The sequence below is a fragment of the Nymphaea colorata genome, chromosome 7, assembly GCF_008831285.2.
Source record: "Nymphaea colorata isolate Beijing-Zhang1983 chromosome 7, ASM883128v2, whole genome shotgun sequence".
NCBI classification, from domain to species: domain Eukaryota; kingdom Viridiplantae; phylum Streptophyta; class Magnoliopsida; order Nymphaeales; family Nymphaeaceae; genus Nymphaea; species Nymphaea colorata.
The window spans coordinates 2,762,306-2,833,384 of record NC_045144.1 but is presented as its reverse complement, the minus strand read 5'-3'; the positions used below and the strand labels follow the sequence as shown (position 1 = coordinate 2,833,384).

At 37.8% G+C, this 71,079-nt stretch overlaps 6 protein-coding genes across 11 annotated transcripts in view; 4 read left to right on the top strand and 2 right to left on the bottom strand.

Moving 5' to 3' along the window:
* LOC116257653 (probable CCR4-associated factor 1 homolog 11) overlaps nucleotides 1–885 on the bottom strand; it is a 918-nt gene extending 33 nt beyond the window's left edge. Inside the window, exon 1 of the mRNA XM_050078829.1 lies at nucleotides 1–885. This exon is cut by the window's left edge and continues 33 nt beyond it. Within this exon, the coding sequence (XP_049934786.1) occupies nucleotides 1–885 (885 nt within the window).
* A 1,373-nt stretch (nucleotides 886–2,258) lies between these two features.
* LOC116257009 (uncharacterized) lies at nucleotides 2,259–7,181 on the top strand. Of its 5 annotated transcripts, XM_031633593.2 has the most exons (8): nucleotides 2,264–2,309; nucleotides 2,377–2,480; nucleotides 2,588–2,906; nucleotides 5,304–5,442; nucleotides 6,136–6,218; nucleotides 6,333–6,467; nucleotides 6,559–6,663; nucleotides 6,839–7,181. In XM_031633593.2, exons 3-8 carry the CDS (start codon nucleotides 2,784–2,786, stop codon nucleotides 6,914–6,916), a joined length of 663 nt encoding a protein of 220 aa, XP_031489453.1. In that variant the 5' UTR covers nucleotides 2,264–2,309; nucleotides 2,377–2,480; nucleotides 2,588–2,783; the 3' UTR covers nucleotides 6,917–7,181. The 5 variants fall into 5 exon arrangements, with proteins under 5 accessions (XP_049934523.1, XP_049934524.1, XP_031489453.1 ...); XM_050078566.1 differs by having other exon boundaries at nucleotides 2,259–2,480; nucleotides 2,782–2,906; XM_031633595.2 differs by lacking the exon at nucleotides 2,588–2,906.
* Nucleotides 7,182–13,614: 6,433 nt separating this feature from the next.
* On the top strand, nucleotides 13,615–14,618 carry LOC116257651 (uncharacterized). The gene has a single exon (XM_031634598.2). The coding sequence runs from the start codon at nucleotides 13,615–13,617 to the stop codon at nucleotides 14,473–14,475; it is 861 nt and encodes a 286-aa protein (XP_031490458.1). The 3' UTR covers nucleotides 14,476–14,618.
* Nucleotides 14,619–29,452: 14,834 nt separating this feature from the next.
* LOC116257091 (uncharacterized protein At1g26090, chloroplastic) lies at nucleotides 29,453–34,087 on the top strand. Its single transcript, XM_031633706.2, has 7 exons — nucleotides 29,453–29,849; nucleotides 31,006–31,149; nucleotides 31,249–31,323; nucleotides 31,494–31,687; nucleotides 31,759–31,924; nucleotides 32,006–32,410; nucleotides 33,728–34,087. The coding sequence occupies exons 1-7, from the start codon at nucleotides 29,604–29,606 to the stop codon at nucleotides 33,857–33,859; spliced, it is 1,362 nt and encodes a 453-aa protein (XP_031489566.1). The 5' UTR covers nucleotides 29,453–29,603; the 3' UTR covers nucleotides 33,860–34,087.
* Nucleotides 34,088–35,030: 943 nt separating this feature from the next.
* On the bottom strand, nucleotides 35,031–50,415 carry LOC116257502 (protein CHUP1, chloroplastic). Of its 2 annotated transcripts, XM_031634327.2 has the most exons (11): nucleotides 50,302–50,415; nucleotides 50,012–50,174; nucleotides 41,366–41,612; nucleotides 41,099–41,187; nucleotides 40,220–40,999; nucleotides 37,468–38,874; nucleotides 37,148–37,279; nucleotides 36,223–36,404; nucleotides 35,969–36,080; nucleotides 35,578–35,721; nucleotides 35,031–35,223 (listed from the first exon to the last, which is right to left on the bottom strand). In XM_031634327.2, the coding sequence occupies exons 3-11, from the start codon at nucleotides 41,457–41,459 to the stop codon at nucleotides 35,122–35,124; spliced, it is 3,042 nt and encodes a 1,013-aa protein (XP_031490187.1). In that variant the 5' UTR covers nucleotides 41,460–41,612; nucleotides 50,012–50,174; nucleotides 50,302–50,415; the 3' UTR covers nucleotides 35,031–35,121. The 2 variants fall into 2 exon arrangements, with proteins under 2 accessions (XP_031490187.1, XP_031490184.1); XM_031634324.2 differs by lacking the exons at nucleotides 50,012–50,174; nucleotides 50,302–50,415 and adding an exon at nucleotides 41,717–42,045.
* Nucleotides 50,416–51,866: 1,451 nt separating this feature from the next.
* LOC116257014 (uncharacterized) lies at nucleotides 51,867–61,934 on the top strand. The gene is made up of 2 exons (XM_031633600.2): nucleotides 51,867–52,503; nucleotides 61,611–61,934. Exons 1-2 carry the CDS (start codon nucleotides 52,112–52,114, stop codon nucleotides 61,663–61,665), a joined length of 447 nt encoding a protein of 148 aa, XP_031489460.1. The 5' UTR covers nucleotides 51,867–52,111; the 3' UTR covers nucleotides 61,666–61,934.
* Nucleotides 61,935–71,079: the final 9,145 nt, after the last annotated feature.

The window sequence follows — 71,079 nt, the reverse complement described above, 5'->3', positions numbered from 1 at the left end:
CTCTATGTCAAAAATCGCTCCATAAGAATCCCTCATCACCGCGTTGAAACCTGAGTAATCAATTGCTCGCAGCTCACATGAGCTATGCTTCAGAGCTTGAACCACGGGAATCGTTCGCAGCCGAAAAAAGGACATGCCAGTAACTAGGCTGTCCCATCCAGCTTGGTGGTACCTGTGATTCCCCACTTTTTGTTTGTTATCCACCTCCTGAGAGCGCTCCAAGTAATCCTTAACTCGAAGAATTTCAGCCATCTTGCAAAGCCCCAGTCTACCTCTCTTAAGTTCATCGTAAGACTTAGCGATGTACTTCAGATCGTATATATTGCAAAAGCAGGCCTTCACCTTCTTCATGAATTCGTGTCGAGTAAGGGGCAACGGCTTCCCACCTTCAATCAGCTTTAACATATACCCAAAATCATAGCTCCCATGGAAGCAAAGCCAAACAAGACGACGGTTGGCCAGCAATCCTGCGGCCCAAAACTCTCGGCAGAGCCTGATGGATTTGATCCCCTGACGTCGAGTCGCTTCAAGATCGATGCCGTTCTCTTTCAGAAACTCGACTGCGGAAGGCGAGTGGCGATCACAAGATGGGTCGAAATCGGAGAGGTTGAACTGCCACACCACCGCACGATTTGGCCTCGAGAACGGAAGCCTACCCCAGGCGTCGAATAAGGCGAGGCCAACTTGAATCACTTTCAAGCCATCTACATTCGATTTCATGTCGGCGTATAACTCATCCGGAGATGCCTTCCAAGACGAAGACACAAGGAAGCCAGGGAACTCCGTGTCAAAAGCCACAAAGGGAAAATAATCTTTCAAGCATGCAATCGTAGCCATCTCTTTTCTAAGGTTCCAATACCACACTTCCCTCACTTCAATCTCCATTCTTCTCCTTCTTCTTCTTCCTCTTCTTCTTCTTCTTCTTCTTCTTCTTCTTCTTCTTCTTCTTCTTCTTCTTCTTCTTCTTCTTCTGTTGTGGGTACCGAAGCAAAGAGAACCTGAAACTTAATGAAGCAAAGCTCAGTGATCCCAAACTCGGAAGGAGCCTCCAATTTATAAAAATTAAAGACTTGGGCATCGCCACTTTCCCAGTCCCCACGTAACAAAGGTTTCCTTATCAAGAATGGCAAGCCAGACGTGAGCGTGATCGTCAAATTGATCATCGTGAGCAACGATCTTTTCATCTCTCTCTCTCTCTCTCTCTCTCTCTCCCTCTCTTAGAACGGTTAGAAGGTCTCTTAATTTGAACCTTCCGATTTTCCCGCTCTCTCACAGTCGCTCACTCTCTCCCTGTTTTTCCGCGTATTCTAACCGCCTTTTCTTTTACAGTCAAATGAAGTCGTGTTCCATTATTTCCTCACCGTTTCCTTCAGGTGATTTGAACTCAACTGCCACAATTAGAAGGTTAACCTCGCATGACTGAGCATGGTCTCCACTAACAGCAGGTTGGCTTTGAAGGCTAATCATTTCCATTTTATGGTAGGCTTAATGGTTAGAAGATAAATTCGATGTGTTTGACGCGGTCTTCTACTTGGGCATCACAGATTTTTTTAGTTAAATTTCTTAATGCTCAAGACTCTAGGGGCCTCCGCTTTTACATAATTTATCTTGAAAGAAAAATCTATCTCTACATTAATTAAAAAAAGAGTAAACCATTACCTAATATCTTCCTTATTCTTTTTTACTAGAGATTTAAAAGAGAAGGAAATGTTCCGTTAAAGCCTGGTTTATATCAAGTAAATCCAAGCACATATCTCACTATCAGAACTTTTTTGGTAGGGCGACCGATTGCCCGACATTGAGCCAACCTGGCCTGTGAAAGCAGATGGGTTGCTCATATTTAATGTATGTTCAATATGTAACATTAATCAGTATGATCATCATTATTTATACTTTTTTTTTCTTTTTTAGTGAATGGAGAGACACACCGCTTGGTTGAAGCTGAAGCTTTCATTCATTTAACATCTTGTTTATATGTTGTTTATATAAGTAGAAGATCCCTTTTTGATGTTTCAATCTTTTAGCTTACGAATTGGTTAGTGAGTTTATACCAGCACCCCTACGTATTATACTTTTGCTTTCAGAGTTTAACAAGTTAAACGTAATCGAGTTTATTAGCGAAACATGTTTACCTTAATCGATTTTGTTCGGGAGATTTGGATCAGGAGATCAGGTTCGAACCGTTAGTCCAAAAACATTTTAGACGGGAAGCGCAATAGCTATTTAGTTTAGACCCAAATTCCGCCGCGCATAAATGGCGCGAGTTTCCTGAGCTCTGCTGTGTCTGCCTCGTCGGATGCGAGAGATAGGTTTGTTTTCCTTTCGTCTAGATTTGGGTAGCCTCTGTTCTGGTTCCTGAGTCGGCTTTGGAAGCAGTAATCCATGGAGGAGGTTCTCAAATCGAGGAAGGAAGACGAGAGGAAGAAGAATGGTCTTTCTTTGCTTTTGAGCGTCAAGGCTTACCTCGACCCTAATTATTGGTGAGGGATCTGCGTGTCATTTTCATGAAATTCAAGGAGTATCCCTGTGCTCTCTGATTGGTTTAAAAATTCGTCTTTCTGATTTCCTTCTCTTTTCCCTGTCTCAGCGAATTCAAGAACGATACTTTTCGCTTGTCCTTTCATCCTCTAAATCGTAGTTTTATTGTTGGTTCATCGCGATACGTAAGGTTTTTCCTGGGAAAATTGCATTGACTAATGGCAATATGGCTGCTTTTATTTTGGTGGCTTTCGTGGCGATGGAAACTCTGGGGGTCTTTTGATGTGTAATTATGAGGAACAGGAATGCTTTCCAGCAGTCTGGAGTTGTGTTTGAGCGTGGGTTTCTTGGGTCGTGCTGTTATGCAGCTTCTGACACTTAATTATGCATTTGATGAGGAAGGAAGCAGAAGCTCCTTCGATATATTAGTAAGTGTAGTGAATGTAAACCGAAGCAATGCTTAATTGGTAGATTGTCACCAATGTGTACTTTCTGTTTAACTGCAATCGTAGAGTCTCTATTTCTCTCCTACGGGATCTTATAGCTCTTGTAGATTTCATTTTGGTTCTACACACAGAATGCCGTGGTACTGCTTACTCTAGATATATCCGCTACCAATTCATTTGTAATGGTCTGAAGCTTCATTCTAGTGGTTCAGTTCTTTTGGCTCTTCTTACTAAATCTGCTTATTCGTGTACATATTTGTTTAGTAACTTTTGCTTTTTTTTTTTTATTGAATTTGTTTGTTGCTGCTCATTTTGTTGGACTCCTCAAGTTCTTTTCTTCACGATTTCTGAGTGGTTCATCAATGGTGTGTCATAACTCATAACGTGATTTTTTCCTTTTCTTCGGAGAATTCCCTGGAATAAGCGATTTACCGCAGAAGATCACTATGAATGGTTGAAAGATTACTCTCATTTCCAACATATCATGAGCCGACATGTTAAAGCCACCGACTCTATACATATAGAGCTTTTCAATTTTGCTTTATTCTTCTTGTCTTTTTGTGCATTGAGTCATTTGGAGCAAGACGGCATTCATGAACTTAGTTGACATTGACTTGGAATGGTTCTTAATTTAAAACAACATAAATCTGAAGTGAGATATGACCATGTTTTACTATTAAGTATTCCTATCCTCCTGGGAAAATGTTTGCTGACTTTGTTCCTCTTCCTTTTAACTAAAAGTGGACAGTGATCTCTCTTTTTGCCAACTTGTGCTTCCTCCATCAAAAGAGATAATTCTAATCAATTTCCTGTACAACAAAGTAGATGTGGCTTTTTCCCTCATTATGTGCAGTTAAAATTTGTAAAACTGTGTACTTTGTTCTGACATGTTGCATTTCACATGACTTAGACTTAAGTCATGTGCGACTGTTGAAGGTTTATGTCGTGGTAGAAAATATTGGTGATGTTCTTGAAATATGATGATGAAATGAAAATAAAAGTTTATCAATACTAAGAAACACCAAATGTTGAGTATCTGCAATTCGATTATGATTCTATGGCAAATTTTTAATGTCTTTGAGGGGGAAAGGTCTACATTTCTTTTAAGGTAAAGGTTGTAGCTTTATGGGGCTTTAAAATATCATTGAGAGGCCCTCTGAGTACCTAGGGGAGTGCTTCTAAGAGCCGAAGTCATCCTTCCCTGCAATTAATGATATAGAATCGGAAGTGGGTTGGGAACTGGGACTTTTTCAAGCTTACCTGTCAGGCTTTTAAGTATGATACAACCTGGAAACAGTCTGGCCATGTATACAGAAACTAAATTTCATCTTGCATCCTAGTAGGCCTGGGTAGAAACTAGAAACTTGAAAGATAATTCACAGGTGGTCTACTGTCCCAGTGAGCTAACATGACATAGTTGGTTTTTGGCTTCTAATCTACAAGATGTTGGTGTTTATCGGTTCAGCTATTTTAACTTTTAAGGTTGAAAACAATGAATAAAAGGAAAAGTTTTAGTGTCCACGGTTCTGTCCACATTATGCAAACTTCAAATTTCAAAACACCCAAATCAAACTTCATAACCAGATTTTGGTAATAATCATGGCCACTAAATCATCAGTTTATTAGAATGAGTTAAATCTATTGTTGAAGACGACTTAAATGTCATCTAGAATGCCAGTCATCCCGCCACACCAACAGACACTCTTTGATGCTTGCATATAATTTTTCGTCTATTACATCACATATGAGATTGTATAAGATCACATATGGCAGCACTTGAACAATAAGAGAGTTGCACAACCTTATATGAGTGAGCCAGTGTACCTGCCCCAAGCCGTGTCTCACGCCATGTAACTCAGGTACAGGCCCTTGGTCTGGTCCATCTTATATAGCACATCGGACATAACAAAATTTGTTTAATTGGAACTATTGTTCTATAAGACAGTATTAAGACTACTACTATTTAATTTTTTTTTTATAAAGTGCTCACTTAGGCTCGTGCAGAAGTTGTGTTATGGCTTATTTGATGGTGCTGAGTCATATAATGAAGAGTGTTGCATCTTGGATTGTGGAGTTGTTAAGGTTATGTAGAGGAAGTACTTAAAGGCTGGTCCTGCAGTAAATGCTAATACCTGAAAGCCACCTGCTACATTATACAAGTGCACCATTTCGACACTCATTCCATATTCTATTGTTTAGGAATCATATTGTAAACATGTAATGAATCTAGTGACTTCAAGTAACATTGAATGTCTCGGATGACTTTGTGAAAACGAATGATAAGATATTGTATTTTATTTGGTAAGTTGTTAACTTAACATGCACTTGTCATAACGTAAGCTAACCTGTCGGAGGCTGTTTTAAATGATGAAAATACAGGTTCTTGAGTTAGGCTGTGGGAGTTCTCAATTGTGTGAAAATTTGTACAAGGATGGGATCACAAACATTACTTGCATAGACCTCTCTTCTGTGGCTGTAGAAAAGATGCAGAAGCGGTTAAGGGAAATGAGATATAATGGTATATGTTGCTCAGTCCTGGCTTCTTTTCCAAGAATCTTTTTTGTGTTGAAAGCACGGTTGTTTGACAAATAGTTTTGTACACTTCCATTACACTTTGCACTCATTTTCAATCTTTGATACATCAAGCCCTTTCACTGATTGTCCTACTGGTTAGTGACAAATCTATGTATAGCAGCAGCACATTGTCCTCCTGCTCCATGGAGATTTCACATACTGCCTGAAATTTTCAGGTTTTATATGTGACAAAAGCAAGTTTTTAAGACCCAGTCACCCAGTGACTCGGAATGGAAATTGGCTCACGACTCGCCAGGTCAACTGCCTGGTTTTAAGTTTTAACAGCTTCATTTTTCATGTAAAATATCTCATGTACGTACTGACTCACCTGAAATTGGATGGCTTGACTTTGTCATTCCCTTACTCGGCTGGCTATTGTCAATTCATGGTCTTTCCATTTCTTTGATCAGGTTGAAGACTGGATCACTGAGTAGTTGAGTCGAGCCGGTTGAGTCGGCCAGGAAGTTTTAGTTTAGGATCTATCGGTTTTGTTTAATAGTGCTCACTGCCAGTCAAGTTTTAGGGCTGTTTTATACTGTGTTGTCATTACGTCTTTCACTGACAAAGTGCAAATGGGCGAGATGCACTTAAAGTCACCACCTTCCTTCTTGTCAACTGATTTGAGCTTTTATCTTAGGCATCCAGGTTCTTGAAGCTGACATGCTACATTTGCCATTTAGTACGGAGTCTTTTGATGTTGTTATTGACAAAGGTACCATGGTAAGTTTATCTAGGCATTGATCACAGCTCCCAGTCCTTAATCCAGTATCAGTGTTTTTAGATGCTATTTTGACCTTCACTGAGTGTACCTTGAGTTATATTTGCAATTTGAAGGATGTACTTTTCGTGGACAGTGGTGGTCCATGGAATCCATCTCCTTCAACTGTTGACAAGGTGATAGCCATGCTTAAATGTGTTCACAGACTTTTGAGACAGGATGACACCTACATTTCAATTTCTTTTGGTCAGGTAACACACCTCACTGCTATTTGGTGTTCTGGAGTATGGTTTCAGTTCTTTCCTTTCTTGCTGATTAAATTTTTGATTTTATATTTCACAGCCTCATTTCAGACGGCCTTTATTTGAGATGGAAGAGTTCACTTGGTCTATTGAATGGGAAGCATTTGGTGATGGCTTCCACTATTTCTTCTACACATTGAAAAAGGTATAGGTTAATTTACCCATTCTGCTGAAGCTTCTACTATTTACCAGTTTTCCAGGAAGTCTCTTGGGACGTCCAGCTGCATCTTATCTTGTGCCACTTTGATCCTTCTTTGCACATTATTTTTTATCTCAAAACAGGAATGTGTTACAATCTGCAATTGATTGTGTATGCACAGCTGGTGCCAGTGAATGAAGAAACCGGTAAAGCATTTTCGAGTGGAGAGAGATATATGCATCTGAACCCTCTCGGGTAGAGAGAGAGGAAGGGAGAGAGGGATCGAAAACACTAATGTACAGGGTTTCGAATGGTTGAAACCCTCTACTATCGAGGGTTTCGGTCAGTCGACTGAAACCCTCCATGGCATAGGGTTTCCGCCGAGGGTTAGAGGAGGAGAAGGAACTGAGAGAGAGTGTGTATGTCAAAAAACATCGGTCGACATTGGCCGACGAACGCTGACGTTCGACGAATGTCGACGACCACGGCAGCAGACGACAGACTTTTTTTTTTTTTTTTTTTTTCTGGTGTAAAAAAAAAAACAGAAACACAAAAAAATTTCAGAAACCCACCTTCTCCGATGGTTTTTCTTCTCCGAGCGTTCAGCGATGCTGCTGACCGACCTGTCATTGGCTTTGAGGCATCGCCAGCCGCTCGTCGCCAATTCGAATTGGCTGACGGGGAGGAGATGAGGCATTGAGAGAAGAGACAGGAGAAACAAACGATGAAAATGAAGAAGTCGTCGAACGCTACTTAACAAGGTCTACAAGAAATTTCATGTCCAAACCGCGACTTTTATCAAATTTTCAAAGATGGGCATATGACTTTCTTTTTAGAAAATTATTTGAACATGCCTATACTTCTTCTGTTTTTTAAAAGCATTGTTAATTCTTAATAAAATTTTATACAAATAGTTTACGATTTTTGATAAAATTTTGAAACAGTGTATTCATTCAAGTTCTAATCTATCCATGCCCATCAACCGTTGGAACTTGATTTCAGGAAAGCTTGTCCACCTAAAACAAACAAAAAGCTATTTTGGAAAATGGCATCTTCATCCCGATTCCATCAATTCTATGGAATTGGCATTCCAAAATCTTGATACCTAACGGTTCTGTATTCGTTCATTTACAAGCCTTCGAGAAAGTAGGCATGATTTTTTCTTTTCGCCTTAAGAGTTTTGGAGTCTTTTTTGACATTTAGGAAGGAACTCATCTTCCATTCATTTCTTTTCTGGAATTATTTATAATTTGTATTTGATTAGGTTTCCCTGTTCATGGAATGCATTTCCAACTCTTCAAACTGTATGTACTCTCTTTACTGTTGTCAAATTGGGAGTATAAGTCCAACGGGTGTAGTAGCTAAGGCGGTCTACTTCAATGTGATCTATGTTATGAAACCCATAATCACTGTCAAGCCCAGTATACTACTCATTTGAATCGTAAAAGATTCCAAAGCGTGTTTTGTGAACCCCAGGGGGAAGAGGCTAATGCGTCTCTTTGGGTTCTAGAAAAAAGGTGTGCACATAACTAGTTTTGCTTCTGAAGCAATTGACATAAGAAAGATGGTGAGGTATCATACTAACAAGAACATGTTGGTGCCATTGTGAACAGTTATTGAATCTTGTAGACCCTTCAATTCCCAACTCACATCACCAAACTATTTTAGATCAACGGCAATCCACCGATTTCCATCATCATTTTGGTCATCCATATACCTTTTTTTTCTTCTAAGTGTTCAAGCAAGTTGTGCTTCTTATTGACCACGGTTAAATATTGCATTTGAGGGGAAGATGGAAATTTTTGTTATCTATCTTTTTCTTCATTTAATTCAAAGCGACTGTGTTAAATTTTTTACTTTCTAGACATCTTTATATGAACAGGATTAAAGGAGTCACGTTGGTATACAATGTCAGGATCGAAGTGGCCTAACCAATTGCACAAACGAAAAGCTTGGAACCAGAGATTCCCTCAGATTTTAAAAACTTTAAAAATTTATATGTTTGGGTGAGCGAGAGGTGAACCCCCACCGCCCAAGCAAGGTCCGAAGGCCCCCCATTCCCCCTGCCTCCGGGGTCCTGGGCTGCTAAAAATTTATATGTGGATCTAAAAAATTAGTTTAATATATATAAAAAATCTAAACTTTTTTATTTTGGCCCCTGTTAAAATACAAAAAATTCTTGTATCTACCCTTGAATATTGAATATGAATGCAAATTATTATACATATAACATCAAAGCGGACTAAGGCACAACTACTGGTTCTTGATTCTTTTCATAACCATGCATGACATGAAGGATGTCAAATTGCATGAAAATGAAACGCTAGATGTATCAGCAATCATGAATGACTCGCCTTCAAAAAATCAGGGAGTATGTTCAATTATGTGCTCGAAGCCTTGACAATATTCTATCATAGTCATATAATTTATGCTTCAAAAATAGGTCAGCCGTGTAAAATCTTTAATGGACTTTGTCTTTTTGAAAAAATGACAGAACGAAAAAAAAAACCTCCAAAAAACACGAAAAAGATGTTCTGTAGCACTTTTTGATATCTTTTTCACACTCTCTATTGATGAATTTTTATTTTCACATTATTTACATTCAAAATTTATGATTTTTCTTTATAATTTTTAAAAATTTGTCCAGATTTTCTCAAAAAAAAAAAAGTCATATTATGATTGAGAAAAATTCTTACTGCTTAAAACCTGTAAACTATATTTGTGACCATGGAATGTAGTACCACCCACATGTGCACCACATAAAAAGTAGGCTTTTCAATTTGGGGCCTTGACTCTCACGAATTGCTTATCGCTTTTGTTTTCGCCTAGTAGTGCTATAATTAAGTTGCTGGCGTTGATACGAAAAATGAAACAAAATTTAGTAAACCAATTTCCAGAAACTTTTTCCATCTATTTTTAAAAGGTTGAGGGATGGAAGATGTGTACAGATTGCCATTGTGAATCTCCATATGATGGGTAAAAATACCTGATTATCTATCCAATTTCGTAATTATTTAGCTGGATTTAGTAAATGTGGGAAAATCAGACCCAATGATTAATAATCAGATTCAGTTCTGTACGGCTTCATTATAGAATTTGGATTAAGATCCAAATTCCTATTATCAACAGGAGATCCAACCAAGTCACATGTAAAGGTCGATTCTTTTGCTAGTTAAATTTAAAGCTGCACTGCACACCAGAAAGAGTCAAGCTCAAGTTGGGCCAACTCTACCTTGACTCAACTCAAGAAACTCGATCTCCAACTCAACTCAAGCTTGGTAGAACAAGCTCGAACTCAACTTAACAATACAATTTAAAACTCGAACTCGACTTGCTCAACTCGTTTAACTCATTTATGTCAAGCATGTCTCGTTTTTTTTTTAACTCATTAACTTGTTTAACTCATTTAGTTGTTAACCATTTAACTATTTTCTCATTATAATTCAACACTTATTATGTAATCGAGCATGCATTTGAACTCTAGCTGGCTCAACTCATTGTATTAGTTCTCTACTTCATTTGAAAAAAAAATAGGTTTTTAAAATCTGAGCCTGAATAAAAGTCTAATTACATAAGAATTGCTCAAGTGAAATTCTGTGAAGTTAGGTTGGACGCGACTTGAAGTGGAGCCGTTATATCTCTAATGTCATATTGGGATAGTTGCACGTTCTGGTGGCATTTGCCACTAATTTTGGTCCCCAAAAACTAGATGCAGTACGGTGATGCGCGAGACGGTCTTCGTTCCACTATTCATACTATAAGAAATATTAATGATGTGTTTGATAACACAGAAGTTAAAATATTTTGGAATTGATGAATTAAAAGCTTCATTAGATTAGATATGCTTTAAAGAGAAATAAAAAATTCTAAAATTCTGGAATCATAATTCTACTCTTACGATATAATCGTAATTATAGAATTTTGATTCAAGAATGAATCTATAATTTTGGAGTCAAGATTTTGTGTTTGATAATGCACTTTCAGTTTCATCAAAAATGAGAATTTTAATTCTATAATACCACAATTTTGGTTTCATCTCAAACACCCCTTGAGAGATCCTCCAGGGGGTTCCAAAAACATGTTTGGTATCTTGGGGGAATAGGGGAAGATTGGAGGCATCTGGGCCGGCCCGGTAAGCTAAAAATATATATATATATATATTTTTTAATTTTTTTGTTTTAATAATATTTTTATTCTTAATAAATATATTTTATATTAAAAAATATTATTTTATAATTTAAAATATTTTTTAAATTTAAATGGGCCGGATCGGGCTGGGCCTGGAATGAGACCCGGGTCAGGCCGGGCCCGGAACGAGACCCGGGTCGGGTCGGGCCAAGGCCGGAACGAGACCCGGGTCGGGTCCGGCCGGGCCGGGCCCAGAACGAGACCCAGGCCGGCCCGATACCCACCCTTACTCACTGGTAAACAAGATAAAGAAGAGAGGGGAGGGAGGAATAGGGATGTCAACCATTAGCATCCAATTGGATATGCACTTTATTATATCGGGTTTTTTGGATGTTCATATATTCAAATTCGAATTCGGAATGGAATTGGCAAAAAGAAAAATTCATACATATCCCAAAACAAGTTCAATGTTTTGATTAACATTCAGATCTAAATCCAACGTTCAAACCAAATATGAACCACATTATGGACATTAGATATTTATCTATTCAAAATTATATATGAAATGAATTCAATTGGATATTTTCTTAAATCAGAATTCAAATTTGATCAGATGTCGTTTCTAAAATGTATATCTGATTTGATTTTTTAGTCAGATATTAATTTTTTTTGCATATGATTTTTTTGAATAATTGAATCGGATATTGGATCTAAGTTAGATTTATTTACATCCCTAGAAAGAGATTAGGAGAGAGATGGGGAACAGTACAGCCATTACCACTTGCAGTCCAGAAGAGTAGACTAATGACTACACTTTCACCAGCCTGCCAATCTGACCAGGTACATTACACCCTTCAAGGAATGTTGTGAATTAGAGCATATTATTTTCCTAGTGATGATTACTCAGTAAATAAGCACAAGCTTATATCAAATTTCTAAATTACGAGAAAAGAATGAATGAGATGCCAATTTTAGCTACCTCTTCTAAATGTACAAAATACATGTCAAGTTATTTCAACATGTAAGGAGATTGATGCCAAGCTATCATAATACATGCAATTTTATCACAACATTCTCCATCAAATATTTGTCTTATTTTCCAAATTTAAAGTTCCAGTTCTTATAAATGAAGGTAAGAAAAGAAAAACATGTGCGCGGGGTTAGTTGCTGCTGTATGAAACCTTTATTCTGGAAATAACTTGTGCGAAGTTCGTATAAATTAATACTGGCCAATGACCCAAATCTTGTTTGAATCTTCTTAGAAACGTGAACCTACTTTTACGTGCATGAGAAGTCGGAACTTGTTCGAATTGAATGACACAAACAGACTTTACGATCCTGGACCCAAATTCAGATCCAAAGAACGGCCAAAACGACTGCAGGACCCGAGGGGAGGACTGACCTGCAGGTCCACCAAAGCAACAACTGAACGCCAAGCTGACCAACATTAATATGATGTTGCAACTTCCAACTAAGGTGGTGGTCCAAGTCGATTTACGTGAGTGAGTGTGTGTGTGTGTGTGAAAGAGAGAGAGAGAGGGGTCGTGATCAAGTTGTTCTAGGATGTTCCATGTTCATGCCGTTCCCATTAGAGGCGGAGCTAAGGGGGGCCCCCAGGGGCCATGGCCCCCTTCAAAAAAAAGAATTTTAAAAATTCACATGTAAATTTTTTAAAATTTCACTTGTTTTATATAAAAATTTTGAAAAATGATTTTTCGGTGCCCTATCAAAATTTAGAAACTTTAATTCGATATATTTTATAAAAAAATTTTAGCTCCGCCCCAATCCCCACAAACGACCCAAGTCTTCAAAGTTCATGATCTAAGAAGCCAAAAATGTTTAGCATCATGCGGTTGTCTACCTTTTTTTTTTTTTTTTCTTTAACACGAATGATAACCAAATCTTAGACATGAGGCCGAGATTGCACATTCAAAAGTTTCCAAGTATTTCAATCTTAGGTTAGGGATGTCAATGAGATGAACTTGTTACCATATCTGTATAATGGTAAGGATGTCAATGGATTAAACTGAAATCAGATGAATTATTAGTGATGTCTTTTTTATCGGATATCCATATATTCAAATGTGAACAACTGAAAAAGGTCTTTATTACATATGAATCAGAAGTCACAGTATGATATGGTTGTATACGATTTTAAAATTCACAACCAAATCTGAATCCGACTTTTAAATTAATCAAACTGTATGCATTTAAAAACTGATTGCAAATCACAGTATGATATGGTTGTATACGATTTTAAAATTCACAACCAAATCTGAATCCGACTGCATTTAAAAACTGATTGCAAATCGATGGGTATAAAAGATATATATATATATATATATATTTTAAGATAAGTGACTATACCCACTACTTCAGGGTTTACATAGCCTACTTGGAAACTTATTACGGTTCAAAAATGCCTATTAAAAACTGAGTTCACCTTAAGATTTGAGTCCAAGTCCCTAAAAAACGTCGACAGTCTTGCCGCAGCCCAGTGTGCTAGGTATTCATTTAAAACTAAACGAGCTCAATTAATCTCATTCTCGGATGTTAAAGTTTTTTTCATGAAACTATTTGATGAGATGTCCAACCCAAATCCGAGATTTGACGTCGTAAACTTTTTACCTGCCTACACGCACAAGCACTGTCGCGCACTGTTGCCCTTTCCCGTCCGATTAGGTGCAACGCACTATACGCACGAGCACGGTTTCTGCACTGTCAACCTTTTTCCGGTGTCCAATCGGGTCGGCGCACTATACGCACAAAGCACGGGCGAGAAAGAGAAGTCGCCAACTATATTATCTATCTGCTGACTCGTGTTCACCCATGTCTCAGCGGAAGCAGATTGATAGCCGGTCACACTTCCTCTCCTTCCCCCGCTTATTGTCGGATCGCCTCCCCGCCGAGGCTCGAGAAGTTGGCAGCCCTGAAAAGATGGTGAGATCAGTGCGGGAGCCGCCGGTCACGCCACTGGCCATCGGCCTGTTCACCTCTATCAAAGCCGTCGTCGCTCTCTGCGCCAAACACTGCCCAACCAAGGAGCTCGGTTTCGGTTGCTTCAGGGCGGGGAAGAATATCGAAACATCCGCGCCATCAAAGTCGCCGAAGGACGCCGGTGGGCTACTGCCGGTCGACGAACTCTGTGTGAATCTCTCGCCGGGATCCGTACTCGTTTCACCGAGAGTGCTCCTCCTGGCGCTGACTCACAAGGCCATGGCTGTCTTCCACATGAAAAGTACGGCTGAAGAGGCTGAAACTGCTGAAGACGAAGAAGAGGAGGGCGTGTGGAAGAGGCAAATCCTCATGGGAGAGCGGTGCCAGCCGCTGGACTTCTCCGGCGTCATCTACTATGACCACACGGGCAGGCAGCTGCAGGATTACTTTTCGCCAAGCGACGGCCATAATTCAGCCGCTTCCTACGTCGACACCCGTGACGGTCAGCCCAGCTTAAAGGCGCCGCTGAGACGGCCGTTCGGTTCGCCGAGGGCGTTGTTAGCGGTTCTGAGCCGCAAAGCCGGCAGCATCTTCAAACGGGAAAAGGCCAGGAAAGAGGCAGAGGGTGTTGACGAAGCCGACGGGCTGTGGAAGAGAAAAATCCTTATGGGAGAGCGCTGCGAGCTGCCGGACTTCTCCGGTGCCATTTACTACGACCACACCGGCAAGCAGCTGCCGGAGTTGCCTCCGTAATCACTGGCCAGCTTATCCTTTCCGGTGGTCGACTCGACACCCAAAATGCTGACTTAAGCTTCAGTTCCTCTCTTCCTGAGACCGCGGTAAACACGCAATATTTGTGATGTACTAACTAATCTTTAATGATTTTGTTTCCACCATCAGAATCTTGGGAGCTTATAAATGTCCATGTCAATCCCTTCACAAGAGCTTTTATATATATATATATATATATATTAACAAGAATTTAAATGGTCTAATTTTTTATTTCCTAGGTAAGTGGTCTGTTATACGCTTGACCATTTTTCAACAGGGTTTTTGAAGTCCAACGATATGAATAGGTGTATATTTGAAATATATTTGCTTAGAAGAATTTGTCGTCAACCGATTGTATGAAGCGGGTTGTAACTGGTGAATGAAAGCCGATTACTTTGCACTCCTAAAAAACAAGCGAAATCTCACAACCACTTCCACAAGATAAAATTCGGAAAAGAGACTAGGCTTTTCTTCATTTTTTTAAAAAATCCTCTCACAATCTTTCGTTTCGTGATTCTTCGGAATGCCATGACACACATGGAGACGGTAACTGCTGGCATGTCAGAATGCGTACGTGGAAGTGGTGACAGGTCAAGTAGTTGCTTTACTGCAAGTCCAACCCTTTAAAATGCACGAGAATTTCCTCCACTCGAAAGTTACGACCGCGACAAATTTCTTCCATCCCCCGTAATGCAACAAAAGTTACATTCAGTTAAGAAATCATATTGGATTCATTCAGTTCTGATTTAGAAAATGATGTTCAATTGGACCTAGATTCAACCTTACATAAATATCAATTTTGATTTGGATTTAAATTTAGATTCAAGATTGGTTTTTGATATCTATGCAATTTTGAAAGTTAGTCTTTAATATGTAATGTTGCGGTTAGGAATCAATTGCATATTTCAAAGTCAGACACGGATTCAGATATAAATATACTTTTCTTCGTCCAAGTTTAGTATATATTTTTAAACTTAATCAAGCCGGGCCCGAGCTCAGGTTTTCCAAATAAGGCTAGACCAAGACCGGTTTTTGGATGTCAGGCTGGCCTGGCTCGATGCTCGGCGCAACCATAAAATTTCTGGTTAAGGAGCATTAATATTATAGATCTCGTATATAGAGTAGAAAAACAACATGCATCGATATGCAAATAAAACAATTTTTTATGGGCTCATCAGCGTATACATGCCTCCAGCCTCCCTGCCTCGTAAATAACACGTGTCCTTCCGTTCAATTGTGAAAAATTTGCAATATACAAAGTACATAACCAAAGCATGTTCTAGTATTAAAGTTTTTCAATTAACCATCTAATGTTTCATCCCAATTTTCTCACAAATGTCAGTAACCATGGTTTTGTATTTGAGTTACTGATAAAAAATGACCTAAAGTGAAGGAATTCCATATCCTAGGAGCTGTTCAAAAGCGTCCCGGCCTTCCCCCTTACTCCGCCAATAAACTGACCTACTGTTGTCCTCATGAACTGAGGAATTTTAACTAGTAACTGTGGGATACGTTGGAATAGTGCATCCCCCCTCCAACGGACAACAGGCAAAATGGGACTGTTTTTTCGAAAACAAACAGTCTCCGCACAGATTTGGAGTCACTAGTTATGTTCGTTCTTCTGTTGTTTGTCAGTATCTTTTTGGCTTTCGCACTAATTATTCCTCTTTCAAAACCAAAACAAACAGTCTCCGCACAGATTTGGAGTCACTAGTTATGTTCGTTCTTTTGTTGTTTCTCAGTATCTTTTTGGCTTTCCCACTAATTATTCCTCTTTCAAACAGAGGAGGTTATACATATGAATTGAAATCAGCCAGCTGCTTTTATAATCGGATGGTTGTTTTTTATTTTATGTTGCTAAAAACAGTTATAAAAGCTAGGCCTGGGCATCGGGCCGGACCCAGCCAGCCCGACTCGATTTGAAAGTGCCATTAAGAAAATGGGCCGAATCTGACCGGCCCGATACCCGGCCCATTTATTAACGGGTCGGGCCGGGTATCGGGCCTCGTCTTCCCATTCCGAGGCCCGGCCCGGCCCAGCCTTTGAATTGGTAGTCGGGCGGGCCCGGCCGTCTGGTCCGGATCCAGCACGACAACCATGGAGAGCCCAACAGGAGGGCTTCCTTCCTCTCAAGTGTTTTGAGTTTGATGAAAGGGAGAACAAACAGAGAAGGGAGGAGACGGAAACAAAGAGGAAGAAGAAGTTGAAGAAGAAGAGGAACCGCGGAAGGAAGGAGGCAGAAACGAAGAGTAACCGAGGGAAAGGAAGGAGGAGGAAACGAAAAGGAATAAGAGGAACCGAGAGGAAGGAAGGAGGCAGTGCGGCACAGGTTTCCCTGTTTCCATTTTTCTTTCTCTCTAAGTCTCTCCTGCCCTCCCTGATTGGGTTTCCTTGAAGGTCGACGACAGCGGACTGAAGGTTGATGGTGGCTGTGATGGACGGCCAGGCGTGCAGCGATGGTGGCGGTGGCTCAATATCTTTTCAAAGTCCAAACGAAAACCCTAGAAATCAAAATGTAACGGACCGAACAGGCCCCAACGGGCCGATTTGTTAACCCAGACCCAGCCCGTTATGATGTCGGGTCGGGCCGGGCACAACGTGTTAAAACCCAACGCAAAAAAATTAAGGCCCAGACCCCGGCCCGAACCGGGCCGGGTACTCAGTGCCAGCCTGGCCCGACACCCAGCCCTAATAAAAGCACTAAAAAAAGGAATGATTCACTAACATATGAAAAAATGGACATCAGTGAAAGTAAACTTTTAACGACATCAAGGACAGTATGTTGTTGAAAGCCTACTTTTAACGATGTCAGACCCCAAACATCATTGAGAGTGAGCATTCACTAACGCACACTATTATAATGTCGTTAAAATTTACCTTTTACCAATGGCCGGTGTGCAAATGCTGGTGAAGATTTAAATTTTACCAACACATGCTCATGTTCGAATCCATGAAAGTGTTTTCAGAAGAATTACCGACATCTATAAGCTTCATCATTATAACTCTACCTTCATTGATGCGTTTACGGTAGACATTGCTAATAAATCTTTTACCGACTTTCTCTACGCGTCAGTAAAAATTGTCGAAAAAAGTTTCACCAGCGTTTTCAAGCATAGCCTTTACCGACGTTTCTCATGCATGGTAAAGACTTCCTTGACTTATTAACTGTGCTGGAGTTCTTCTTCTCTTTTCTTGTTCTTCCATCTTTTTTTTTATCCTCTCTTTTCTTCCTTCTAGTGGTGAACGAAGTTTTCTGGCTCCAAGCATTGTTCATCATCTTTTAATGTCTAAACGACGACAAGGTAGGTTCCTCCATCTTAATGTCAAGTTTTTTCCTATTTGTGAATGATTTTAAGCTATAACATGAATTTTGGGTATATATTTGAATTTTTCCAGTAAGATTTAGTGAGTTTTTGGTATTGTTTGGCCATGAAACTTTATAGTAATGTTTGTTGAGCTTAGTACTTTCAGTGTGATATATTAATTGCATGAAATATTTGCACAAACAAAAAACCCTCAATTTTCTCCTAATTTTTGTCCTCTAGATTTCGATGCTTGCGGGTTGGATTTCAACGTGATATCTTGAACATGTATAATTCTACTGCACATGAACTTAGTTTACAAAATATTACATTTGGTTGTTATTTGAATGCATTTTATGATGTTTGAATACTTTTGCTCCGTAGCCTCTTACCTACTCACAAAAAGGTCGACAAATTGTTTGAACGACTCAAAGACTTATAATATTCTTGAACGGCTTGTAGTGTAGCTTAATTTAGTAATTGTGTAACATGTTTTATCATTAAATGGTACAATTGATCATTTGTTATTGATCTTTTAGTTAAGGATAAGATGATATAGATGTTGTATATATGTTCAAACTGATGTGATGTTTGTGTTATAAATGAAGAGTACATATAGGAGAAGAAATGTAATTCCTTCGACGTATGAGACTGAATCACAAACGATGGAAGAAAAGAAATCATGAAGAGCAAAGATATAAGTAGTGAACAGAAACCAAGTGATCCACGTCCTTCTGGTAATGAATATGCATGTATTTATAGTTGATTAGTCTATGAATAATAGTTGTTAATGTATACTTATGAACAATTATTTCATTTACTTGTAGGCCTTACAAGTATGAATACAAACAAGATTAATCAAGCTTTAGCTACAACAAATTTAACAAATAGCTCCAAACACAAAATAACAATGATTTTGTTGGGCCAATCTATTGGAAGAGAGACACAACATTCAATGACTTACATCGGTACACATGCAAACAATCTTGTTACCACACCACTGCTATATCATAATTTTTTCAAGCTACCGTTATTATTCAAGATAGATCTATAGTTACGTCTATAGGTATGTATATTTTCATATAAATTATGAATTTTGAAATATTACACTAACATGTACTTTATTGTGTTGAAACATGAGAAGTATAAATTTTCATTAAAGGAAATGACAACTCTACAGAAGTGGGTTATGCCTGAATATTCATGATTCATGTATTGGAGGCATGAGTATAGGAAATTATTAAAAATACATATAAGTCTTCACACTTATGCTAAAGTCTACGTGTTTTCTTAATGTTTGTTGTAGGCATGCTGACAACGCCAAGATATACATGATTTTCACCTCAACAATGACATTACTGTTGGCGTAGTTTTTGTTTGTATTTTTATAAGTTTGAACTTTTGTTATTAAGTTGTAATGTACCATGTACAACTTCGAACAATTGTTGTATGGACATATAATTGTTTGCTTTGATACATTCAACATGCAAGCAGGTTAATATGTATATATAGTTCCGATTTTTGGATCTAATTATGTCATTTGTGCATTAGGTTAAAAAAATTTAACAAACCTTCATCGATGCTTGAAATTGCATTGATAATGATATTAACGATGTTTACTTGAACGTAGGTTAAGATTTACTGACATCCACTTCTAATGTTGATAATAGTTTTACCAATGCCCAGAAGGTGTCACTAAAACTTGCTATTACCAATATCCGTAGATGCTGCTAATAATTCATTTTATCTACTGCCCTAACGCGTCAGTGTAGGTCATCTATACTGACAAGTGAGATGGATTGTCAGTGAAAGTTTTCACTAATGCCAACTTGAATGACAACCTTGTTCACCATCATCAAAAGTTTTACCAACATAATTTGGGCTTCGGCAAACCCTTATTTTTTTTGTAGTGAAGATACATTTTCATTGGCTAATTGCTCAACCACAGTATTTAATAGTAGCACAATGTATGACATGACTTGGAATTATAATAATAATAGGTACTTTAAGATGGGTTGTCTTGCATTTTTTTTTTGTTTTTTTTTCAACAAAACTAGGAGACATAAAACCAAAGTCAAAACTTTGAAGAATGAGAATATATAATTGAATATTATACTACATGTGACTTATCATATAAAGTGATGATGAAAATGATGGCTACATCATGGATGCATTTTGTAGTTTAGAATATCTTTTCACTCTTAGTAAAAATTAATTATATATTTATGGGCGCTAGGCTATTTTCTAAGTGACTTTTTAAATGAGAAAAGAGTATCGTTTTCTTCCAATGGAAAGTTTCCGTGAGGTAGGCTCTTATCCTTTATTAAGAAAGAAAATGTATATATGCAACAAAAAGTAAGAACAAGGGTGGATGCATAGCATCAAACGTGGTATAAACCAGGCCTTTAGAAAACATAAAAGCAAACGACTGAAACACAGAGGTAAAAGCAACTCGAAGACCACAACAAGCAAAGATACTAACACCAAGATCTTGGTTCTCTTCTATGGCATCCTATCAATGTGAGGGGGTTCAAACTTAGCTATTGCCTATGTCGAATAGTATCATGAACCCCATATATGCACATCAATCGACCTCCAAAAAGAGACGGGGGCATTTCTACCACACACAGAAGATGATTATAATCTTTGATATTGTTCCATTCTTGTGAAGTATCTCTTTAGCTTGTTAGCATCCAATTAAGCCGCTTGTCCATGTTTTGTTGTTGGATATAACTCCCTTTCTCTTATTGTTTTCGCTGGTGGATCTCAGCCATTGCATTAGGAGTTGCATTTCAGTTCTATGGATCTCAGCCATTGCATTAGGAGTTGCATTTCATTTCTGTCATAAACTCCTTCTGTTTTTAGTACTTCATGTTTCAAGTTTCCATCTTCCTTGCATTTCCAAAATGCATGAACTGTCCCATTGCTTTTGTTGTCAAGGGTAAGAATTTGCACTATGTTCTGATTTACCTCTAGCTGTGCATTTTTTGTATATATGACCCCGACATAGCCCAAATCAACCACAATTTCTTGTTCTCTTCATTACACTTGCATTTTCTTAAATGTGTTTACACACCACAGCCATTTGCACAAGAAAGACCTTGTTTCACTAATGGGATACCTCATTTCTTGACCCTATCTAGGGTGCTTCCTTTAAAAGCTATCTAGATGGTCCACGCTACTCTAGAGGGGGTGTTTGGATCCCAAATGTATTTCCTCTATTTGTTGTTAGGCCCCCACCTTCTCATTACCTCCCAAATGTCATTCCGTTTCATCCCATTAGCTCCTCTATTAAGCCATTCTATCTCATTTAGCAAAGCAAAGATCTGGACCTTGTTTAAACTTCTATGCACAATGTCCAAGTCTAGGGAGTCCCTTGCACATACTATCTTCGCTTCAGCTAAGGTCATGTACTTGTCTTTCTCTCATTTAGCATAGTGGTTCCCATTTAAGTAATGGAGATAGAACCTTCTTGCTCACTTGTCTATTCAGAATTTAATCTTTTCTCTATTTCTTACTATTCATTGAAATTTGACCTCAATCCACCCCCATTCACATTTCCAGCCTAGGTTATGCCACAGCCACGATCCTTTCCATGACTTTTTAATCATCCGTAGACTTTGAATTTCCCTATGAAGTCAACAGGAAGCCAAAAGTAGAGGAGATCCTACATATTTGAGTTGCTATCAGCCCTCTATTAGTCTTTCTGAGCAGTTTTAGACTTGTCTTGCCCTCAGTATGTGGTTTGTATATGCTACTTCATGATATCAAATGAGTGTCATTTGTGCCTTGGATCTTTTCTCAAAAAAAGTAGGCCAATGTTTTTTCCACATTTCTTCTACCTACAGTGCAGTATCTAATTCAAAGGATGTTCTACTTTCTCCTGCATAGATACAAAACATTCATGTTTTGCATAATTTTGAGCCTTTGCTAGCTACTTGTACAAGGTAGCTACTTTGGCATCAATTCTACCAAATTTGTTTATACTGCTCAGGTCTTTTCTTTACACCCGTAATCATTTGAAGAACCCTTACTCTTTGACACTCACTTTCACTTTTCCTTCACTCTTCAATCATTATATTATGCATCTCAGGATCAACCAGCCAAGGTTTGATGATCTTGAATTTATTCATCTTGTGACTATTGTCACTAAGCTTATTCCAACTAAACAATAGGATTTTATGATCCCCTGATGAAAAACTCAAGAATGTTTGTTTGTATTGCTTTGCAATGGAATTGATCCATTGGTGGGTGACAAAAACCTAGTCAAGCTTACATAATCTGTGTTAGTTCCCATATTGTTTGTTGTTCTATGTATACATACTCTGATTAACTCTGGCTTCCACTAGAACGCAGGACACTATAAAGTTGTTAAAATCCTTACCACACAACGTATTAGGTTTTTGTTTTGTTTTATTTGTTTCTAGATTGCTATGTTGAAATCCCCTAATACTAGAATGAGGATGTTAGATCTATTAATCTCTTCAATCAACTCATGCAATGAGGTCCGATGTAGAATTGGATGGCTCAGGAGATACATGCCAATAGCTTTGCATTGGAGGTTGTTCATTGTGTTCATGAAGCAAGTAGTCAGCCACCACCCACTACTATTCTAATTCCAAGCTATAAGCTTACGTTAGTTCCATAGGTAGACGACTATTGCAGGATTTTCCTCCGCCTCTTCATTAGAAGCAACTTCTTGGTCTCTGCATCTTCTAGCAATGCTATCAATAATGAGCTTCCTGGTTTGAGTATCAAAAAGAAATTGTAATTGAGTCTCTCCTTGTTGTAGAGGTTGATGAGGTCTTTCTAAGTTGTTGCCCTCACATCCCCTCTCATATTTGAGGCCATAATGATAATTCACAACTAGTGGCCCACCGATCTCTATCTTCGTTGTTTGATTCCATAACTGCCTCACATGTTGTAACATTCTCTTTATCTAGGCTCAATTCGTGGTTGGTGCCTTTAGGAAGTTTTTGATTTTTCAAGCATTTTTTTCTACCTTTTTCCATCCATCTTCCTTTTCCTTATCTTCATTTTTATCCATCAATGAGATTTTATGTTCTTTTCTCCCTTTACTACCTCTCCCATGTCCACCACCTTTTGGTTGCACCTGGGGCCAAGGTGCTTGTTTAATCCTTTATCTTTTGCCATTACTCAGCTTCATCCTGCTTCCATGGTGCCGACCATGAGTTCAAATCCTAATGAAGGACAGAGAATCCAAGTCCGTACCATCGAGAATAAGGGAAAAAGGGTAGGTATTACCATAATGTGTGGGTGTACCTTGCACAACGGAGAGGATATCCTTCGCAAACCCTCGAGGGCCTTATTAGAGAAGTTATCGAAGATAGAGAGAATGTATCCTATCAAAATGAAGAGGAGAATGAATCCAAGCAAAAAATAAAGAGCCCATTTCAGCAAGAAGTTTAGAAGATCTATCTAAGATCTAGACATCTCGATAAAATTGTAAAGAGCAATCATGTATATCCTTTAGATCGAGGGATTGATCTTGAAAACATCTTATATATATATAGCACTATCCTCAAACACATTGAAAGAGGGAGTGTCTTGTGTCTATGTTCTTTTCATGAACCGAACCACGTTAATTCACATGTTTGTCTTTCTCTTATTCTTTGATATGGTATTAAAGCTTCAGTGATAGTCAACTATGGTTTTCGAAGCATCCTTTGGCAAAAGACATAGTCAGTTCACTATCTCGAGAGGCAACAAATTTGCATTTACTCAAGTTCCTTCCAATCTTCATAACTATTTATCTATCAAACTTCCTACCAACAATTACTTTTATTGAAAGTGATAGTTTAAACTGATTCTTATTACTTATGATAGGTCTAGTTATGTTGATGTATCAAATATCCTCCCAAGCATGTTGGAAATTCTTCTAAAATTAATTTTGAATACATTAGCTGGACTAAGCATAACAAATTGTTATTGTCTTTGTTGATATCTTTCTTGAGTGAGTATGTTCATAGTCAAATTATTGGTTTGCAAACTTCTCAAGAAGCCTGTAATGTTTTCAAAACTTCATATGCAACTCATTTGAGATCCAAAATTATGCAACTTAAGAGCCAGCTCCAAGATCTTGAAAAAGACAACACAAGCATCGATGAATATATTCAGCAAGCAAGAAACATTGCTCCTCAGTTGCATGGGTAGTATTTGATGAAGATCTAATTATGCAAATTTTGAAATGTTTGCACAATGAGTATCATCCTTTTATTGTCTCTATGGAGACTCGGGAGAAGTCTATACATTTTTCTTATTCAAGAAAAGAACTTTAATGGTATGACTAAGAATTTTATCAGTGACCAATTAAATGTGCCAGCTAGCAGCCAAAAATACATTTAGTAGCACTCATAGTGATTTTCTTATTATGGTCATGGCAACAGTGGGCATGACTAAGGATGCATCAGATTCAATCAAGATAATCAGCATATAGTATGTCAGATTTGTGATAGACTAGCTCATTCTGCTCAGATATGTTATCAACTTGCCTTGTTTGTGTAGAATAACGCTCCACCAATGCCTAAAGTCTATCATGCTACTCCACATGAGAACTTTGGTGACAAAAATTGGCATTCAAATTCAGGTCCATCTCATCATGTCACAAATGACTTAAACAATCTTTCAAATCATGTTAAATATCAAGGTGCTAATAGTGTTCAAATTGGAGACAGATCAGATTTGAACATCAAATATATTGGCTCTACCTTTTTCTGATAACTTTGTGATGGATAACATACTGCATGTTCCTCAAATTTCAAAAAATCTTCTTTCAGTGCATTTACTACATGAAGGATGCCACTACAAGGAAAACTCTACTCCAAGGGGAAAGTGAAGAAGTTTTTTACACTACTCTTTTGTTAGAAATAAACATATTTTTGCAATCAAGAAAAAGTTAGTTTACGTACGACACAAAAGGATGGAACACCTGACATCTAATGTTGTGATTAAGGTGTTAGAATAGTTTAGTTAGCCTTGCCCTAGTGAATTTAGCAATAAATCTGTGAGGCGTGTCAACTCGAGAAGAGTTATAACCTTTGCCATTTTTAATTTCTTCATTCCAATTAAGCATGCTCTTGAAATTGTTTATTTGGAAGTTTGGGGGCTATCTCTAGTAGACATTATTGATGGTTTTCAATAATATGTTCTATTCGTTGATGCTTATTGAAAGTACTCTTGGATTTGCTTTATGTATTTCAAAAATTCACAACACATGTTGAATTGATATTTGGGTATAAAATCAAATATTTTTACGTGGAACTATCAAAAAACGCATAGGCAAATTGTAGAAAGTGGCCTCACATTGATGGCCAAAGTTAACATTCCCTCTCGCTTTTGGTCTTATGCTTTCAATACTGCTGTGTTCTTTATGAATAGAATTCCTTTCAAAATGTTGAATGAAAAGAGTTTCATAAAAATGTTTCTTCAAAACTCAACCAGACCTTCACTTTCTTATAGTTTTTGGATGCCCATGTTACCTATGCTTAAGACCTTATAGAAAGTACAAGCTTGATCCAAAATTTGTGTTTTCATTGGCTACATTCCTAAACATCATGGTTACTTTTTTGCTTGAGCATAAAAACTAGTAGAATTTTATTCTCTCACCATGTCATCTTTAATGAGAATGAGTTTCCTTTTAAGTTGGGCCTCATTGACCAATGTATAACTTTGACTCCACCCATCCACTGATCCAAGCAAATTTCTTCATTGTGATTGGACCACCATCAAGTAAACCTATAATAAATGAAATATAGATCCCAATGATGTTTCATTACCTGATGAAAACTACAAGTCGACTCACCAAAATGAAATAACCTTACCAGCAAGCCTGAAAGTTCTCCAAGTTTGTCTCCTTCTCTCACAAAATGTGGCACTAGTCCTAGTCAACCCAATGATGGGTGCACTCACCATATGGTCACATGGCCCAAGACAGCTCTCATGTTCTCAAGGTCTACTCAACCCAATCCAAGCATCTCATGCCTAAGCACATCCTCTTTATTTTGGCCCAAGACAAAGAAAATGTAACTATAAAAGAGGCTTTACAAAATTCTCAGTGAAAAATTTGATATGGAAAATAAAATGGATCCTTTAAAAAAAACAAATGTGGATTCTAGTTCTTAGACCTGAAAATCAGAATATTGTTGGGAGTAAATGGATTTTCAAAATCAAGAAACACGTAGATGGAACCATTGAAAGATACGAGGCAAGGTTAGTTGCCAAAGGGTACAATCATCGAGAGATTCCTTAGAATCATTCAATCTTATAGTCAAGTAGACAACAACCATAAATCTTTTATCTCTTGCAATATCCAAATATTGGTGTACAAAACAGCTTGATGTTCAAAACATTTTCTTACATGGTTTTATTAGTGAAGAAGTTTACATGTAGCAACTAAAAGAATTTGATGATTCTAAATATCCTGACTATGTGTACATGTAAACTGCTAAAAACATTGTATGATCTCAAACAAGCACCACATGCTTGGTTAGGTTGAGTATGCTTCTACAAAGAATTGTATTTAAGGGAGAACATATTGATAATTCTCTTTTTATTATGAGATAAACGATTATTTTGTGTTTATGCTCATATATTTGTAACTCTCAAAGATTTGTAAAAGCTCTTATATGTAGGCTTGCAAAGAAATTCACTCTTAAGGGCTTGAAAAATATACATTACTCCTTTGGCATTGAAATTAAAAGTGGGCAAAATGGAATTTTTTTGTACTAACACTATATTGGAGACATTATGAAGAAAATGACTATGTTTGACTCTAAAGCAGCTCGATCACCTATGGCAACTTGGTCAAATCTTGATCAGCCTTATCAAATCCACTTCTTTACAGAAGCGTTGGAGCTCTTTAATATGCCACTCTCACCAGGCCAGATATACCATTTGCAATTAACTGAGTTTTGCCACTATAGACGCAATCCAACTGATAAACATTGGGAGGTAGTAAATTGAATACTCAAGTATCTCAAAGGCACTGGCAAGTGGTCTTTAGATTTTTCTATCAATGCACATACTGATGTCGACAGGTGTGGAAACCCAAACGATAGAAAATCAACTAGTGGGCATGCCATATACATTGGTCCAAATCTGATTACATGGAGATCCAGAAAACATATCTAGATCTAGCACGGAATCAGAATATTGTGCTCTGGCCAACACGGTTGCAGAAATTATATGGTTGAAATTTTTGTTACAAGAATTAAAAATTCCAACCAATAATCTAGCAATTGTGTGATGTGATAATGTTGGTGACTGATGTATTGCGTCCCATCTAGTTTTACACAACAAGAGCAAGCATATTGAAGTAGATCTCCATCTTATTAGAGATAAAGTTGCCAAACAAAATATAAGTATAAAAAATATCTCAATGCAGGATCAAATTGCATATATCATGACAAACCCAGTGAAAATAAATGGACACAACTTGAGTGGGAGTATTGAAAAAGCTGTCGAAGATAGAAAGAACGTGCCCTACCAAAATGGTGAAGATAACAACTCCAAGCAAAAAGGAAGGAGCTCATTTCAGCAAGAAGCCAAGAAGGTCTATCCAAAATGTAGAGTTCTCGATAAAATTGTAAAGAGCAACCATGGTGCATCCCTTAAATCAAGGGGTTGATCTTGAAAGCAACTTATATATATATATATATATATATATATATATATATATATATATATATATATATAGATCTCGATAAAATTGTAAAGAGCAACCATGGTGCATACACACACACACATATATATATATAATGGAACCTCATTCTCAGAAACACATTGAGAGAGTAAGAGTTTTATGGATGTAGGTTCATTTAATGAACCGAACCAAGTTAATTCTTGTGTTTGTCTTTCTCTTATCTTTGATAGGTCCTGCTCTGTCTGTGGTGATGATTGATCCCCCTTCCCCACCTTCCATTGCGGTTTTGGAATGTGGTTGACCTTACCGTATTCAGAATTGCTTCTACTCGTGCTTCCTAGGGCCCCTTGTCGATTTCAGGTCTGGTTTGCCTCTCGGAGCCTTTCTTAGGGGAATCCTTCATTTTGAGCCTTACTTGGGGTTTCAAGAGGACCTTCACTCACCTCAATGATCATCTGTTTGGGAGGCCTCTATGAGAAAAGGGATATCTATATGGATTTCAGCGAAAATATAAAGATTACTTACATTTCTATAAAAGTCGACGTAATTCACTACCTATAGAAAAACCCGGCCCCTAAAATTCAACTTGCATAATTCATTGTGTTTAATTCATGCCACGCCTCACCCGAGCTTTTATTCCAACTCTTGCCGGAGCTTTTATTTGAAAATTCATGGTTTGTTTTTAATGAGTGCGTTTGGTTTTGTTGAGCAACACACATTTTTCATAATGCCAATCAGATATGAGTGTCTATATTATGAAGATTTAAATACATATCAAGGAAAAATTATGGAAAGATGCCTAACATTTGAGCAAATAATAAATCTTTACTCAGTTTTTAAAAGTTAACAAATAGGCGTTCTACTTTTGAGAAAATTTCTAAAAGAAACCTCTTATTGATCAAAATATTAATTTTTAATGTAAAATAATGAAAAATTTTCCCTTCTAGGCGAAAACATCTTTCATCAGCCGAAGTAATAATGACTGTTTGTAAGAAGTACTTGTCATTTTATATCAAAAAGCAATATTTTTGTGAGTAATGGCTCTGTAAGATTTGTTTATATAAAAATAGTTCCATTTATTAGTTTTTAAAAAAATGAGTAATGATTCGTATTTGCCTACACGCATCCATTGGCACTTTTTTTTTATCCCAAACATAACGGTGATTTATATTTTTAGTGGTTGTTCGGTGATTTATATTTTTAGTGGTTGTTTGGCACTAGAGTGAGTGTTCCGTGAATTTACCCAAAGATTGGTTTAGATTCATAAAACATTAGTCTTATTGTTTTGTTAATTTGTCCCAATCTTTAAGTTGATTTATAGGACACTCACATAATGTCGAACAACCTATTATATATGTTTTATTTTACTTAATCTCGCATATTAAAAAGACAAACTAGTGTCTTAGAGATGGTGGCATGGCTCTCCACGACCCCTAATGAAGCTTCCTATAAAACAATACTAAATATTAACTTTGTTTTCTTGGGATTTTCAATGCTATTGTGTTTAGATGTTACTAGAAGTTGAAATTAAAAAATTATCGCTAAAAAATAGTTACTAAAGTGACATTGCTTGCAATTTATAATGCAGTAATAGTATATTATAATGTTAATGATAATTTACATTTTTTAAGTAATAAATTTTTAAATTTTAACTATCTTGCAAAGAATTGTCTTGTATTTTTAATGTGTTAGTTAGAGTGAGTAAATGATGATTCTGATTTTTTATTCAACCATCTAATCAAAGTTGTCTATTTAATATGAATAAATGGTTTAGAGAAAAAAATACAAAATAATATGTAAACAAAATGTTCACCGTCTTTTTTGTTTTTATTTTTTTCTTAATCATTATCATGTTTAGTTGAACTGTCTGAGTGATTAAAATACCCAGTCGCCATTGAATTTGTTTGAATTCGTTGTGTTATTTAATTTGTTAAGAAGGACGGCCTATTGACACTGCGGATTGTTTTCTAATTTTAATGGAAACGGTATCCGACCCACGACCCATTTACTGTGGTCGGCAGTTTGTAATTCCCACAGAAACAACGACATTACAAAAAATGGCCATCGCCCCGCCACTCAAGATGCTTGCGCATCATCTTCAAGACAAAAGCTCCATCCACTTCCTCCTCTGCTTCAGAAATTGAACCATGGCTTCTTCTTCCTCATACCTTCCCCTCTCCTTCTCTTCCTCCATTGCCATCTTCCGAGCAAGCCCTAATATTCGCTCTCCTCCCGGAACTCCTAACTTGCGATTCTGGAAAAGGGGGAGGAGCGCGAAGGCCACAATCACAGAGCCGAAAGTATCGGCACCCTCGAAGGGGCCGCCGAGGCTGGTGACGTTCTTGGGAAAAGGAGGCTCCGGCAAAACCACCGCGGCAGTTCTTGCTGCTCAGGTTAGATGTAGTGGTGAAACCTCTTTTCATGTGTATCCCATTTATTCCCATAAATGACCGACGTGCTTCTGGATAAGATTTTGTTGTCCTTGGAATGTTCTTCTCCTAAACAGAAATCTTGCTTTTCTGGCTCTCTTCGCGGGGAAATGGGTGAAGCTGGATTGGTCATCCCTGACTTTAGACGTTGACAAATGTGTCCGGCCTTTCTAATTGGCAAATTCGTTTTGAAATTTGCAATTTTAAGTAATTGCCTTTTGGTTACTTTTAACCACAGTAATAAAAAAATAAAATAATTATGTGCGGTCTTTGCAACCAAGGAGAGCCCTGGCGACTGGCTGGTTATGAGTTCAAACCTCGTTGTGACTTCTTGCGGTGCTTGCAAATATCAAAGTTGCCGGAGTTCAAAGACCCTTCATTCAAGAGTTTTACACTGTTGGGAAGGCAGCTGCAAATAGAGCGGGTTATAGACAAGCATGGCTAGGTCTACCACCCAAGAGCGAATGAGCGATTTGTTTAGAAAAGAAATTAAAATTTTTACTAGTTTCTTTCTTTCTAACTGGATACATCTAACTATTGGCCCGATTGATACACAAACAAGTTACACGTTTTTACAACGTCGGACTAGACCACTTGACGCGGTGATTCCCGACAGTAAATCATGGTGAACCCCAAGTCTAGCTTACTTTAGAATTTCAAACATGGGAGAACGCATCCGCGGAGACTGATGAAATTTGGTCCATGGTCTTCATCTCAAACACTTCATAACCTCTCTGCCACCTGCTTTTCATCTTCTGCTAGGACATATAAGAAAGTTTCTTAAGCGTCGAAAATCTTGGATCCCAAGCAAGTATACTGCGACTTGATCAGCCATTTCCCGATCAGTTGGATCAGGCAATGCCTGCAACGTGTTAGTTGGATATGGTAATTGTTGCACCCGACCAGGACTTGATCTATTTACTGGAAAGGAGCCCAGTCCAATGCGGTTATTGTCAAGCTCTAGTTATTTTAGATTTTGCGATGAACAGTTTATTGATATCTATTTTGAACCATTCTTTTCACAATCCAGCCTTTCCATGGATGAATCAATACTGTAGCTGACCACTTTTAGCCATATCTACTGGTCTTCTTTCCACTGAAGTTTCCACTGGTTTCGCAGTATTATGCCAAAATGGGGCTGCAAACCTGTTTGGTGATACAATCTCTGGATCTTATGTCTGAGGTCTTATTGGACTGTAAAATTGGATCTTCACCTATTCCCTGTGGTGACAATCTATCTGCAGTTCGCCTGGAAACAACCAAGGTTGGGTATTTGTCGCTTCCCATCTAATTTGATATTAGTTCCCACAGTTGTGTTGCTAACCACTTCCAGCGTTCATGCTTACACATTTCAGTTTTGCAGATGCTTCTTGGACCACTCTCTCAAATGAAAAAAGCAGATGCTCGTCTTAATTTGACTCAAGGAGTGCTTGATGGGGTGGGTTCCCTTCTGCACTGCCTTATCTTTTTTGTGCTGTGACTGCAATTTTTTTTCTCAAGCTTCTCATAAAGCTTTTTGTTTGATTTCCTGTCTGCTTATTGGTATGGGAAACATCTAATATCAGCTGATCTGCAGAAGAGTTGTTTACGAATCTTGTACCATAATAGGTTGTGGGTGAGGAGCTTGGCATTCTCCCTGGGATGGATTCTGTTCTTTCACTTGAGGCATTGGAAGGATTGACCGGTTTACTTGGGCTAAACATGAGTGCGTCAAAGAAGACGATCGAGTTTGATGTGATTGTATATGATGGTATAAGCAGTGAGGAGTCCTTACGCATGGTTGGTGCTTCTGAAAGAGCAAGGTATATTGCTATAACAATGTGATTGAGCACGTATAGGAAAATATATAAACTAAGCTGCATAACCTAAGCAGATGGTATTTAAAGTATATCCGAAGTTTAGCTGAAAAGACTGACAGTGGGAGACTTGTTGCACCTTCATTGATCAAGTTAGTGAACGAATCAGTCAACCTGAATGGTGCTTCTGGCCTTGATGTAGCGAGCTCAGAGATGTGGAATGCTGCAGATCGAGCCTTGAAGGTATTATTTTGTTACCTTTTTTATCAATGAGTTAGTGTTCAACCATCATATGTGATTTTGTAATCTGGTTTATTGCTGTAGAAAGCATCCTCTGCCTTTTTGGACCCATCAAGGTTTTCTTGTTACCTTACCATGGATACCAGTAATTCAGTGTCTGTTATTTCTGCATTGCGCTATTGGGGCTGCACAATCCAAGCTGGAGGACAAGTATATGGTGCTTTTGGTTTTAGTGCAGAATCTTCTACGACATCCTGCAGTCTTGCAAAAGAAAAGCTTGCTCCATTACCTTTTGAAAACTTGCCATATGTTTCAACAAACTATCCTGTTAACTGGGAGATGGCTTTGAATGGTTTAAGTAATGGTGCACAGCAGCTCCTCCTTGGAGCAAACCGAGATTTTCAGTCAAATGTCCTGTTTGACCAAGGCGAAAAGACTGTTACACTTTTCATGCCCGGCTTTGATAAATCAGAAATCAAGTTATACCAGGTATTTCTGTTATTCTCATGCAAATATGTGGTTGTTTAAATCTATGAATTTTTGCTCAATTTTCAGCTAAAGGGAAATAGAGGATGTGTTTTGAGTTTGTGGAACTGCATGACAGGCAGAAGATGCACCACATCGAGTTAAAACATATTATTTTATTAGAACCGTAGAACTAATATGGAACATAACTTTCAAGTATTTAGCATTCAGTAATTCTGATGTTCCAGTGTCTCTTTTAATTGAATGAACTGAAGATCTTCCTTTTTTGATTCATGGTTTCCTGTTCATGTCAACTGGATCAGAAGCCAAAACTTGGATAGTAGACCAAGGAGTCATGTAATGTTAATCATATTGGTACCATAATCTGTTTGTGAACATTTGTCAGACTACAACTCCCTAGAATATAAGATTGTCCACTTTAGGTTACATCACTAACTGCTAATTATTGGGCTGTAGGATCTACGGTATAGCAATATTTTTGGGACAATCAATCAAGTTTATGGACATTCATCTGAGCTTTAACCAAAAAGAAGGCAATCATTAGAAGATGGTCCAAAAATTAAGAGTGGGCTAAAGAAAGGCTGTTATGCAAAGAGAGATCTAAAGAATAATTGCATTGACTTTTTAAATAGTTGCATACTCATATTGCTAATAAGCAAGCATCACAAATTTGAGCATAGCCTTTAAAATCTTCAATAGGTTGAACAAGGAGACAAAAATGATCTCTGTGATGCTATCTTTATTAAAAGTATTTTTATTATGGAGATGTTCTTTATCAGGAAGTGCTAATTATTGATTTTTCGTGGTACCTGTCTCATGTTAAATAATACCTTTTTTAATATCCAGAAGCTTAATTCGATTATATGCTGCTTGTATTTTGTGGTTTGACTTTTACCTTCATAGAAAACTAGTTTACGAAGAGCTAACCTTTTTCAGTTAGATATTCCCTTTAGGCTCTCCTTTTCAAGTTTTAAGTTAAATGTCAAGGCCATATCTATATTTCATGTAATTTTTTCTTAGAGGAATGTCTGTATTGCCTACTGTCTAAAAGTCGTTGATTTATGTTGTAGGAGCCTCAACAACCAAATGAATGTATGTATTAATTACCAATTTGAATGCCCTTAAATTTAATGAATGGTGTTTGATTAGAACAATTGCACATACATATTTATAGTTAATGCAGGTAGGCTTTCATAAATCATCTGCTGTAAACTACCTATCTGATGTTATCCTCACCACTTTGTTTTGGAGTTGTTTTGAGGACACTTGAAAATTAAAATAATCAGCTGGTTTTTTGTGCCTTCCAACTGATAATTGCAGTATAGAGGAGGTTCAGAGCTATTGGTTGAAGCAGGAGATCAAAGGCGTGTCATACATTTGCCCAGTGGCATCCAAGGGAAAGTGAGGGGCGCTAAATTTCTTGATAGAAATCTAGTAATTAGATTGGGTTAGAAATCATTTTTCTTCTTGGATAATCTAGCATCTCAGCAATTGGTGCGATCAATTTTTCTCTTCCATTCTTGTCATTGATTGTGTTGTATCCATTTTTTTGTTGTTGTTATTGGTTTTTAGTCATTCAATTTAATGTTTCTTATATCAAATGCGTTCTTTCATGACTATGTATTTATTAAAACAATAATGGGCAGGAGTGGGGCTTCATATAGAAATTGACGGATTAAATTTTGTCTAAAATGCTGTTAATAAGGCGTATCTCTGCTATCTACGTAGCAAGAAATTTTTTCATCAAATAATTTGGTAGTCCTCAAAACTCTGACCAAAATACAAGGGAGTGCATCATTGAAGCCTCATGCTGGTTGACGTGGAGCATCTTTGCTCATGTGTATCTGCGGTTCTGAAAAATGTTATATTATAAAAGGCAACTAAAGGAAGATGATCCGACTTTTCAAGATTGCTAACGATGCTTGAATAGATGAATGGACAATAAAGTTCTGATGTTCAATAAAGTAAACAAGAAAGTCTTAGAGTTTCATTGTAGGACTGCAAATCAGCAAGTACTGTAAATTAGCCAGTAGTAACATATCATATTTATTGTTCCGCGAGCCTCTACTCTAACGAATAATCTCAATATATTGTGTTCGAGTAGCATTCATATTACCTCATTTACTAAACCTCATTATGAAACTCCTCTGTTTACGCAAGTAAAATTCCACCATCATATTTTCTGATACTTCTGTTAAGAACAGTCCATGTGCGCAAGAGCAGAAGGCCAATATCTAAACCATTTGTTTGAATTCAATAGCATTTTCTTTTCAATATCTAAACTTTTAGCCGTTAGCATATCACATCCTTTCTTTTCTGAGCAAGAGTTACGTTTCTGCTTGATGCAAATGAAGACACCGCCTGTGAATGTCGTATTTTTGAACACTTTTTGCATATTAATTTGTGGGCATGCATGTGTATCTTTCTACACTCCTTGAATAACGTCCATTGCAACTATTTATTACAAGTGCTTTTCCACATGTAAGTCCATGTCTCTATAGCTTTTGGGCAGCTTCAGGGGAGAGCATTAAGCATCAGAACATGCATGTTGCATGTTCATGTCTCTTAAGCGTTTTGGCAATCAGAGAGAGAGAGAGAGAGAGAGAGCTATAAACACCCTGGCTGATCAAGAATTATAGACAATACATTTGTAGTCCTCCCATCGGAGATAAAGGTGAAAATATACAGGAACTTTTTGAACAAATTGAAATATCTCAAGCTTCTGGTACGTTGACAGCTTGTGCTGCTTGTGAGCTGACACGGCTTCTTAGCTCCTCAAATGCCCTCATGCTTTCAGCGTCAAAACCTCCAGCAAACTGTTACCATTTTCAAGTATAGCTTCAATAAAGCAATTTCTAGGTTCGAAGGAATCAAACACATTCATTTTACTGCTGCTCAAGTTCTAATTAGATTGGGGTAAAGGGTTGCACAAATCATAATGGAAGACATGGAACGTTTACAATCCATCGTCTGTCATTGTGCAACATTTATAATTTAAAGATGCATTTGGTTTCTTAATTTTGCCATAGCCAACATAGCCACAGTGTGTAAATATTTGCAAATTACAGATACAGTAGGTTTCTCACTGGTCTATGCACAATCTAGCCATGAGCTAGCATGTAATATTTGTAGTTCGAGAAATTCAGAGAATTCATATAAAATTTTGTTACCTGATGAACGCGGAAGGCAAACCGCACACCTTGCAAAATTAGAAACTCCCTTGTAGGCTCCTTCTCTGGACCACTCAAAACATCAAGCTCTGTGGCCACCCTTTTCATGTACTTCCTAGCAAGTTGTACAGAGGCGAGTTTAACCTGCAAAACCAGTTAAAGCCTTTACACCTGCCAGTAATTCTAGCGAAACTGATTCTAAGCCGAAGTCCAGTTGTTCCTCAAAGGAAACCATCAACCGACGACCTTCCCTTGGAAAAGAGAAAATTATAAAAAGGAGCCAGCATTATGAATGCAAATAGGAATATCTGACGTAAATTTGTAAATAATAGGAAGATTCAATTACTGCAGTTGATGAGAAGCACAAAGAAACTGAGGAAATTCCTCGTACCTTGCCCACTACGCCTGAATCTAGCAACCAATCAACAGGAATGCCGAAATCTTTGTACCGCGAAATAGCCATTTCTCGTGTCCGTAGGAGGGCATAAACACTTTGTTCAACTCTGGTAAAAAGAAGAATCATGCAAGCAATTTGTCAGGCACTGCAACTCACAGTGAGGTACAAATGTCGCAGGTAGAAGACAGCCATCAAAGTTAACACCACGAGTAGGGATATAAAGAATTTCTTAAAAGGGAACTACTTACTTCTCCAACAAAGAGTACATTTTCTTCAAAGCTGCTTCACATGAAAGCTTTGGGTCATCAGTAAAAGTTGACACACGTCTCTCTAGCTTGATCAAGTCCTCATACTCAAATGCTGCTTCTCTCAATGCATCAGCTTTCCCTTCCGGCCAGTCAAAATGTTTCAGAACAGCACGTTCGTCGACCTAGAACAAGAGAAAAGGGTAACATAAGATCTTGAACTATATCGTGCAACCTACGAACAGAAACCAAGGAAACTGGACTATTTGTTGATCAACAGAAAAGAAAGCATGGAAAAGAAATCTCCGAAGGTTGTACTTTATATTCGGGATCTAACAATGGTTAGAGAGTGATACCTCCGGATCACTCATCAAACACGATCCATATCCATTAAGAAGAAAGCAACATGGAAGTGTGTCTAAAGACTGGGTTTGCGACACGGAACTGTCTGAAGGGAAAATAGGAGATATTCGACCACTCGTCTAAGACCTGTCTGGGTTTGCGACATGGAACTGTTTCTTAGCCCGTAATGTAGTTTTACATGTGATCTAATCACGCACTATTACGAACATACGATGGAACTGTGCCTTGCACGGAGAAGAAACCCGCTTTCGTATGTAATTCTCCGACTTCCCTGGCTTCATGCATCAAAAAGGCTTTAGCTAAAAATTAAGAAATTAATATGCGGACTCTTAAGAGAATGCGTTAGACTCGCATTTTCTTCCATATCCCTCGTTTCATCAATTTTTCTTCTGGGCAAGGAATAGTGAAAAAGTTCCCCCCAAAACCATGAAAAAAAGGAACTTAAAGACAACACCAAGCTGGATAATTGGCTTACTTGGGTTTGTACTCTTCCTGAAAAAGGAAATTTGCAACACCAACATCAATAAAATTTATAGTTATAGATACTAAAAAGAGCATATAATACCAAGAAGGATAGCTCCTCATCCAGCCAGTTGACAAAAGAGACAACATCCTCAATGTTCGCGAAGAATGCAGCACGGACTTCATCTGCTAAGGACTGAACAAAATCACCCTGGGTTTCTACATCCGCCTTCACCTGTAATTGGCCAAAGTTGCAGCTTCACGTTAGCCAAATAATGGCATCAAGAGAAGATGAAGACAAGTTAACTAGTAATTAAATAAATTTAAGCAAGATTCAGGTGTAAATAAATCATTCTTTATCTTGGTGGCCAGTCCCTACTACCAAATTAGTCTGTACATGGGGAGAGAGAGAGGGAGACTTACGGCCAATAGGAAGGCAGACCGGTTCTCAATTTCACCAATCATGTTGCTTCTCACGTCTGCACTACCAGAGGTTACCGATCCCAAAGAAGATATTTCCTTCTTTGCTTCACGTTTCATGAGAGACTGGTACAACTCGACTAACTCGGGGGCACGGTGTACCTTGTCACCACCACCCGGCCCTCTGTGCAAAGAACCTGGTGGTGGAGGTGGTGGTGGTGGGCCACCTGGTGGAGGTGGTGGCCTTGGAGGGCCACTAGATGGTAGTGGTGGTGGTGGTGGTGGCACCCCTGCTGCTCCACCAGCAGCAGTGCTAGTAGCACTTGCAGAACCAGCTGACGGCCTTGGCGGTGGCCGTGGCACCCGTGGGGCTCTCTTCTCTATTTGGGCCAGCTTAATTTTGTTCACAACATGAGGATCAACCTTACCGTCATCATCGTTCTTTTCGTTTGAATAACGCGTTTGTGAAGTACTCCTGTCATCAAAACCAACTTTCTTCTCAGCTGGAGTTCTTGGCGATGGAACAGCACTATTATTCAGCTTGTCTGCCTTGGGCCTTATCTCTAACTTTGAGACTTCGCCAAATCTTTCTGCTCTAGCTTGGTTTGCTTTCTCCTTGATTACCTTTTCCCTCTCTAGTGCCAACTTGTGCCTGTCTTTAAAGGCTGGATACTTCTCATCTAAAACACCATCAACTGACTTAGACATGAGCTGGAAGGAAGCAGCCACATTGTTAAGCGAATCGGTTGTTGGCACCTGAGTTCTAATCGGCCGAAGATTTGGCGAGCCAAGTGAATCAGATGGATCAATCTCTTTCTTCCCAAAAGTGGTGATGGCAACTCCATCTCCTGCATTTCTGATCATGAGGGCTTCTAGTGGACCTCTGGAAATTGACATGGAGGATCTGCTTATGCTTGGTCTTGGAGAACTCTCCCCAAATGATCTACTTGGTGATGCAACAGCAGAATCGTCTCTGCTTCTGCCCCACCTCTTAAGTTTCTGAATCAAACTTGTTTTCTTCAATATGCTGTACCTGCTGGAAGCACTATCAATGGATGCATTATCGAAATCCTCGCTCCCAGGGGTCGATGGTAGAGAATCAATGTCGGTGTCGCCCTGACCTTGCTGGGAAGCAATGTCAGATCCAGCATACTCCAACATGAGCTTCTTTGCACGTTCTTGGGACTTGGGGCTCAAGCTCTTGCTGAGATCACGAGCAGAGATCTTTCCAGAAGGAGTTTGGTAATTCCGCAGCTCGTAACGCAAGCATGCGTTCACCCAACGTAGGTAGACCAGCTCTTCAACCTCACTGAACCTGTTCACTTGCAGACCTTCCACTTGCTTCAGCAGGTCTTCGTTTGTATGCTTCAAACTATTAAGCTCTTCCGTTACCTTGGCTACCATTTCATTCTGCCACAGGGCAAAATAGCTATATACTAAGTGACCAATAAATTAAATTCGCCTGCATCCTTCATCATGAATTTTTTGGCACTTAATGCGCGAGAATGGAAGCATTTCAGAAATCGATGTGTTATCATTCTAGTAAAGTTGAAAAAAGTTTTGCCCCTTACTGAAACTGCAATATCCGACGCTGCAAATGGTTCAAGTCATTCGACCTTTAAATAATTCAGTACAAGTGTTGAAACCTTTCTCTTTTGGATTTTATCTATCTATTTGTTTACAACTAAGTATTTCCTAATTCTCTACGACCCACAAGTTTGCTACATTCTCAAAACTGCTCCAAAATCTCTGTGCGTGTGTGCGTGTGGGACATGAACATATTACTGGTACCAAAGAGAAGATTGAACTCCCAAAATGTACAATGAGAAGCCCATGCTCCACAAACCAATACATGGAACGATAGGACCACAAGGATACCGTCCACTCAAGATGAAATGCTCATGTCAACAAAAAAACATACTATTTTTATGGTCTCTAGTCACAGCAAACACTGGAAACGCTGTTCTCACGAAGAACATAACAGGAAAAAAAAAGTATCCTTTTTTGGAGATGAACAGAGCCAAAGATTCAGCAGACAGCATGAGCAAGCAAGATCTTGGTTAAAGCGACTTGGTGAATCACCACGGATCCAACAAGTACGAATGGAGAACTGTTTCTGACAGAAAACTCTCGGTCTGGGCCAGACAACAAGCTTACGCACTAGACCTAACCTTGTGGACATAAGTTAATCAAGAAACTTGGCAAGTTGGCCAACCATATGATGCCACCAAAAGGATTTCCACTTAAGGAGGGTCAGACGACTAATTGTTGGCAGAAGTCCGCGAACGAACGACACCATTAGAGGTTATTAAGCCCCTCGTTTTTAGGCACGATCCTTGTATTGTTTCTTTTATTAGCAGGATAGGACCAGCCGATAACACTGCCATCCATATCACGCTTGACGCCTTTCACTGTTGAACCCTTGATCTCTTTGAACTTAGATTATTTTTAGGGACCAACTCATGGGGCTCTTTTGTGCTGCATGCACAAAGTAGGCAAGCATAACAAATCATGCCAAACAGAACAAAGTTAGCAGTTTCAAGCTCGTAGGTGGCTGTATCACCTCAAACCGAAGTAAACACAAACTCAGTTCAAAAATTGGGACTACCACCAGTTAGGCCTGAAAAGTTCAGCCAAATTGTGTCAACTGAACCAATTACATGGTTGGCTGGCAAGCCCATCCAATCCATGGACACAACAATTGACTCACCAAGGGAATTTTTTGAGCAATGTAAATTTCTTATTTTATAGATACCTCTGTCATATTCGAAAGAGTAGCTATCTTCGCCTCGGCCGCATCCAGCTTCACAGTCAGCTCCCTCTTCTCATGCTGCAATTCTTTGTTCCTTCTCCTCAATTCCACCACCTCCACCTCCAACTCCTTGAGAGCCTTGAGCTTTTTCTCTACATCAACATCCCTTCTGGCAAATTCTACTTCTTTCTCTTTGAGACTGGTAACTTGCTGCTTCAACAGTAGCAGGTGTCCTTTAGTCTGGTTAGTGTCAAGCTGCATCTGCCTCTGGAGCTCTTTTATCTTCATCCTTGCCGTCTCAAGCTCCTTCCTCATTGAAGCGCCTTCAGAAATTTCATCTTGAAGCTTTTTCTTCTCAGATTGAAGCGAACTTATAGTGACATTTAGCATGTCAATCTCCAGACTCTTGATTTTGAGCTGTTTCTGCAATTCAGAAATGTTGGTTTCCTGCTCTTTGAGGCCATAGTATTCGAGCAACTCACCTTCGAGCTTTACTTCTCTTTCTTCTAATTCCTTCACAAGATTTCGCAATCTATCCAGTTCAATCTCACGGCTTTTCATCTCAGCTTCATAAACAGAATTTTGTTTCTCAGACTGGGAATTTTCTTTTAGGTCAAATTTGTCGGTGGGTAATGGAAATTCTACAACGCTGGACAAAATATCTTCAAATTCAGGTAAGTTCAGTTCATCTTCATCAATAAGAGCAGCATTGCTCAGAACGGGGCTTATTACACTGCTGATCCTTTTAACCTCTTCTTCCTCTTCCGTTTCCTCATCTTCAACCTGCAGACCATGACAATTGAGTTGAAAACTTAGTATCTCAAATTCGGTTTCTTCAAGCAGCAGACAACAGAAACTGTTGGCTATCCATAAAGCACCCACTTGTTGAGTTTCTGGGATATCGTCAGGGTAGTTCTCTTCTTCCTTTCCCTCCTTATCTTCATGCTTCCTATGGCTTGCATATTTTTTGGCTGTCAGCAAAGAACAAACGCCCAAGTTTAGCCGGTTAAAGAAAATTACATAGAACGAATAGCCATCAAACAACCGTATCCTTCGCTTCTATGATAGGAGAAGCTAAGAACTGGAAAGAAAAACATTTAACTATTAAGCGATCACTAGAATGAAGCACAATTCGGAAGAGGTTGGTACCTGATGATAGGGTACGACCCTTCTGAAGGTTAGACTGCCTAATTGCATAAGCTGCAATAGAAGCAGCAACAAGGAAGGTTACCCTGACCAGCATGAAGACTTTAGCATATTCCTCTTTCTCGATTCTTCTGCAGCCAAACAGGATTCCACCCAACCTTCTTCCTTACTTCATCTAAAGCTAGTCTGAAACATGAGCTCCCTACGCCCGTCTCCAAATCTGTCTTTCATCACCCTTAACGTGCTGAACCTTGGAAGGCATCAACAAACAGAAAATTTAGACAGAAGGCATAAAAAATACAAAGTTTGAGCAGGAAGCAAGCAGATTTTGCAGTTTAGCATTATCCAGAATACCAAGTCCCCATGGTTCACGAAGCATAGACGATCTTGCCATATCTTCTAACTTCTAAGTCCAACGCAAATAAAAGTCATCAAGAACTCAATCTGATGCATGGAAACCTTGCAATCCACAAACCAAAATGTGTGGCTGACTGACTTCAGTGAATATTATTTTCATGGTCCTATCACCTTTGGGTGGAAGGAAAATTCAGAGGGAATGGAAACGCAAAACTCCGAATAAGGACAGACCAATCCGTTGCCAAATGCCAAGAAGTAAAAATTCCTAAAGAGACAATCACAGCATCCAATTTGCTGTACAGTTTTTTGAGAAAAAACATAAAGAGAAGCTCTCAAGTTTCTCGTACTACAATCACAATTAGACATGGGCATCTGTCATTTAATTATTAGCCGCTAGCACAGGCGTGGTATGAGCCAAGCAGAAAAAGTTTAAGCTTTACCCTTCTTTTCGTCTATGGAGGTGAACTCTAATCATGTTCTACTTAGATGGTGTTCTAGGTGACAAAAGGTGGGTGGACCAATGTAATCAATGGTGCAAGAAAAAGCCAGTGCTGCCCAGGCATGCTGTGGTCCTCGAAAAACTTACAGCATGTCGCTGACAATTTCTGTCTCTAACGAAGTCGTGGGACCCGAAGATTTCCTCTCTTCTACCACTCCCTACTTTCGTTTCTTAGCCGAAGCATGATAAATAGAAATACGTGGCACCGTACACGTTCATTGGGCTGCTTGGCCAATTGGGAGCAACCAGTTTCAACCCATCTGCAAATGCTCACAGCAATTTTAGTAGTTTGAGTACTAATAAAGAGAAAAGGAGAAGTCGAACTGTCTTTTCTGGAAATTGAATTAACAAATTAACAAAACATACTTTCAGTACCAGTGAGCATTGACTGTCATCGCTCGAGAAATCAAAACTAACACATTTTCCCTTTTCCTAGAAGAGCTATTGCAATTTAGTAGGATGATTTGTAAGCTGCTAAATTGTATTGCGCCTTTATCAATAACTTATTTTAGATGGTGCATCCTCGCTTTCAAAGATAAAGCTAAAAATTTTTCATGAGGACTTAATTATAATTTCAAAATTTTAACAGAAGCCGAAATATAATTCTTCAAAATTTTAATATATGATAAATGATTTTTTTTAATTTACATGTAAATTTAAAAAAAAAAATTGAGGGGGGTCAAGGCCCCTACTAGCCCTACCTTGACGCCACCCCTGCCTGCTTTTTTGTGGGTGCTAGTCTCTTGAAGACTAAAAGGCAAAAAATAAAATGAGATAGGACCTTAGAGCTCTTTTTCATGTAGTGGATTATTAATCTCTGTTCGCATGAAAAATAAGGCTTACTTTACCGGACACTAATCAAGGAAAAGCAGCAACACTTTTACCACTTTTTTTTACAAAGACAAAGATAGAAAGCAAGAAGCTTGTAAATCTCTAGCTAATTTTCCTTGAAGTCTGTCGAGAGACAAAGTAAAGAGGGCAGTCTTAGAGAAGCGAGATCCTTGACCTTATGCAGTCACAAAGGTATTAAAATAATTATCCTCACCAAGAAGCAACTAAGTTAGGGAACCGTTATTCCACAATAAATTCAAGCTCTTGGATATAGCATGAGGATGGGATCATGAGGATCATATTGTGAGCCAGATTTCAAATCTGTGTGCTGAAATAGGCATGGCGAGGATGGCATGTACTTGAACCCAGCGAGAGGGGGCAGAGATGTCTAATCTACACTGAAATGCACAGGTAGAAAAGGTGATTAAGTTCGGAGATAACAGAACCAATCAGAAATGCCTGTCACCTCCAAGGTGGGACAGCCTCGCCAAATGAGTGGATTTCATGTCGCTTGAAATAAATCTGTATAGCCAAACCAAGGGCGTCGCTGACAGGTTATGATATTGCATGCAATCCATCTACAGTGCGGTGGCACGTTTCAAGTATTGGACGGGCCTAGTTTGCCCGTATCCCTAAGCCATAGGATTCACATTCTCGAGCAAAGACCACATTATTTGACAGCTACTTTTGCTGTTCAACATAAAGAATTTTGAACATAAATGATGCCCGCTTTCCATAGATCCCACTTAACAAGCAAGAGATAGCAATCGATGCCAACTCTGACTCAATATGTCTGGCTATGGAGTTGGACACGAGACAGTCGATTAAAGTCGATGTTGAAAGGTGCATCTTTTGGCATTATGTCACAGAAATGTGCCCAATACTGACTTGTCAAGCGAAAGAAAAAACCACAAACGGTTTTACATGGATTCACAAATAGATGACTTAAGCGAAAACCACCACCAGTTTTACATGGATTCACTAATAAATGAAGCAGCTCCAATCAAAATAGAGGCGTCATTGGAAAATCATGGTCAACATTTGCGTTCATTTTTTTTTCCTTTCCTTCTTCCTTTTCTGTTTGCACAATGGTGAAGAATCGAGACTCGAAAGCACAGGATCTTACTGCAGGGACCACTAAACCTGTACCAATATCCGTAATTCGACCGAAGTGGATGCCGATTTAGTGAATCGGCCGACTGAATGATTCGTCCGGATCGGTTAAATTAGGGAATAGAAAAGTTACATATTTGTAAGAAGTAAAAAAACGTGTAAAAATAACTAAATTAAAAACTGTTAAATATTTAAAAATAATAAAAAATGAATTGCTTAAGCCACTTGGTATCCTTGAATTAACCTGTGAGTCGAATGTGTTTGGCAGCCATTCAATTTGAATAAGCAAATTCAGGGTGATTTTCAGAACATTGGTCCAAGGTAGCATGCGAAGTTTAAAGGCACACGATTTAGAGCAGGGTACGAAACTCACAAAGTTTGTCCGGTAGCTTCAGCTTTGGTTGAAGAAACGCTGAGTTAGACAATCACCATTATCAGGTCCAGCTTTAATCGAGTTAGAATAAGCTTGGATGAGTTCCCAATCAAGCTTATGCTTGAACACAGGAGAAATAGGAGGTAATTTGCCTTCCGCGTCATCCCGATAAGCCACAGCGGTACTTATCTTTGTGTTTTTTTCTCATAAATTTTCCTGCTCAATCTCCCTGTAATTCATATGAAAGGGTAGCCGGCATTCTCCAACCACTAATGCAGTACCCCTCTTCCCTCGGGTTCATATGACATCAGCACATGGGAAGCACAGTGCCCCCTAATCTTATCTCTGCAACTCGCTTATGGCTTCATTCAGCAACCTGACATGTCTAATATCACCTGTCACCAATGAACTACCAGCACGAACCAATCCGTTTTCTAGTTTTTTCAAGAGCAATACATCTCTGCTAGTATTGATGCTATGATATATTCCTTAATGCTCCACTTACAATCCCAGCATCCTCCGTCCTAAAACCGTGATGCTAGAGGTTTTTTCATCTTTTGAATCACTAGCACACATGCAGGAAACAATGACTGCTGTAATGTTCTCCGAAAGAGAACTGCTGACCGTCATTCCCATGCAAGAGGGAAAATATTTGAACATACAAAGCAACATGAAAGCCTAAAAGCCAGAGTTACCAACCGTGGAAGAGGGAACCAGAAATGACTAGGGAAATTAAAACCATAGATATTTTTAGGGAATAAAGTAGAAGCAAATCAAAAACCTAATGAGAGGCAGATCATGAAACGAACAGGAAGCAAAGTAAGTGAATTAATAGGCGAGTGGAAAGCAAATAGGAAGCGGAAAATTAACAATAAAGAAAGAGATGCATTATCTGGCTTAGGTTACAGGCAATAGGCTTGATCTAAAGTGACATAGCAACGCACAAATATAAAAGTCAAGATGTCAACAACAATAGGAAGCTTGAAACTGGTAATGGCACTTTGTTGTACATCTTCTTCTGACTTGCACGAATACAATTTTGTTTGATCAATTATGGAGAAGTGGTTATTCGTAATTGTTCTGTTTCTTAATTGTGGTCAGGTCTTTCCTTAATATGCGCCCTTATACATGACTTTCTCAGCCATTATTACTCCTTATTTTAGTTTCTCTAATGACATAATAAAATCATATTGTAGTAAAAGAAAATCTTGTAACTTTCCCTGAAGTTAGAACCAGTCTCTTTTCTATAATTTAAATATGGTCTCCAGAGATATGGTTTAAATAGTTTTCTCCTTCGGCAATTACAGTTACGTTGGTCCAACGTGGGCAAGTGATATAGCACATGAATTTTTTTGTTGCAGAGTTCTGAGAACACTGAACAGGCTTGCACCTTCCAAGTTTCCAACTTTGTGATATATATACTCCTTTCATCCACTATTCTGAGTTCTCAGCTCTTGTAATCGCTTCATAATTAGCTTCACAAGGCTGGTGCTTCTTCAGATCCTTTCATTTTACAACTACTTTAAGAGGCCAAACAGAGAAAATGATGAATTTTTCTCCCCTACAGCATTTGGCATTCTCACAAACTTGTTGATGTTGCTTTATTTTTAGCTTCGTATGAACCATTGCCTCTTTAGATCCCCTGATGTTTAACCATGTTATGAGACTGAATTGAGAACATGATGAGATGAATCTTTTCTCTCCTTGTCGGGCTCTCATGTTGCAATGAACTGCTTAGCAAGAATCGTCTATATTAACCCGTATTGGAGAATCAGGATATGTTTTTTCCAGCAGAAGAAAAGTTTCCACTTAGAGAGTACCTTCCTGACAGAGAAACCTGAAATATGCTCTGCAAGAGATTATTCATCTATAAGGCACTATCAACCATCAAGCCTTTCTACAATTTAAAAACCATTAGTTTCAAGAGGAAGAAACCTTGACTAAAGATGATGCAGTGAGAAATAGACCTTATTTGGCTGCCGAACACATTTTTGATGGACCAACTTTTGTGCCCATTGGGGCAGCAGAAGCAGCAGCAGCAGCATTGCTCACGTGCAAAGTTTGACCAATAAAGGATAGTTTTTAAGTGAAAAAGCAGCAGAAAAATTAAAGAAATAAGCACAAGGTTTATAGAGTTTGGCCTTGTCAACTTACATCCGCAACAAAAAACCGTACTTGCTTTGCACCTTTGCTTATTATTTGTTAATTTATTTAACAAGAACCCAATTTTCATTCAAGTCATTAAGTTTTATCCATTCCGGACCTGGATCTTTTAAGCATTTCAGAAATCTGCCAACATGTGATTCTTGGCTGTCAATCTTTTAAGCAATTTAATAGCATGCTTACATGTTAGTGTCACATGATCCAAGAATCATTTCCTAGTAAACACATCATAGATCACATCTAAAATTGCCCCTCAAGATGAGGGGTTTATTTTCAACCTCACTTAGATCAGCTTTTCCTGCAGTCAAGTAAACCCTCAATAAGGAACATCCTTTAAAAGGATAAGGCATAGGGCTCCCCCTTCTCTCTTTATATCTCTCATGCACACAGTCCCACCCATATATATATCAAATGTGTGTTCGTATATATGAATGCATGTTTTCTTGTATGTATGCATTCATGAGTCACCATGATTGCTGTTATGTCCACCAACTTCAAAATGATCGAGTCTGCTAGTGCTTCCATCTGCCTTCTCTTTTAACCGCTACTATGTCCACTGACTTTAAAATGATAATGCCTGCTTAAGCTGCCATCTCCCTTCTATTTTCATCTACATCTCCATCTTGCAAAATTCTAAAATTGTTCCCACATTTAATGTAACAGTAACAAAGTGACAAAAATACGACATCTTTCAACAAACATTTTAAATGATGTGATGATCGTGTTGGAATATTAGGGCATTAAATTTCAGTAATTACAGAAACCAAAAAAATATTACATGATATAACAATAGAGTATAGTGAATTACTTTTCAACAAAATATATACACTCAAGGAATGTCATGATGATCGCTTCTTGAATGCAGTAAAAGTATCACCACATTATAGTTCAAAGAGTTGTTGGCATCCCACTTAAGGATCAAATCAATTGTCCTCCCCAGTCTTGCATGGCCTATAGAAGTGAAGATGGCTGCAAAAACTGGTTTAACCTTGAAATTAATACCACATGAAAAATGTTCCCTTTCAGTAGTTAGTAGGAATGAAGTTTCTTAGAAGTCTAATGGAATAAATTTTTCATCGAGGACCCATGAGAGCCTAACAGAATTCATCAAGATTCACACCTTTAAACAATATGTCCTTTCATAAACCCACTTTTGGAGTCACAACCTTCCTTATCAACCTCTTAAAGATTGCATTTTTTTGGAAATTCAAATCACATAACTGTTACTCATTTTGAAATTTGCACAACAAAATGTGCTTGGTCCTTGAAGTTGAGATTTAAGCTCAGCTCAATGACAGTAGACTTGCTTTATGTATGCCTCATTTAATTTCCATGCTGTCATTATCAATTGCCATAACTCAAGTGTTGTAGTCTTGTAGATAAATCGTCAACTTGAACATGTCAATTTTCTTAATGCTGTCTTTTCAAAACACATTAAGTATTCTTCTTCATATCTAGATCAAATGTCAATGACTTCCAAAGCCATCAACTCCATCCAATTCAAAATGGCCTGCTTAATCCCTTATGATGCAATCGGGTTTCATGCTTCGCTTTTTCTCCTTCCTTTCCTTTTGGATCTGATGTGTTGAAGGCTTGCATCTTTCAGCAAAGAGTAAACAAAAGCATTCAAGAAATAGTCTCTCAAGAAGCAGCTTACACAGTATAACAAAGACATGTATGTGATTCGGCTGGTGTAGCCTACATCCATGACACAGATTCTATTACTTGCTCACAGTGGATCAAGAGATAAAGCTTCCTTTAGTAAAGGTAGTGATATATCAATTTCAGTTTTGTCTTTCAGTTCAAATCCCTTATTCTGGTCCCTGTTGCCCATCTTTAATCTAGCAATAGTTACGCCATTTTGTTATTGCTTTCTCAATTGAGAAGCTCAGCAGGAATTACTTCTATTTATCCCTTTAGCAAGATTAACATTGCTATTGCTCTATTCTTTTTTTACTATTGATCTGTCATAGATAGAGATGAACCTGGACTTTCAATATCTTAGCAAGGACATAGGCCATCAGATGGTGATCATTGTCCTGCATTCCTCATGCAGCATCCTGTGTTAGAGACATGACTTCCAATAAAAAAGTGAACATGTGTATTCAGGCTATAAACCACAAACTGAGGATGGTATGCTCATCAAACAACAAAGACATCCAAAAGGTTCCATCACTAAGAGTTATACTTCAGACTCCCACAGGCTAAGGATGATGCCCCCAAATCAGCTCAACATTTCACACATCTGCCACATGGCATCCCCTCCAGTATTGATGTTTACTATGCCCCCCATGCAGCCTTTGATATTCAAGCAGCTTTCCATTTCTTTTTATACTCTCTAACACAAAGTTCTTGCACAAACTCTGTCTCCAGGGGACATTCAGATCTTGACCACCATTCTGCAACTTCATGCATAAAGGACTAATTGCAATGGCATCTGTGGAGATTAACCTTCATTTATAATCTGGGTGTCTTCTTTTCTGTTAAATATAAGGCCACTGCAAGTCAAAGAAGGGCGATGCTATCCAAACGGCAATCAAAGATCAGCTTGGAAACTTAATCAGAGGGTATGCTAAAAGTGGCAACAGATCTGATCAAGGTCTGGAGAAAATGTTTGTAAGACAGGCAATCTTTGCCATCAAAATAAAAGACTGTTTGAACTATTTTGCATTACTTATTCAGAATTATTGCACCTGAACTTTTCCATAGAGAAAAGAGTTGGAAACAGAGAAGACTCAGATTGCGTTGTGGATGTAGATTGATTATGATTGAACCAACATAAACAGGTTTTAAAACTCACCGAGTCAACCCATTGACTTGGCTCGGCTCGGTCCCCTATCTCTTGCAAAAACTTGGTGAGTGAGGACTCGTTTGACTGGACCGAGTCACGAGTCAAACAAGTCTGTCCCACTTAATTTTGGCAGGTTTATTTATTCTCATGGTTGTAAAAATTCAAAATTAGCACGGTTGAAAAATTTACAGAGCATTAAAATGTACACAGGAACACAGGAAAATCTATGCTATCAAAACAGAAGGCTGTTCGACCTTCTGTCTGTAATATCTCCGCTATTTATGAGTGAGGATTATTGCAGCTGAACTTCTCTCCGTAGAGAAAAGAGTATGGGAAAAGAGAGAGAGAGCGAGAGAGGATTCAGATTGGGACATGGACGTAAATCTAGTTTACCTCCTGCGATCCTTTCTTCTGTGATTTTTGTACACGAAATCGCTAAATTTACATCCGAAATCGCTAAGTTTACAACTGTTTGAGCATGTTTCAAACATAAAATGGCAAGATGAAGGGCAAGGAGAGCACCTGAAATTCCCTGCAGACTATGATCAGACACCATAGCAATTGTCCCGGCAACTTAGATAATGATATTAGGGAAAGTTGTCTCTGTTAACCCACTAATCCCATACTGAACGCAAAAGGCAAAAGAGTACTTGGAATTCACGCCATTGCCTCAGCATCCACAGCTCTGAAACAAAGACAACCAAGCTAACCTTCTTCCCGTCGTTTTTGAGCGAATCAATTGCAGAGCAAGATGTACATAATTATATCGGTCTTGCGAAAACATAAAAATGGACAATTTATCCTATACTTACATGAAGGATCAAGTAGAAGGAATATCGAACAGTGCACCGCCTGATTGCCCTTTTCCGGCGGAGGGATAGTCACTAGTCAGAGACTGCATTTTGGGAAGGGAGAGAAGAGAGATTTGGCGTATGACTGGAAGGCGGGAAGCAGCGGGGAGACTTTGAACTACCCTGGGTGGTGGCCCGAATCGGGTCCGGTAAGACCTGGACTTTAAACATTGGTAGCTTCTGACCCCCAAGATCGGTCCATTAGATCCGATTGGTCAGAATCTCACTTGCTTCTTTTGAAAAATATTGATTTGATTTGGGTAGCTACCTAACCTAATTTGGGTCCAATTGGTTGGATCGACTCACATCATCGCTTCCGGTGTATCATAGGAGGACAGATTATAGTTTATGAAATTATACAAGTATGAATCTCACCGCAAATATATAGAAAATATAATGGTCATTAGGACATGAATTAATAGATCTCAGAGCACTGGATCAAAGACAATGACTAGATCCCGCAAAATGGATTGTTATAATGCCTTTTTTGTACAATTAGATTAGATTTTGTGAATGTTTCTCTGAGAAATATATATTTTTATTGCAATAAAAAAAGTGAACAACTCTTATAACATCAAATTTTAATAATAGATTAATCAATATTTTTGGCAAAAAAATAATATGAGTTAAGATATATTTTCTATTAATTTGGTACTTCATTAAACAAATCAGAAAGATCATATGCTCTTTAACAAGAATTTAACAAGTCTGTTTCTTATCCCTAACTTAAGGGGCATGGGATATACCAGTTTTCAGATTCGGTAATGGCTAAATTGAAACTAGTCCGATGCCTTTTACATCCTCATGACTTGAAATTGAGTCCACTAAAATGTTGTCCAGCTTATTTAACTTTTTGTAACATTCTTACATATATATATATATATATATATATATATATATATATATATATATATATATATATATATATATATATATATATATATATATATGTATGTAAAATTTCTACTTCTTGTGAATTTTGAGAAATATTCCAAGATAGGGACCGATTTTGAGAAATATTCCAAGATAGGTTAGTAAGAGATTGATATATCTGAATGTACACGTCCAATTTTTTATGGCAACTGTCAAACAGACGTATGAGAATATATGTCAAATCTCATGTTTCTCACATTGTCTGGGTCAATTTCCTCGTTCACTCTATGTACAGCCACCAAATTAGTCTGTTTGTAAGCAGCCAAGTATCAGGGTGAATTTAACAGAAACAAAAATCGAATTTGGGAACGCATTTTGTAAAAATTAGTATTACATATATCTTTATAAAAATAAAAAATCTAGAGATAATAAAACTTAAATATAGTAACTGAAGCGTGAAAGTGGCACCACTCATCGACCAGTGAATCGAATAAATGTCACTCAAACAATTCAAAAAATGTCCGGTAAGGCGTTTTCTTGTCTACCAGATAGTTCAAAATGCAAACTTAATTCAGACCAAAGTAAAGGCTGAAGGGTAATAAAATGAAACAAGTGTATGGTGTAAATGTATAATGTTAAAAACCTGGTTTCAGCGTCTCTAGCAGGCGGAAGGGACAGCTCGGGCATCGCGTGGGGTAGGGCAAGATTGGAGGGGAACCCCAGCGCTCGCCGGGGGATGGAAATCGGAGGAGAGAGCAGGCTGGGGCATCGCGTGGGGAAGGGAAAGCTCGGAGGGGAACCCCCGTCGCTCGCTGGGGGGATGGAAATTGAAGGAGACAGAAACTAGGAGGGGAGCATTTTAGGGCATCGAGTGGGGAAAGGAAAGCTCGTCAGGGATATGGAAATCGGCGGGATGATGGAGCTCGACAATAGGGATGAGTTTCCAGACCTAGGGAGCACGGATAGCGCAACCCAAAGGAGAGGAGCAAAGTGCGACAACTCCAACCTGCACGAAATGAAAATAGATAGCGGTGACAAGGATATGCAGCAGGGCGAAGGTGATGCTCCAATCACCCCTCAAACGAGAAAGTTACAAGGGTGGGCAGGCGTTGTTGCAGGTAGCCAGGAGTCGGATTTTCAGGAGTGCCCAGCGGCGACTGTGGACAGATCTGGGGATGAACCCACGGTGGTCTTCCCTGCTGAGGCGTACCAGAAAATGGAGGAGCAATATCGTTTTGCGGTTGTAGCTGGCTTCTATGGAGGTAGATTGAACATGGGCATGGATTACAGGTATGTTTTCCCGGCCTTGCGTAGCTTTGGATTAATGTAAATTGTCCAAAATTTTCTGTGATTGGGAGTGGGAGATTCTTGGTGTGGGTGAGCTCTGAGGAAGAACTCAGAGAGGTATGTATAGAAAATGGGTAGTTGGGGGTCGGCTTTTGATTACAAGTCGTTGGAAGCCAGGTACAGAATTACGCCTGAATGAAAAGGAATCGATCCCCTTGTGGATTCGACTTCCTCAACTTCCAGTCCTTTTCTGGAATTCGTATAGCTTTAAAGCTATCGCTAAGGGGATGGGCGCCTCTTTCATTAGAGCCGATGAATGTACGATGCACAGGGACAAACTAGGTTTCGCTCGGGTGTGCATGGATGTTCCGCTGGATTTCAAACCGGTGCCCAAAATCATCATTGAAGCCAAGGAAAACAGGATATCTCAAGAAGTATTATACGAATCTAGGGTCCGTTTGTGCAGTGCTTGTGGCACTACTTCACACTACGAGGACGCTTGTAAGAATAAGGGTATAGCTGAAACGTCAGGGGTGGAGGAGCAAGCTTGGAGCAAAGTTCAGGTCATTAAGAAACACAGAGGTGGTTTACAGAAAAGCGACTCTGAGAGAAGGGACACACAGGGAAACAGATTTACCTCACTCCGGAGTCAGATTGAGAATGAAATAGGGAATGGTAATCAGACTGACTCAGGTCTGAGAACTAGGCTAGCACCTGATATTGTTGATGGGGGTTCAAAGCCGAAAAAGGTAGAGAGAGAGGGTAACCAGGCGAGAAAGAACTTTAATATAAGAGGGACGACTGGGGGGAGGGACTCTTCACAGAGCATGCCAAAGGAAGACTGAGCATGCTACTGCAGGGATTTCAAACCCTTTCTTTTGTTTACAACAAACCGCCACTAACAGGTTCCTTTAATGATTTTGTTGGAATAAAGGTAGGGGGCCTAACCCCCAAGCAAGCTTTTCACTTCAAAATGTATGAATATTGGATATAAGAGGTTCCTTTAAAACTAAATATGATTCTTATCTAAATGCAAACTTGTTCAAATATTTATTTAAATCTGAATATGAATCAGAGGTAGGGTCCCTCCATTTATTAAAAAGAATGACATATACAGGGCAAAAAAAAGATATACAAGATTCAATGCATCCATTATCAGTCAACACAAGAGTCTGGCAAACAAAACTTTGATGCTCCTGATAATCAAAACCCAGGAAACAACCCAAAAAGGAGAAAAAAAAAAGAAACTTCCAAGGATCCATAAACAGTTCCAGGTCATGTGACCTTTCACCCTACTTTTCATGTGTCTTATCCACCTGCTGTTATTGGAGATAATGGTGATCATGGACTCCCCTCTCCTCCAAGACGCCATTTTTCCTTCAACAATTCCATCTCCGCCTCCTCCTCCCCTTCTGTCCATGTTAGATAGTTGCTCACGAACACCCTGGTTTGTTAATGTCACCAAAAGGACAAAATGTTCCTCCTCTTTCTATTCCTGAAAGATAGGATCTGAATGATGCTACTAGCCTCTGGGACTTCCTCTAACCTTTCCTGACATAGAATCCCAGTCCTTGTCTAAATTTTCAGCAACTGAACTTCCTCCTCAAATTTACACATGGAACTGTGTACGTCTCTGCAGATACCCCAGACTTCGTCATGTATGCTGGCTATTAGGGGCAGGACATATGCCGTGTGTTCACACCCCAATCTTCCTGTGACTGTGTGGAAGAAGGAAAGCCATGCGTGAAACAACAAAATTTAAGTTTTGTTTGAAAATATATTTCGAGAGAAAGGGACCTGCCCATTGGTACGAGAATTAACAGTTTCTTCCACCTTTAACAGGGTTAATCGATCAATGTCTAAGTTTTCTTTAGCTTTAACAAGTTAACAGTTTCTTCCACCTTTAACAGGGTTAATCGATCAAGGTCTAAGTTTTCTTTAGCTTTAACAAGTCATTCAAGTCATTTTTTCTACATGCATGTTCAGAGAATTAAGATTGAGAATATCTTGTATATTTTTGAAATTAAGAGATTGGAAATTTGTATGATTGAATTAATCCTAGATTGTAGCAATTTATACTTTGATTTGGTCCAAAAATTAGAGTTTGAGAAATTGAGAAGATCTTGGACAGGTGATTGGATTTTTTAATGGAACTGGGATTTGAAATAAGATTTGAAATTGAAATCTTGAACTGGACATTGAAAATTGGAGATTTGGGCTATACTTTGAATTTTGACTTGAAAATTCTTGGAATTGGAATTTGGTTTTAAAACCAAATACTGAATTTGATAGTTGAAGTCTATAATTTTTGAAAGCTGGATCCTTGAAATTTGAAATTTTAAAGCTTTGAATGATCAAACGTCGACCAATATTTTGTGATTTTCAACTTGGTTTTTGGAAGTATTTGGGAAAAAAACTTGATTTCCTCGATTGGTGAGTTTGAAAAATTGGATAGGATTGAAGATTGGATTGGAGATTGAAATTGGGTTTTCAAGTCTGGTTTTGGAGAATTGTCATGGTTAAAAAAAAAAATTGGGAGTTTTAACCAAGGTCATTGAAATTTGCTTGATTTGGATTTGAAAATTGGTTTGATTTTGGACAAAATCTAATCTTGGATTTGAAAAAATAGGTTTTACAACCCTTTTGGAAATCTTGTTTTTTTGTGTCAAAATAAGTGGTGCTTAAGTTTTTGGTATAATATGACTTGGTCACAGTAGCAACTCCGACTTAATTAGATTTTGTGAAAGTGAGTGTGTGCATTTGTGAAGTGAGTGTATGCATGCATTTATAATCTACATGCACATTTATGTTCCACTTTCTCTAACTTCATGCATAATTTTGATAGGATCTCACATGGATATTGGTCCATCTTATAGATGGAAAATATAGGACGTGCTCCAAGCTTAGTCTTGATGTCAAGGATAGCATTTGGAGCTAATGTCCATAAACTTAATTTTGGAAGTTCTGATTTTGTAATTGAGGTTTCAATGAACTGCTTAAAGATGAGCTTTAATATTGTTTGGGAGTTTTGGGGATTTTGAGAGAATCCTTCACTTTGGGTGAGGAAAATATCATTTGTGCAATCCTTAGAAATTTGGTTTAAAAATAGGATTTGGTTTGGATAAGTTGGTTTGAACTTGTTTTTGGCATATGATATAGGCAAAAACAAGTTTCTTGTATAAAAAACCTAATATTTGAAGATTCTAGGATTTGGATCTAAGGAAATTTTAGGAATTCCTCCAAATTTTTCTAGGTTGATGTTTTTAGAAGATTGAGTTAGAGTTGGAAATAGCTTGGCTTTTATATAATTGAATTGAAAATGGCGGGGTCTTTGAAAATTAGTATTTCCAAATTATTGTGGGTGAGGATCAAATTTCTATAGGGGTTTTGGATTTGGTCAAAACACTTGTTTTGGATTTAGGGCCTTGTTTTGAAATCCAACTAGATGAATTTGTTAATTTTTGAAAATTTGGGATATGAAATAAGTTGAATGAAGCCCATTTTGCTTGGTTTGTTCCATTTTAAGATAGATCATACTCATGGATTGAGTAGATCCAATCTTTGGTGGAACCATTTTTGCAAAGTTGTGAGATCCAATTCATCATGCATTCAAGAGAAAATCCATTATTCTTTCCTCCATCTCTCTATTTACATTCATTCATTCAATCACATAGATGAAAGGATGAGGTTCTTGCCCAAACCATAGTGGTACTTCAATATTGCACAAATGGGCCTCTTTAAATCAAATTTTGAAATCTTCATTTTTTGATTTTTGAAAACAAAATTTTATCTCAAATGGGCTAGGAAGATCATGTACATTTTCTTTGTATCAAACCAGCAGGACATCATTCACAGCTTTTTAAAATATAAGAAATCCCAGCCCAAACTCACGATTCGTTTGTCAATTTCATTTATCATTCACATGAAGAGGCATTCATGGAATGTCCACCAATTTCAGCAAGGCAACGCTTAGGAAAATGCCATAAATAATAAAGATTAGAATGAAAAAGAATAATGCCCGAAGGTTGCTGTTTTAGAACAGCAAAAGAGAAGCCATTTTGAGTTAGATAGTTTGGCAAAAAAAACCTCAAACCATGGGACTGGTTATGGTCTAGATCATGGTGATGAATCACCAACATTTGGCAAGATGAAAATCAACTTGCTGATTTTAATTGAATAACAGAAATGAAACCCATTGATTTGGGTGTTAGAGAGTTAAAAACCAAAGGCATTTGAAATAGGATGAGGCATCGACTTCACCAAGGCCACTGGAAAGCTGGCCATGGTGGATTCTGTCTGATCCTCATTCTTTTAGAAAAACACAATCATGCATGGGAATATAATTAAATTATATGCAAGTTAGATTGGTAGATAACTTGATTTGCTGAAAATTTTGAAGTGAACACGTGCTGGAATGCTGTCCAAAACAAGGGAGAACAGGGGTGTCGGGCTGGACTTGATGTTAAGGCTCAGATCAGTTTGAGCAAAGGCCGGCTAGTGAGCTAAATCACCTTGAGGTAGCCTGCCTTGGTGGAGTCTGATTTGAAGACGCCTTGAGCAACTAGGTGGTGTTGGACTGAACCAACTTGAGAGGTGTTTTGCTAGAGACACCTTGAGACCAGCTGGAGTAGGGCATGGCTTGATTGTAGACTGGCTGGGCTGAGTCATTCTAAGGAGGGAGCCGACTTGGCTGAAGGGCCTTGAACAAGCAAGTCGACTAGGCTGAAACGCCTAAGGAGGGAGCGACTAGGCTGAGTCACCTCGATTGAAGGAGGTGTCTAGGCTTGGTTCGACTGGGTTAGGGCACCTCCAACGGGGACGTCGAGTTGCTTTCTACCTTGAGCATGCCTTTGTGGGAGTGATCAGCTGGAGGGTTGGATTAAGCTTGTTGGGATTGTGCCAAGCATTAAAGTACTTGTGCTGGTTATGCCTTAAGCAAGGAGTCGGCTGGACCAACCTGGGAGACAACATGCTTGGGCAAAGGTCAGGTAGGAGTTGAGGTGCTGGACCAAGCTTTGAAGTGCTTGGGCTGGTGGAGAGGATGGCTGGAGGAGTTGATGCAAACCCACGGCTGAAGTGCCTCCTTGTGACTAAAAATTAACTGGAGCAATGAAGCTTGAGAGGGTGGCGTGGAGGCTTGAGAAAACTTGAAAGGGAGCTTGAGACTGTGGCGTGAAGGCTTGAGCGATTTTGAGAGAGATGTCCCAGGCCCTTAGCTGAGCGTAAGTGCTGGTTTATATAAGCACCAAGTCCTTATGACTTGGTGCTAGACAATTTTCTTGAGAAGCCAAGAAATCGTGAAACAATCACCATGATTTTGGCATGGGGAGGAAGCAAGATTTCCATGCAAGGGGCACCTTCTCCCTTGCTAATCAGCTCTCTCACTTTGGCTTCCTTGTCTATCTTGCTTAGCTTGAAAATCAAGCAAGCATAGTGGAATTGTTTCTTCATGTAAGCTGTAGAAATCTGGTCTTTGACCAGCTAGTTAGAATTCAAGGGAGAAAGAAGAGGGAGGGGAAATGTCTTTAATGGCTGGTTCTTCTTTCCCTTAGCTAGATTTTTCTGGTTCCCTTCTTGGAACCAACTGGAAGGGGAAGCCCAAATGGGCTGTCCTATCATTTTTTATGTCTAAAAGCCTCGTCTAGCTTTCTTGAGATTGAAATTAGGGAGAGAGGCAACTCTTTTTAGACTATTCCTCTTGGCTTTTTGAAAATTCTTAGTGAGGGTGAAGAAGAACATATTCTTCCAATGCCTCCTTGGTTTTTCATTATTTTAAAAATCAATTAGTTAATTTGATTTTTTTTAATAGAGTAAGCTTGCTTGAGCTACTCTTTATTTGATTGTCTAGATCATTGTTGATCTAGTCTCAAGTGCTTTATCATGGTGCATCAAGATTGAAAGAGTTTTTTGACTAGTTTGAATTGGGAATGGATTAACTCGATCAAGTTTGATCTGAGTGAAATCTGAATTGGGATTCTTGAGAATTGTTTTTTAAATAGTTTTTAGAAAATTTGATGAAATCTTCACTCTAGGCGATTCATTCCTAGTTTTTTCTCAAAAAAGAATGAAGAGAGAGAGAGTCATGCCGACTTATTTTCTCTCTTCACATTGGAATAGGATTGCAAGAAGATTTCTCCCCACACCAATGCATTAGCACCTCTGAGCTCATGTCCAACTCTCCCAGCATCAGAAAGGGATACATTGAATTGACTCTAATAGTCGCCGCTGATTGATGTATGAGAATGTCGTTCCTCCACCTATCTGACCACGTTCTAATCCTCTTGCCATTGCCTACCTTCCACATGACCTTATCTTTGATGTTATTCCAGGCCCATCTAAAACTACAACAGCACCAAAAGCCATGCCATGGGCTTTTGAGAGTCTACAAACTTTAGTCCTTACTGGAATGCTTCCTTTCTACCCATGCAGCAAGGTCAGAGTGATTGCTACAGGTGGAACCAAGTTTACTAGCCAGCAGACTCACATTAAAGGACTCTAGTGATATCAGCCCAACCCCACACCACCCGTCTATTGGTTTGTTCAAGGTCTTCCAAGATATTTGCCAATGTCTTTTTTGCCGTCTTTATCTGACCACAAAAAACTGACCATACTACCTCTGATCTTATCAAGAACAGAATTGGGAATCTTGAATGTTAGCATCTAATAAACTACCAACGTAGCCAAGTTGTGTTTAATTAGACAATGTTGCCATGCATAAGACAGGACCTGACCTTTCCATTGACTCAATTTCTTTTCGAATTTGAGAACTATGCTGGAGCAAAGATCCTCAAATAGGTTAGCAACCAAGGTAAGTGATAGGAAGTTTTGCCACCCAGCATTCTCCAATCCGGGCCAATTCATCTTCTTTAGCATTGACGTTGAGACACACAAGAGAGATTTCACACAATTGATCATCAAACCAGCTCTGGCTTGATGTCATCCAGCAATCTCTTAATATTGCTCAAGGACTTTCATGCAGCTGCACTAAAAACCAAGAAATCATCAGCAAACACGACACTCTTGGGGTACTCGATACAATTCAGGCATCTAGGCACTTGGATTAGGTGGTTGATATTACATTGGATCAAACTTCTGTTAATGACATCCATGACTAAAATAAAGAGGTAGGGAGATAATGGGTGTTCCTGATGTAAACCCCTTTTGGCCATAAAACTTCGTCCCATGTTGCCATTGAGCATAACTTCAGGTGCAGGCCATGATCTGCTGCACCCAATATGATTAAAATCCAAACCAGCTCATGTTGTGGCTGAAAAACGCACACATGCATCCATCATAAGCTTTAGAAATGTCTAACTTCAAGCAGACAGATTCTTCCTTTCGTTTATTGAAGGTGGAGATAATTTCATTCGCTAATGCAATCTGATCTTGGGTAATCCAACCTTTGACAAAAGCCCCTTGGGACCTTCCCACAATCCGAGCTAAAACTTTTTGCACTTTATTGTCCATGACCTGACTATAACTTTGTAAAGGCTATTGCAAGGGCGATAGGGTGGAAATCCTTAATTCTAGAGGCTCCTCTATTCTTAGGGATCAATGAAAGCATTGTTTTATTGACAGATTTAACAAGCTTCCTTGTTCTAAAAAAAAAACGATACAATTGACCAAAGATCAATTTGATGACGACCCACATGCTGTTGAAAAAAAGAGTTTGGGAAACTATATGGTCCTAGAACATTGTCTTTATCCCAACTTTCAACTGCTTTCTTAGCGAGACCTTACTGAGAAGTATAGAATTCTCTTCTCGCATCTACGATTTACCCAAGCAAGGTTCCCAAGGCACTGTCATCATTCATGAATCTTTCATAGTTCTGGGTGGCCGCCTCAATAGCACTGCCTGTAGTTGAGTGCAGTAAACCCTCCACTTCGAGTGAGAAATCTGATTTTTTTCCCTCCTACCGTTCACCGCCACTTGAAAAAGCCAGGTGTTCCTGTCTCCTTCTCAAAGCCATTTGACCCTGGATTTCTCTCTCCATTCACTTCCTCAACGTGGAGGAGGGAAATGAGTTTGGTCCTCAATTGTTCCTCTTCAACTGTAGAAAACTGTTCTCCTCTTTCACTCGCCAAATGGTTTTCATTGAGCCTTAAAGAGATCAACTTTCTTAGTAGATTGATGTTGAACTATTTTATAACCAATTTTTCAGAACCAATTCAGTCAGATATCAAATTTAAATGGATTTGTTGACATCTTTAATGGATGCCAATCGGCTAGGAGATGTGGACACCTCAGGATCAAAGACAAACTATATCTAGAGTTGTTTTGACAGGACAAGGACGCAGAAGTTGGCCTTCCCCCAACATCTTTCATACTACCTAGTTCTTGCACATTTTCTGCTTCCATGGACCTTATGCTGTCTGACCTCAGGCTACTTTTTTTTTTTGTGTCTCAACACAAGAAACCATACTATTCTAGTGGTGTTTGAAAATGATGAACATGTAGACTATTATATGCTGTCCATTTGGCTCAAAGAGGCCTCTCTGGCCGATTTCCTATATCACCTAGAACAAAGAGGTCTTTCTATTGATTTCCCATAACACTAGAAAAACATGACTTGTACATTTCCATTATATACATGTGGGATTTAAATGGCTTAAAGAAAAGGTAGCTTGTAGAAAAAGTATCAATATGGTGATAGAGAATGATGACACTTTAAAGATGTACATATCATTGAGGGGTTTAAACTTATTATTTCAATTCAGATTTAAGAACAAGATACATTACCAATATGAAGTCAATCAATTGAAAATGAGGCAACATTGCATCAAAGTTGCCACTACATAAGCTCTTTAGGTTGTTGACATATGTTTGCATAGAAATAGTACTCACTTTCTTGCATTTGATAGTCATGATTCTTTAGCAATGTAGATAGTGTTTAGCATTTCACAATTGTCAGTTGATGATCTAATAGACGTGTTGTAATTGCTTGAAGAGGCATATTAGTAGACAAGGGAAAGAAAAAGTAATGCAATGACAATTATATGTCTGAAATAGTGGCACATATTTTACTTTAAAGTTTTCTTTGTTCTACTTCTATACTTTGAGGTATCAGAGAAGTATGTGTCACTTTCATTAATCCTCTCCATATTTGCAGGTGCTGTCTTCATCCACTCTTCTCTACACCATCCAAAGATCATCATCACAAGTAGCAGGTTCTCAAGGGTCATCATCTCAAAAGTCTACATGGACAGGGTCTGAAATACTGTCTGATCTCATTAATCCCCCTTTTTTACATAACTGTGATAGCCTAGGTGCCATTCTTGTTTCTCAACCCCCTTAATAGAGATAACTATATTACATAGAATAGATCAAGGAGTATGGCTCTTATAGCAAAAAATAAATATAAATTTCGTCGGCGGTTCAATTTTGAACCAGATTATGATTATTTGGAGCATATGTTTTGGATATGTTGCAACAACATGGTCCTCTCATGGAACATTTACTCATTCTCTTTTACCATTGCTAATAGTATTAACGTGTGCAACATCTGCTTGTGAGGTCTAGACAGATATGCATGATCATTTTACTCAAAGCACTACTTGTAGAAAATTTCAAAGCAACACTACTCCAGCAGTCATGTTTAAGAAATTCAATCCTTATTTCACCAAATTTGGATTATATAGGGAAAAACTCGCATCATATCACCTATTACCCATTGGTGCTTGTGGAGTAAAGAAGGAATATAGAGATAAACAACAAGAGAGGGGGTTATATAGTTTTTAATGGAAAATTAAATGTCAAATAAGACAATAAGTGTACAAATTCTTTCAATAAACCCTCTTCCCTTGAATGGAAAAGTTTATTCTTTGCTATTGCAAGAACAAAGCTAAAGAGCAGCAAGAATTCTTTCATCTGCCATTCATATTATTAACCTTGAAAAAATAAATACTAGACCAAGGCAATAAAAGGCAAAAAGTCAACGCAAAATCAGCAACTCATATGCTCATATTGTCAAGCAAGCAATCAAGCGCATTGAGGACAAGTGCTCCAAGCTACATGCTTTTCCACATTTTTATAAAAACTACACATCAAAGCTATAAAGAGCTCAATATGATGAGATGTGTTCTTTAGATAAAGTTGTTGAAGGCTTAAGTTGGTTTGCTACAAAAAAAACATATCTTTTATTGTTGAAAACCTTCTAGTGTGAAACAAGGCTTAGTTGCTATTGTGACTGAAACCTAGAAAAGATAGTATCATGCTTTAACAATGGAGGCACACAAAGAACTAATCCAATTGCTTAAAGGCAGAAATTTCTTGTTCCCATGTAAATTCCACAGGTATATCCACTACATTTAGGAATGAATGGATTGATAGTGGTTCTAGTGATCACATGTTATCCAGTACCCTTTCTCTCTTATCAAAAGTTGTTAAACTAAGTCTTCTTTTTCCAATTAAATTGCTTAATATCCAATTAGTATGTCCTACATCAAGGAAGACTACTATTCTCTCTCCTTAATTTGTGTAATGTGTGCATGTATTCTCAAATTTAAAAACTTTTACTTTGTTTCCATAAGTCAATTTAGCTAAAACTTCCAATTGTCAATCAATCTTAAATCCTTCTAGTTGTGTTAGATGTGCCCTATACTTTAGGGTGAAAATTGGAGCCCATGAACCAAAGAATGAGCTATATTCTCTTAAAGTTTTTTGTGTTCCAGTTCATGATACAAATCAAGTTAGCCTATACACTATTATTCCTTTTAAATTTAAATTATTCTGAACCAAAAAATATTGTTTCTTTTTATGTGAGTATAACAAGTTTAAACTTTGATCTATAAGATTGGAGGTTGGCACACCATTTATTTTCATAAATAAACTATATTTATCCGATGAATCTTATATTTATTTCTTTGATTGCTTTTGTGAGGTGTCCCATATCAATGCTGACCTATGTTTCCTTGAAGTTCTATTTTGGCCCATGATAAAAAAACAAGTTAGCTTATATACTGCTATTCATTTAAATTTAACTCATTCTAAAAAAAAGTACGTTGTTTATGTGAATACAACCAGTTTATACTTTGATTTATCGCATTGGTGCTTGGGACTAACGGTGTTCAGTGGGTTGATGCAAAGTGATGTATTAAGCTTATGATGCGACATGTAGCACAATGATGTGTAAGTATCAAGATAAAAAGTTTCAAATATATAATATTCATGACAATAACAATAAACGAAATAAATTATAAAACTTAATTATGGATCTAATGCTGCCCAACAATATGATGCAAGTATTGCCATTAGCATTTTGCTCATTGTGGTCATTCTAATGGTGTTTCATGAAGGTTGACCAATAATACATAGCAGGTTAAAAAGGCTTTTGCTTATTACATCTAATAATGCTATGGTTAAAAATCTACAACTTACTCTTTAATGGTTAGCAAGGGATTTACCATATAGTTTCATGCAGAATATGTGAGTATTTTCTAAATTTCTATTTTAGGCCCAGTTTGATTGCAAGAACTTCTTTTCGTGAAAATTTTTCTTGCACTATATTTTCAAGAAAACATTTTTCTACTTTTCAAGATTGGAAAAGTTTACCTATACAGGTTCTTTTTCTGACAGACAGTGCCGACGAGCACACCAATAGGCTATTTGATTTAGTTAACTTGTACTTGATTATAACATAACAATTAAAACCAATGGAAATTGAGTGTAGTAAGATAAAACTGATATGATTGAAAGTGAAAACACTAAAAACAAATGTGAAAATTGAAATGTTAAGAAAAAAATCCTAAGATTTTTTTTATTGTATGTCTACCCGTGTTTTTGAAGAAAGCTCCATCCATTAGGCCATTGAGTTTTCTGCTCAAAAAGAAAATCGATGCTACTCGGTCGGTCGCTCGGGTGGGGAGGAGGAGATGGAATCAACTTGACCAACTCATCTTTATTTTGATGAGAACTCAACCTCTCTCTTTTTCTGCCATGTGCTTTTGGAGGGTCAGAAATTTTTTTGTGACAGTTGTGTGTGCATCAGGCACGAATCACACATTAGTATGATGATGCACACACATCATGTCATTTGTGCATCATCCCATGATTTTGGTGCATTCAGGGGAATGATGTGCATGATAGTGATGCATGCACATCTAATAACATTGCTTGGAACACGCCTTATTTTCTATAAATGAACTGTTCCCAACCTCCAGTTTATATATTTTTTTCTTTGATTGCCTTTGTGAAGTGTCTGCTCTATCAAAGCAAGCTAGTTTATATATTTCTTTCTTTGATTGCCTTTGTGAAGTGTCTGCTCTATCAAAGCAAGCTAGAGTACCATTTGATACAACTAAAATTACTTCCATTCGAGCCTCTCATGATCCATGGTGTCATATGACGACCACATTCACAACTTTCTAGAACAAGAGCACACTACTTCTTGAGTTTGGTAGATACTTACATTGGGACAACATGGGGTCTTTCTTATGAGGCATAAACATGAAACCAGACATATGTTATATCAGTTTTCAAAGAAAAGAACAGTTTGAAGCAAAAGTCTATATATTCATTTTTAATAATCAATCAGAGTTCAAGAATTTTTTAGGGGTAAACACATTTTTCGTGAACAAAGTTGTATATACACTCCTCTAAAAAAATGTGGTTGAAAGGAAACAAATATGTTTTCGGTCTCTCATGCACTTGGATTTCAAGCAAATTTAACTATTAAGTTTTAGGGTGAATGTCTACTAGTAGCAGCTTAATAAATTGAATTGGATCCCTCTTACTTTAAGAGAAACTGTCGTATCAATAACGTTTTTTGAAAATCATACTTTGATCTAAATGTCTTTGGTTGTTTATGTTATGCAATAACTTTTAAAGCCAAAGAAAAATTTGATAAAAGAGCTCATAGCCGTGTCTTCCTTGACTATCATTTTGAAAAGAAAAACTATTTGTTATATAATTTGAAAACCAATACATTCAATCTCAGTAGGGAATATTGAGTTTTATGAACACAAATTTCCCATTTATATGATGCAAGAACAATATGAATAAAGTGTTTCCTTTGCCTCTAAATGATCAATTATTGGTTAAAGTTTTGGAAATTTTAGACAAAGAAGAAGGGTCTCAACCCATAATCACTATGGCAACACTTACCATTGAATTATGAAAAAAAAACCCACATGTAAACCCATTGCTGAATTTTCAAATATCTCAAACCCACTTCCATACAATGAATGGCTACCAATTACTTGCACCAAAACCAATCCCTACAAGAAGTAACTCATTATCTTGAACCTTGTTGTTCTACAAAAATTCACAAACCCCTATACTTTACTTCAAAACTTCTACTGCAATATGGTTTATCAAAATTTGCCTAGCACTTCTTACCTTCTTCATCAAAGTTCATTTTCTTTGATGAATTTAATTCAAGTCACCAGTTATTTTAGCTCAATATTTCTAAAATTTCTATTCCTACCTCTTTGATCAAGCTAAACATTGTTATTTCTAGAAACAAACAATGGCAATAGAGCTAAAGGCATTAGAGCAGAACAAAATGTGCATGCTTACACTATGCTTGGTTGGAGTCAATTTCATTGGATGCAAATGAATGTTTAGATGAAGTACAATGAAGATGATCAAATTGAATGGCACAATTCCTATTTAATAGCTCAAGGCTACTCTCAAATCGAAGGTTCAAATTATCATGAAACCTTCACTCCAATAGCAAAGATTTTTATTGTTATATGCTTGTTTAGTATAGTTGTCAAATATAGTTGCATTTTGTACAAAATGGATGTCTATAATATATTCCTTTATGGATATTTGCAAAAGTAGGTATATATGTCTTTTCCACAATGATATAAAAAAGGTGGGGGTTGGGGAGAAGAGGTGTGTAGAAGAAGTTAATTAAATCAATATATGGTTTGAAGCAGGAATCTAACAAGTAGTTTTATAAGCTGTCGGCTACTCTTTAAAATCATGCATTCAAGCATATGAAATTAGGATATTTATTTTTTACTTGGTTTAAAGGAAAGATGTTCTTATCCATCATAATCTATGTGGATGACTTGGTTCTTGTAGGGAATAATCAAGAGGTCATACCAATTAAAACAATATTTTAGAATCCTTTAGAGTGTAGTTGATTAAATGCAAAACTTGCTAAAACATTTATAGAGCAACAAAAGATATTATGATGAGGAGTAGAAGACTCAATAAATAAAAAAGTATGAGTGTGGGTTTTTTTCTGGTCAAATAAAAGTGTATTTTGTCTTTACTATGAATGATTTTTATTGGTTAACAATCATTGTTGTTTTGCCCATATCCGCAGGTTTTGACTATTATGAGACTCAACCCTCCCCTTGCAATTCATGTTCTCAAGAGGTTTATGTAGAAACCAATAATAAGATCAAGTTATTATACAACAACTTTAAGAGTTGTGTATCATCTTAAATCTATACATGGTCAAAGGATAATGCTTTAGCTCAAAATCTACTTCAAATTAGAGAATACATACAAGATGATTTGTTATAAAATATTGTGTATTATTACTTGGAAGACAAAAAGACAATCAATTGTGTCCATGACTTCAATTGAAGCTAAATATCGAGCTTTAACTAATGTTACATGTGAAGTTGTTTGGTTGTAGTCATTACTGATAGATATCAACATAAATCATATTCTTCATGCAAATGTTTTTTTTTTTTTTTGTGACAAGAATACAACTTTACATATTACCACATCTTAACAATGGAGGCACACAAAGAACTAATCCAAGAGATATGTACAATCTTAAGTCAACAGTATGCAATTCATCATCATGGATATGAATTTGCAAATTCATAAAAAGTGTGGCAAGTTTGACCCTCAACAAAACCTATTTCTCACAAAAGATAAAGAACATATTTTCGTTGAGGCAATACAACAAGCCGTTTACTACTGTGAACCACCTCAATTCCAAGGAAATAACAAAGTTGACTAAGAACTTTTGTGACAAAATCCTTATGTAAGAATTGTCTGAGCAATCTCTTAGCTATATTCACCTGTGAGAATAATATCATCAACATAAACAATCAATATTACTATGTCTGATGTTCATCGCTTGATGAACAATGAGTGATCAAGTTGAGATCTTTGAAATCCACAATTAGATACAACTTCTATTAGTTTGTGGAACCATGCATGAGAACTTTGTTTAAGTCCCTAGATAACTTTTTTGAGTTTGCAGACCTTTGAACACTTTCCCTAATGCTTAAACCAAGTAGTTGCTGCACATATACAATTTTAGAGAAGTCACTATATAGAAAGATATTATTCACGTCAAGTTGAAATAATGGCAATACTACTAGACAACGATAGAGATAATTAGCTAAATAATGTCTAATCATGCCACATGTAAAAATATCTCAAAGAAGTCAACTTCATAGGTTTGTGTATATCATTTAGCAACTAAGTGCACTTTGAATCTTTCTAATAAACCATCAAAATGGTACTTGATCGTAAACTCCCATTTAGAGCAATGTTGTTGTCTTCATCCCATGTAACATATTTGCCTTTCTTCTCGGCAGGTTCATTTTCTTCAAGAACGTACTTCTACCAATAACCTACTACACATCATGAAAACCTTAGACCAGATTTCATAGTTCAACCTATTTAGCTTGGTTGTAGTACCCTATACAATATTAGTACAGACAAAGTAAGATAAACAGTAAAGACACACTCTAACATTTTAAACGACTAAAGTCATTTAGCACTTGTTACAACAGATGGTCAATTATTTGGTTTTGTGTGTCCTCATTTACATGCGTCATAACAAAAATGTACAATGGGCATGAAGCCAATAAGATCTCAATCATTACTGCATATTCTAATCATAAATCATGTTGCAATGACTCTGCAATTCTCTAATAGACCCCTCTAAAACCCTCTAGAATATTCTTTCTATGTGCAACCTATATATTGATTTGTATCGCATGAATGAGCTAAGATGATCATAATTGCTCCATTGCTGCCTTGCTTTGCATATACTCCATGTTTCTATATGAGAGACTATTTTTCATCTCTTTGTGTCATTAGGAATCTTCTCTATTATGTTGTGCAATCAAAACTTACAAAAAAGTAGTTTTAGTTAAAACCATTCAAAGAGAAAAGTCACATAAGACTTACTCAAAACAAAGTTTTGGCTCAAAAGTGCATGTGACTGAAGTTGTTGTCTAATAGTTAAGAGATAGTAGATTGCCCTAGTTAGAAAGTCAACATCTCAAGGTTGGTTTAAACAAAAAATTTTCCTCAACTAATATCTATCTAAGGTGATATGTAGCATCTAGACAATCAACAATAAATCTTGGTCAAAATTGTGCTCAGTTATCTGAGCAACCTCTATTGTTGAATATTCATCTTCTTTAACATGGCATGGGTTTTATCCTATCTCATATACCTTCAATTGCAATTGAAACTAATAATATGAGATGGAAAAGGTTGTTGCTGGAAGGATTATATGGTATTAATTTGCACGGATATAGGTTTTCTTGTTTTAGATGACTCAACCAATTGGTTGTTTCAATGAATTTCTTTCATTATGGTTATTGCTTTATTGGTATCCCAAGTGGAACGTGATGTTTAGCTCTGCTTTTTTTTTTTTTTTTTGCTTTACCTTGCTTTGCAAGGTGATTCTTAATTCTTTCATTATTTATTGTATTCTTTTGTTGCTTTAATAAATGGAAGGGATCCTCCCAACCTGCTTGCAACTAAAAATGGAAAAACCTCTATTGCCAAATGTCAAAATCATTTTTTGAAACTAAATGGACCCCAGGTTCTTTTCATGCATACACACCAAGGGGTATAGTTCTCAAGCCAAAACTCCATCAATAAGATCTATTATTGATATGGGAATTTCTGATCTCTTAAAAAGTCTTGCTTGGGTTGCTGCACAACCATAATCAATATGAAATAAGGATTATAACATGTTCAATTTGTAAGTTCCATGTTTGGTTTGCATTCATTCAACCCCAGGATGCGATCTGCCATTCTTTAGTGTAGTGGAGAACCGCATTAGAAACATCATTTTAATTCAGGACACAATTCAGAAGCAGCCCATTCTTCAACGGTGAAAAGCATTCAATTGAGACCTATGGCGATTGAAGTTTTCCAAAGGTTTTCAATCCAAACTCCAAAGTAAATCGTGGCTTCAAATATAATTTTGTTTCCAAATATATCATCATTTTCATCATCTGAAGGACTCCGGTGTAGCACGAGCTCTCCGCTTCACCTAATTCTAAGACCTCCATACACACTCCTTTACTCTAAATAAATATAGCAAGTGAAACAAAAAAGAAGTTATATAATGCACATACAACACATGCATACACATCCAACATATGAATTTGACATCTATTTAAAAGGTGACCTCATTTATCACCATTGTTTGCTTAAAGAATAATCCACAAATTTAGAAACAATTTACAATAGGCTTCCTTAATCCACCAAAGATCAAAAGTTCCCAAAAGATTTTGTGGATTTCATATGCTTACAATAATGGCCTCATTTTCTAACATTCTTGAGAGTGACTAAAAGAATACAATGAAACACTTGTCTCTTCCATCCATGATCTTGATAGGTTTTTCATCTATCGTCAAGCTGCCTTGCACCCAAATATTTTTGAAATGGATCACATCTGTAAGATGTACTACATATTTTTGAAGCGTAAAGAGATGAAAAATATCATGCACATGATTGAACTTTGATGGTAGCGCCAGTTTGTATGCCACCTCACCAACTTTCTTCAATATCCCAAAAGGACCAACATACATAGGGCTCAAATTCCCATTCATATTGAATCTGAAAATGCCCTTAGTAGGCAAACTTCTCAAAATTATATGATAACCAACGTCAAATTCTAACTCTTTGTGTTGATTATTAGCATAGCTCTTTTGTCTACTTTGAGCTGCCAATAACATCTTCATAATCAATTGCGGCTGGTTGGTATAATAGCGCAAAATATGAGGTTTTTCTATACCTTAGACCTCCCATCTTAATCCAATAAGTTGGTGACCAATAAGGTCTTCTGTAAAAACTGTCATCTTGATGTTAGTGTGGTAGCTGTTATTATATGCAAATTATGCTCATTTAACATGTTTACCTTATTGTCCTTTTCAATTCAAATTGCACACATGTAGCTTATTCTCTAAAGTTGAGATGGTTTTCTCATACCACCCATTAGTCTGGGTTGGAAAGTTGTTTACACCTCAAATTTTCTCAATGATGTTTTTGAACATTTCCTAGAAAATTGTCAGACTAGAGTCAATGAACACCTAATCCAATTCTAAATCCAAGCTTAGGAACCACCTGCAAAAATTCAATGAATTCCAAAAATTAATAGGCAAAATTTCATGATTAAGTTTGAGATCAGTACACATCAAGATCTAAAACTTAAATTTTCAATCAAGATTAAAATTATCATTAGTGAGAATTATAATCTCATTCCAACAAGAAGAGAGAAAAACAACTCGGTGTGACTCTAAAAAAAAATTATGAATGAATCTCCTAGACCAACAATTTCCTGAATTTTCCTAAGAACTATTTAGGAAAACAATTAACAAGAATCCTAATCCATTCCCAATTCAAGCGACTCAAAA

Bases quoted from the DNA above. Each gene is read 5' to 3' on its own strand.
- LOC116257091 (XM_031633706.2), top strand. From the start codon at position 29,604: ATGGCTTCTTCTTCCTCATACCTTCCCCTCTCCTTCTCTTCCTCCATT. The intron at 31,150-31,248 runs GTTGGGTATTTG...TCAGTTTTGCAG, and splicing joins TTCGCCTGGAAACAACCAAG to ATGCTTCTTGGACCACTCTC. The intron at 32,411-33,727 runs GTATTTCTGTTA...TGATAATTGCAG, and splicing joins CAGAAATCAAGTTATACCAG to TATAGAGGAGGTTCAGAGCT.
- LOC116257651 (XM_031634598.2), top strand. From the start codon at position 13,615: ATGTCTCAGCGGAAGCAGATTGATAGCCGGTCACACTTCCTCTCCTTC.
- LOC116257502 (XM_031634327.2), bottom strand. From the start codon at position 41,459: ATGCTGGTCAGGGTAACCTTCCTTGTTGCTGCTTCTATTGCAGCTTAT. The intron at 36,405-37,147 runs GTATTATATGCT...CTCTTGTTCTAG, and splicing joins ATGAGGAGCTATCCTTCTTG to GTCGACGAACGTGCTGTTCT. The intron at 35,722-35,968 runs GTACGAGGAATT...CTGGTTTTGCAG, and splicing joins ATTCAGGCGTAGTGGGCAAG to GTTAAACTCGCCTCTGTACA.
- LOC116257014 (XM_031633600.2), top strand. From the start codon at position 52,112: ATGGAAATCGGCGGGATGATGGAGCTCGACAATAGGGATGAGTTTCCA. The intron at 52,504-61,610 runs GTATGTTTTCCC...CCATATTTGCAG, and splicing joins AACATGGGCATGGATTACAG to GTGCTGTCTTCATCCACTCT.
- LOC116257009 (XM_050078566.1), top strand. From the start codon at position 2,784: ATGCTTTCCAGCAGTCTGGAGTTGTGTTTGAGCGTGGGTTTCTTGGGT. The intron at 5,443-6,135 runs GTATATGTTGCT...CTTTTATCTTAG, and splicing joins AAGGGAAATGAGATATAATG to GCATCCAGGTTCTTGAAGCT. The intron at 6,219-6,332 runs GTAAGTTTATCT...TGCAATTTGAAG, and splicing joins TTATTGACAAAGGTACCATG to GATGTACTTTTCGTGGACAG.